Here is a 72,089-nt window from a genome sequence, read left to right as displayed (position 1 = left end):
GCGTATCCAGAAGGTGATTCTGGCATATCTGGCAGGTGGTTCTGGCGAGTCAAGCAGGTGGTTCAGGTTTGTCCAGGAGGTGGTTCTGGCATGTCCAGCACATGGTTCTGGCATATCTGAGAGGTGGTTCCGGCATGCCCGGCATGTGATTCTGGAGTGTCTGTCAAGTGGTTCTGGCGTATCCGGCAGGTGATTTTGCCATGTGAGTCAGGTGGTTCTGGCATGTCCTGAAGGTGCTTCCAGTGCATTCTGGACCTGATTCTCGCATCAGTAGTGGATGGTTCCAGAGTGTCCAGATGATGGTTCCAACATTTCCAGCAGTTGGTTCCAGCATGTCAGGCAGGTGGGTCACACATGTGCGGCAGTTGGTTCTGGCTTTTGCCACAGATGGTTCTGGCGCATCCAGAAGGTGGTTTTGACATGTCTGGCAGATGGTTCAGTCTTGTCCGGCAAGTGGATCCGTCGTGTGGGGCACCTGGTTCCGGCATATGCTGCGCCTGTTTCTGGCATATCCGGCAGGTGGCTCTGGCATGTCCGGAAGGTGGTTCCGTTCTGTGTGGCACATGGTTACGGGGTATCATGCAGGTGATTTCACCGTGTCTGGTGGGTTGTCCAGGCATGTCCGACACCTGGTTCTGGCTTGTCTGGCAGGTAGTTTCAGTGAATCAGGCACCTGGTTGCGGCGTATCCAACAGGTGGTCCTGGCATGTCTGGAAGGTGATTTGGTTGTATGCAGCACATGGTTCCAGTGTATCTGGCAAGCAATTTTGCCGTGTCTGGCAGGTGGTTCCAGCATGTCCAGCACCTGGTTCTGGCATCTCTGGCAGGTGGTTCAGTCATGTCTGGCCCCTGGTCTTGGCATGTGCTACACCTGTTTCCAGTGTATCCTGGAGGTGGTTCTCACAAGACTGGCACGTGGTCCAGGCATGTCCAGCAGGTGGTCCCGGCATGTCTGGCACCTGGTTCTGGCCTGTGCTGGACCTGTTTCTGACGTATCCATCGCATGGTTCCGGCGTGTCCAGCACATGATTTTGGCATATTCGGCAGGTGGCTTCAGCGTACGGGGTGCCTGGTTCCGATGTATCTGACGGTTGGTTTCATGCTCTCTGGCAGGTGGTTCCTGTGTGTTTGGCATGTGGTTCCAGTATGTCCTGATGGTGGTTCTGGCGTGTCCGGCAGGTGGCTACCGTGTCTCCGGAACCTGATTCTGTTGTGTGCCATTGGTGCTTTCAGAGTGTCCAGGTGTTGGTTCCAGCATGTCTGGTGGGTGATTCTGGCATATCCAGCATGTTAATCTAGGCTTTTGTGGAAATTGGTTGCGGAGTCTCAAATTGGTTCCGGTGTATCCAGCAGGTTATTTTGGCATGTCCGACAGGTTGTTCTGGAATGTTAGGCTGGTGGTTTCGGCTTGTCTGGCATGTGTTTGTGGCATGTCCGGCACCTGGTTCTGGCGTATTCAGCAGGTGGTTTGTCTGTATCAGGCACCTGCTTCCAGCATATCCAACAGGTGGTTCCGAAGTTTCTGGCAGGTGGTTCCTGTGTGTCTGGCATGATTTTCTGGTACATTTGGAAGATGGTTCCGGCCTGTCTGTTGAGTGCTTGCGGCATTGCCGGGAGTCAGTTCTGGCGTGTCAGAGTGATGGTTCCAGTGTGTCCAGCGGGTGCTTCTAGGTGGTTCTGTTGTGTCCGGTGGGTGCATCTGGTGTGTCTGGTGGGTCGTTCTGCATGTCTGTGTGGTGGTTCCAGAGTGTCTGGCGGGTGGTTCTGGCATGAATGTTGGGTTCTTCTGGCAGGTATTCCAGACACACATGTGTGGCAGGTGGTTCTGGTGTTTTCCACAGATGGTTCTGGCACATCCAGAAGGGGTTTTGGCATGTCCGGCAGATGGTTCAGTCTTGTCTGGCAGGTGGATCAGTTGTGTGGGGCACCTGGTTCTGGAGTGTGCTGTGCCTGTGTCTGGCGTATCCAGCAGGTGGCTCTGGCGTGTCTGGCAGGCAGTTCCGTTCTGTGTGGCACATGGTTATGGGGTATAATGCAGGTGATTTTGCCATGTCCTGAGGGTTGAACAGGCATGTCCGACACCTGGTTCTGGCTTGTCTGGCAGGTAGTTTCAGTGAATTAGGCACCTGGTTCCAGCATATCCAACAGGTGGTGCCAGCATGTCCAGTAGGTGATTCTGGCGTGTGCAACACATGGTTCCGGCATATCTGGCAGGTGATTTCACCGTGTGTGGCAGGTGGTTCCAGCATGTCTGGTACCTGGTTCTGGCATGTCTGGCAGGTGTGTCAGTCCTGTCTGGCACCTGGTCTTGGCGTGTGCTACACCTGTGTCCAGTGCATCCGGGAGGTGGTTCTCAAAGACTGACAGATGGTCCAGGCATGTCCAGCAGGTGGTCCTGGCATGTCGGAACCTGGTTTTGGCCTCTGTGGGACCTGTTTCTGATGTATCCGTCACATGATTCTGGTGTGTCCAGCACATGGTTCTGGCAATTTGGCAGGTGGCTTCAGCGTACTGGGTGCCTTGTTCCGGCGTATCTGACAGTTGGTTCCATGGTGTCTGGCAGGTGGTTCCTGTGTGTTTGGCATGTGGTTCTGCTATGTCCTGAAGGTGGTTCCGGCATGTCCGGCAGGTGGCTACCGTGTATCCGAGATGTGATTCCGTCATGTACAGTTGGTGCTTTCAGAGTGTTCAGGTGTTTGCTCCGATGTGTCTGGCTCTTCATTCCCGCATGTCCGGTGGTTGAGTCCAGTGTTTCCAGCAGCTTGTTCTGGACTTTTCTGGGAATTGGTTCTGGCATATCAGGACCTGGTTCCGGTGTATCTGGCAGGTGATTTTGGCATTTCCGGCAGGTTGTTCCAGCATGTTTGCCTGGTGGTTCTGGCTTTATGACAGGTGTTTGTGGCATGTCTGACACCTCGTTCTGATGTATTTGACAGGTGGTTTGATTGTATCTGGCACCTGATTGAAGCATATCCAACAGGTGTTTCCAATGTGTCTGGCATGTGGTTCTGCTATGTTTGGAAGATAGTCTGTTGTGTGCTGCCGGCATGTCCAAGAGAAGGTTCTGCCATGTCAGAATCATTGTTACACTGTATCTGGCAGGTGGTTCCAGGTGGTTCAGGCATGTACTGTGGGTGCTTCTGGTGTGTCTGGTGGGTCGTTCTGGCATGACTGTTTGGTGGTTAGACAGAGTGCACTGGGTGGTTTTGGCATGTCTCTCAGAGTTTTCTGCTGTCTAAGGGGCATGGTTCCTTTGTATAAGTCAGGTGAGTTCTTTCTCAGCTTCCTAAAGAGCTGGAAGCAAGATGGTTTGTGGCTTGTCTCACCTAGAGAAATGGAGACAGTGCTTTGTGCCGTCAACCACTAGAGCAAGGTAGGGCATGACTGAGAACAAAGGAGCCTTTCTGACATATGTGTTTTCTGACACTTTCTACAGAAGAGCAGAACGGCAGTTGGTTAAAAGCCTATTGTCTCTCTCTTCCTAAGCATGTGGAAGAACAATCATCCAGCCCACATCCCCATTCCTTAAGGGGAAAATGTGGGCATTTCGTCAGAGATGAATTGGCAAGGTGGAAATGTGGCAGAAGCAGAAGTTCAAAATCAGCGAGTTAAGGGTTGAAAAGAAACGGCCTTCAGCTGCCTTTGTATGAGATGTTCCCCCAGACTCTGTAAGAGCACTGTGGAAAGTGAGATCTTTCTCAACTTACTAAAGAGCTGGAAGCAAGACAGTTTGTGGCTTGTCACCCCTTGAGTGGTGGAGCCAGAGTCAGTGCCTTGGGCCTTCCACCTCTAGAGCAATGGAGGGCATGGCCGAGGGCAAAGGGGCCTTTCTGACATGGGTGCTTTCTGACACTCTCTCCACCAGTGCACAATGGTGGTTGGCAAAAAGCCTATTGTCTGTCTCCTCCTAAGCATGTGGAAGCACAATCATCTGGGCCTGGTCCCTGTTGCTTAAGGGGACATGTAGGCATTTCGTCTGAGCTGGGTTTGCAAGGTGGAAATGTGGTAGAAGCAGAAGTTCAAAATCGGTGCGTTAAGAGCTGAAAGGAAATGGCGTCCTGCTGCCTTTGTATGAGATGTTCCTAGGATGCTGTAAGATCACTGTGGAAAGCGAGTTCTTTCTCAGCTTCTCAAAGACCTGGAAGCAAGATGGTTTGTGGCTTGTCTCCCCTTGACTGGTGGAGCCAGAGCCCGTGCCTGTGCCTTCCACCTCTAGAGCAATGGAGGTCATGGCTGAGAGCAAAGGGGCCTTTCTGACATAGGTGCTTTCTGACACTCTCTCCACCAGTGCACAATGGTGGTTGGCAAAAAGCCTATTGTCTGTCTCCTCCTAAGCATGTGGAAGCACAATCATTCAATCCTCAACCCTGTTGCTTAAGGACAAGATGTAGGCATTTCGTCTTTGCCAGGTGGCAAGATGCAAATGTCCAAGAAGCAGAAGTTCTGAAGCAATGAATTAAGGGCTCTAAAGAAACAGCATTGCAGCTTCCTTTGTATGAGATGTTCCCAGTATGCTTTAAGAGCACTTTGGAAAGCGAGTTCTTTCTCAGATTCCTAAAGAGCTGGAAGAAAGATGGATTGTGGCTCGTCTCCCCTTGAGGGATGGAGGCATTGTTTTGTTCCTTCCATCTCTAGAGCAACGTCAGACATAGCTGAGAGCAAACTTGGCCTGTCTGACATAGGTGCTTTCTGACACTCTCTCCACCAGTGTACAAACACAGTAGGATCGGTGGCCGGTATGCTGTAATAGCACTGTGGAAAGCAAGTTCTTTATTAACTTCAAAAGATCAGTTGATTTAAATCCTATAGTCTATCTCCTTCTAAGCATGTGGAAGCACAATCATTCATGCCTTAGCTGAATGATTCAGGCAGGACATGTGTGACCCACCTGCCTGAAACACTGGAACCAACTGTTGGACACTTTGAAACCATCATCTGGACACTGTGGAAACAGGAGAATAAGGTCCAGTAGGAGCCAGAAGCATCTGCAGGACACACCAGAACCACTTGACTCACATGCCAAAATCACCTGCTGGATACACCAGAAACACTTCAGAGACACTCCAGAATCACATGCTGGGCAAGCCAGAACCAGCTCTCAGATATGCCAGAACCATGTGCTGGACACTCCAGAACCACCTCCCAGACAGACCTGAACCATCTGTTAGACACGCCTTAACCACCTGCTAGACAGACCAGAACCACAGGCTGGACACGCCTGAACCACCTGCCAAACACGCTGGAGCCACCTGCTTGATTCCCCAGAACCACCTGCCGGACACGCCGAAACCACTTGCTGGATATGTGGGAACCCTGCTGTTTGGATGCTGGAAAAGCCTGACCTCCATGCTGGAACCACGCGCCAGAAACTCTGGAACCACCAGACATGCAGAACGACACACAAGACACACCGGAAGCACCCACTGGACACGCCAGAACCACCTGTAACCACCCACCGGACACAATAGAACCATCACTCTGACATGCCAGAACTGACTCCTGGCCATGCCACAAGCACTCAATGGACAGGCAGAAACCGTCTTCTGAATGTACCAGAACCACATGCCGGACACGCCTGAACCACCTGCCGAGCACTCTGGAACCACCTGCTCGACTCGCAGGAACCACCTACTGGAAAACTCACATAGAAAGGCAGGTCAAATGGCATTTCTTCCCAGCCCTTAACTCGCCACTTCAGAACTTCTGCTTCTGCCACAATTCCACCTTGCCAACCCGGCTCAGACGAAATGCCTACATCTTGCCCTGAAGCAACTGGGCTGAGTCCCAAAGGATTGAGCATCCACCTGCTTAGGAAGAGATAGACAATACCCTTTTTACAAACCACTGTTGCGCATTGGTAGAGAGAGTTTTGGAAAGCACCTATGTCAGAAAGGCCCCTTTGCTCTCAGCCGTGCCCTCCATTGCTCTAGAGCTGGAAGGCACAAAACACTGCCTCCATCCTTCAATGGGAAACAAGCCATAAACTGTCGTGCTTCCAGCTCTTTAGGAAGCTGACAAACAACTCGCTTTCCACAGTGTTGTTACAGCATACCAGGAACCTCTCATACAAAGGCAGCTCAAACGCCATTTCTTCCCAGCCCTTAACTCGCCACTTTAGGACTTCTGCTTCTGCCGCATATCCACCTTGCCAACCTGGCTCCGACGAAATGCCTACATCTTCCCCTTCAACAATGGGGACGAGGCCCGGATGACTGTGCTTCCACATGCTTAGGAGGAGACAGACAATAGGATTTTTACAAACCGCCATTGTGCACTGGTGCAGAGAGACTCAGAATGCACCTATGTCAGAACGGCACATTTACTCTCAGCCGTGCCCTCCATTGCTCTAGAGGTGGAAGGAACAAAGCACTGCCTCCATCCTTCAATGGGAGACAAGCCATAAACTGTCTTGCTTCCAGCTCTTTAGGAAGCTGAGAAAGACCTCGCTTACCACAGTGCTGTTACAGCATACGTAGAAACTCTCATACAAAGGTAGCTCAAACACCATTTTTTCCCAGCCCTTAACTCGACATGTTAGAACTTCTGCTTCTGCCACAATTCCACCTTGCCACCCTAGCTCAGACGAAATGCCTACATCTTCCCCTGAAGCAACGGGGCTGAGTCCCAAAGGATTGAGCGTCCATGTGCTTAGGAGGAGATAGACAAAACGCTTTTTACCAACCACTGTTGTGCATTGGTAGAGAGAGTGTCGGAAAGCACCTATGTCAGAAAGGCCCCTTTGTTCTCAGTCGTGCCATCCATTGCTCTAGAGTTGGAAGTGACAAGGCACTGGTTCCACCCCTGAAGGGTGTCAGAAAGCACCTATGTCAGAGAGCCTGATTTGCTCTCAGCCGGGCCCTCCATTGCTCTAGAGGTGGAAGGCACAGGTCACTGGCTCCACCCCTGAAGGGTGTCAGAAAGCACCTATGGCAGAGAGTCCACATTGCTCTCAGCCATGCCATCCATTTTTCTAGAGGTGTAAGGCACAAAGCACAGCCTCCATCATTCAATGGGAGACAAGCCATAAACTGTCCTGCTTCCAGATCTTTAGGAAGCTGAGAAAGAAGTCGCATTCCACAGTGCTCTTACGGTGTCCTGGGTACATCTCATACAAAGGCAGCTGAACGTCATTTCTTTTCAGCCCTAACTCTCCAATCTGCAACATCTGCATCTGCCACATTTCCACCTTGGCAAGGCAGCTCAGACGAAATGCCTACATCTTCCCATTAAGCAATGGGGATGAGGCCCAGATGACTGTGCTTCCACATGCTGAGGAGGAGAGAGAGAATACACTTTTAACAAACCACCCTTGAGCAATGTTTGGGAGAGTGTCAGAAAGCACCAATGTCAGAACGGCCCATTTACTCTCAGCCGTGCCATCCATTGCTCTAGAAGTGGAATGCACAATGCATTGCTCCACCCCTCAAGGGGTGACAAGCCACAGACCATCTTTCTTCCATCTCTTTAGGAAGTTGAGAACAAACTCACCTGACATATACAAAGGAATCATGCCCCTTAGATGCCAGAAAACCCTGGGAGACATGCCAAAAACACCCTCCACACACTCTCAAACCACCACACATGCATGCCAGAACGACCAAACAGGTACACCAGAAGCACCCACGTTGCATGCCAGAACCACCTGTAACCACCTGCTGGACACAGTGGAACAACGATTCTGACATTGCAGAACCACCTCTTCAACATGCCAGCTGCACACAACAGACACGATGGAACCAGCTTACAAACGTAGCACAACCACATGAAAGACACATTGGAAACATCTGTTGGATATGTCTCAAAGAGGTGCCAGAAACACAAAGCCCCCTGTGGAGTATGTCAGAACCGGGGATCAGAAATGCCACAAATACCTGTCTTACAAGCCAGAGCCACTAGCCCAAAAAGCCGGAAAGACGTGCCAGACATGCCAAAATCACCTGCTGGCTATGCCAGATCCACTTGGCAGACACTCTGGAATAACCTGCTGGGCATGCTGGCACCACCTCTCTGACGTGCCAGAACGGTGTGCCAGACACGCCGGAACCACCTACAGGACACACTGGAACCACCTGTCAACCACGCCTGAGCTACTTGCCTAGCATGCTGGAACCACCTCCTGGACAGACCAGAACCGCCTGCCGGAGATGCCTGAACCACCTGCTGAGCACGCCGGAACCACCTGCTTGACTCTCTGGAACAACCTGCAGGACACGCCAAAATCACCTGCCGGCTATGCCAGAACCACTTGGAGGACTCTCCGGGATGAGCTGCCGAGCATGCTGGAACCACCTCTCATATGTTCCAGAACCACATGCCAAAGACACCGGAAACACCTGCCCAGCAGACCAAAACCACCTGCTCGACTCGCCAGAACCACCTGCCAGACAGGCTAAAATCACCTGCCGGCTATGCTAGAACCACTTGGAGGACTCTCGGGGATCACCTGCCGGGCATGATAGAACCACCTCTCAGACGTGCCGGCACAACGTGCCGGACACGCCAGAAGCACCTCCCGGACAGACCGGAACCACCTGCCGGACCTGCCTCGACCACCTCCCGAGCACGCCGGAACCACCAGCCGGGCACGCCATAATCAACTGCCGGCTATGCCAAACTACTTGGCGGACACTCTGGAATCACCTGCCAGGCATGATGGAACCACCTCTCAGACTTGCCCGAACCACGTGCCGGACACCCCGGAACCACCTACCGGACCGCCCGGAACCACATGCCTGACACTCCGGAACCACCTGCCGGGCATGCCGGAACCACCTCTCAGACATGCCAGAAACACGTTCCGGACACGCCGGAAGCACCTGCCGAGCATGCCTGAGCCACCTGCTTGAATCGCCGGAACCACCTGCCAGACACGCCAAAATCAACTGTCCGCTGTGCCAGAACCAAGTGGCGGACAGTCCGGAATCACCTGCCGGGCATGCCGGAACCACATGCCGATCACGCCGGAACCACCTGCTCCACTCACAGGACCCACCTGCCGGACATGCCAAAATCACCTGCCGGCTATGCCAGAACCACTTGCCGGGCACTCTGGAATCACCTGCCGGGCATGCCGGGACCACCTCACAGACGTGCCACAACCACATGCCAGACATGCCGGAACCACCTCCCCGACAGACCGGAAGCACCTGCTGGACACGTCGGAACCACCTGCCAAGCACGCTGGAGCCACCTGCTCGACTCGCCGGAACAACCTGCCGGACACGCCAAAATCAACTGCCGGCTATGCCGGAACCACGTGGCGGACAGTCTGGAATCACCTGTCGGGCATGCGGGAACCATCTTCAGACGTCACAGAACAACGTGCCGGACACGCTGGAACCACCTGCTGGCCATGCCTGAACCATCTGCCGAGCACGCCGGAACCACCTGCTCGACTCGCAGGACCCACCTGCCGGACATGCCAAAATCACCTACCAGCTATGCCCGAACCACCTCCCGGACACTCTGGAATTACCTGCCGGGCATGCCGGAACCACCTCACAGACGTGCCAGAACCACTTGCCGGACATGCCGGAACCACCTCCCTGACAGACCGGAACCACATGCCGAGCACGCTGGAACCACCTGCGGGCATGTCAGAACCACTTGGCGGACACTCTGGAATCACCTGCCGGGAATGCTGGCACAACCTCTCAGACGTGCCAGAAGCACGTGCCGGACACACCGGAACCACCTCCCGGACAGTCTGGAACCACCTGCCAGACTCGCCAGAACCACCTGCTTGATTTGCTGGACCCATCTGTCGGACATGCCAAAATCACCACCGGCTATGCCAGAACCACTTGGCGGACACTCCGGAATCACCTGCCGGGCATTCGGGAACCACCTCTCACACGTGCCAGAACCATGTGCCTGACACGCCGGAATCACCTGCCAGGCATGCCGGAACCACCTGATCCACGACCCAGAACCACCTGCCGGACACGCCAAAATCACCTTTCGGGTACGCCAGAACCACTTAGCAGACACTTCGGAATCCTCTGCCGGCCATGCTGGAACCACATCTCAAATGTGCCAGAACCACCTGTCGGACACGCCGGAACGAGCCCAGGACAGACTGGAAACAATCGCCAGACATGCCTGAACCACCTGCAGAGCACGCCGGAATCACTGGCTCGAGTAGCCTGGACCACCGGCCGGACATGCCCAAATCACCTGCTGGCTACACCAAAACCACTTGGCAGACACTCCGGAATCACTTGCCGGGCATGCTGGAACCACCTCTCAGACGTACCAGCGCCACGTACTGGACACACTGGAACCACGTCCTGGAAAGACAGGAATCACCTGCCGGCCACGCCTGAACCACCTACCGAGCACACCGGAACCACCTGCTCCACTCGCAGAATCCACCTGCTGGACACGCCAAAATGAACTGCCGGCTACACCAGAACCACTTGCCGGACACTCTGGAATCACCTGCCGGGCATGCCGGAACCAACTCTCAGACGTGCCAGAACCACGTGCCGGACATGCCGGAAACACCTGCCGAACACGCTGGAGCCACCTGCTCGACTCGCTGGAACCACCTGCCGGACAGGCCAAAATCAACTGCCGGCTATGCCAGAACCACCTGGGGGACAGTCCGGAATCACCTGCCAGCCATGCCGGAACCACCTCTCAGACGTACCAGAACCACGTGCCAGAGACGCCGTAAGCACCTGCCGAGCTCACCGCAAGTACCTGCTTGAATTGCCGGAACCACCTGCCGGACACGCCAAAATCACCTGCCAGCTACGCCTGAACCACTTGGTGAAAAATCCAGAATCACCTGCCGGGCATGCCAGATCCACCTCTCTGACATGCCAGAAACACGTGCCAGAGACACCGGAAGCAGCTGCCGAGCATGCCAGAAGCACCTGCTCGACTCGCCGGAACCACCTGCCGGACATGCCAAAATCACTGGCTGCTACGCCAGAACCACTTGGCGGACACTACGGAATCACCTGCCAGGCGTGTCGGAACCACATCTAAGACGTGCCAGAACCATGTGCTAGACACGCCGGAACCACCTGCCGGACATTCCAAAATCACCTGCCGGCTATGCCAGAACCACTTGGCGGACACTCCGGAATCAGCTGCTGGGAATGCCAGAACCACTTCTCAGAATTGCCAGAACCAACTGCCGGACACGCCTGAACCACCTGCTGAGCACGCCGGAACCACATGCAGGCTATGTCAGAACCACTGGCAGACACTCTGGAATCACCTGCCAGGCATGCCGGAACCACCGCACAGACGCACCAGAACCACGTGCCAGACACCCTGGAAGCACCTCCCGGACAGACTGCAACCACCTACCGGAACGTCTGAACCACCTGCCGAGCACGCCGGAAGCACCTGCTTGACTCGCCAGATCCACATGTTGGGCACGAAAAAATCACCTGCCGGCTATGCCAGAACCACGTGGCGGACATCCCGGAATCACCTGCCGGGCATGCTGGAACCACTTCTCAGGACTGCCAGAAACAGGTGCCGGAAACTCCGGAACCATCTCCTGGACAAACCGGAACCACCTGCTGGACATGCCTGAACCACTTGCTGAGCACGCCGGAACCACCTGCGGGCTACGTCAGAACCACTTGGCGGACACTCTGGAATCACCTGCTGGGCATGCCAGCACAACTTCTCAGACGTGCCAGAAGCACGTGCCAGACACGCTGGAACAACCTCCCGGACAGACCGGAACCACCTGCCAGACTCGCCAGAACCACCTGCTTGACTCGCCGGACCCACCTGCCAGTCACGCCAAAATCACCTGCCAGCTATGCCAGAGCCACTTGGCGGACAAGCCGGAATAATGTTCCAGGCATGCCGGCACAACCTCTCAGACGTGCCAGAAGCATGTGCCGGACACGCCGGAAACACCTCCCGGACAGACCGGAACCACCTGCCAGACTCGCCAGAACCACCTGCTTGACTCGCCGGACCCACCTTCCGGTCACACCAAAATCACCTGCCGCTATGCCAGAACCACTGATGAACAAGCCGGAATAAGATTCCAGGCATGGCGGCACACCCTCTCAGACGTGCAAGAAGCACGAGCCAGACACGCCGGAACCACCTCCAGGACAGACCAGAACCACCTGCCGGTCTCGCCGGAACCACCTGCTTGACTCACCGGAACCACCGCCGGACATTCTAGAACCACCTGCCGAGCATGCCGGAGCCACCAGCTCGCCTCACCAGAACCCCCGGCTGGACATGCCAAAATCACCTGCCGGCTATGCCAGAACCACGTGGCAGACAGTCTGGAATCACCTGCCGGGCATGCTGGAACCACGTCCTGGAAAGACTGGAAACACTGGATGGACACGCCTGAACCACCAGCCGGGCATGCCGGAACCACCTCTCAGACATGCCAAAAACACGTTCCGGACACGCCGGAAGCACCTGCCCAGCAGACCAGAACCACCTGCTCGACTCGCCAGAACCACCTGCCAGACAGGCTAAAATCACCTGCCGGCTATGCCAGAACCACTTGGAGGACTCTCCGGGATGACCTGCCGAGCATGCTGGAACCACCTCTCATACGTTCCAGAACCACATGCCAAAGACACCGGAAACACCTGCCCAGCAGACCAGAACCACCCGCTCGACTCGCCAGAACCACCTGCCAGACAGGCTAAAATCACCTGCCGGCTATGCCAAAACCACTTGGAGGACTCTCCGGGATGACCTGCCGAGCATGCTGGAACCACCTCTCATACATTCCAGAACCACATGCCAAAGACACCGGAAACACCTGCCCGGCAGACCAGAACCACCTGCTCAACTCGCCAGAACCACCTGCAGGACACACCAAAAACACCTGCGGGCTACGCCAGAACCACTAGGAGGACTTTCTGGGATCACCTGCAGGGCATGCCGGAACCAACTTTCAGACATTCCAGAACCATGTGCGGGACACGCCGGAACCAGCAGCCGAGTATGCCGGAGCCACCTCTCAAACGTGCCGTAAAAACGTGCCGGACATGCCGGAACCACCTACCGAGTATGCCGGAACCACCTGTTCCACTCCCCAGAACCACCTGCTGAACACGCCAAAATCACCTGCTGACTACACCAGAGCCACTTGCCGGACACTCTGGAATCACCTGTCGGGCATGGCGGAACCACCTCTCAAACATGCCAGAACCACGTGCTGGATATGCCGGAACCACCTCCACGACAGTCCACAACCACCTGCCGGACCCACCTGAACCACATGCCGAGCACGCTGGAACCACCTGCTCGAGTCGCCGGAAACACATGCCGAACACGGCAAAATCACCTGTTGGCTACGCCAGAAACACTTGGCGGACACTCCGGAATCACCTGCCAGGCATGCTGGAACCACCTCTCAGACGTACCAGAACCACGTGACAGAGACACGGGATGCACCGGCTGAGCACGCTGGAACCTCCTGCTCGACTCATCGGAACCACCTGCCGGAGACGCCAAAATCACCTGCCGGCTAGGCCAGAACCACGTGGCGGACTCTATGGAATCACCCACCGGGCATGCCGGAACCACCTCTCAGACGTGCCAGAAGCACGTGCCGGACACGCCGGAACCACCTACTGGAAAGACCGGAACCACCTGCCGGACCCGCCTGAACCACCTGCTGAGCACGCCAGAACAACCTGCTCGACTTGCGGGAGCCACCTGCTGGACACGCCAAAATCACCAGCCAGCTATGACAGAACCACTTGCCAGACACTCCGGAATCACCAGCAGGTCATGCCAGAACTACCTTTTAGATGTGCCAGAACCACATGCCACAGACTCCGGGATCACCTGCCGGGCATGTCAGAACCACCTCTCAGATGTGCCAGAACCACGTGCAGGAGATGCCGGAAGCACCTGCCGAGCATGCCGGAACCACCTGATCCACTCCCCAGAACCACTTGCCGGACCCGCCTGAAACACCTGCCGGCTAGGCGGGAACCACTTGGCGGACACTGTGGAATCACCTGCTGTGCATGCCGTAACCACCCCTCAGACGTGCCTGAAAAACGTGACAGACATGCCGGAACCACGTCCTGGACAGATTGGAACCACCTTCCGGACATGCCTGAACCACCTTACGAGCACGCTGGAACCACCTGCTCAACTCGCTGGACCCGCCTGCCGGACATGCCAAAATCACCTGTTGGCTAAGCAATAACCATTTGGCGGATACTCGGAATCACATGCAAGGCATGCCTGAAACTGATGATTGGATAAAGAAGATGTGGTATATATACACAATGGAATACTACTCAGCCATAAAAAAAGACGACATTGGCCAATTCACAACAATGTGGATGGACCTCGAGGGCATTATGTTAAGCGAAATAAGTCAGTCAGAGAAAGACGAACTCTATATGACTCCACTCATAGGTGGAAATTAGTATATTGAGAAGGAGATCTGATCGGTGGTTACCAGGGAAAAGGGGGGGTGGGGGGAGGGCACGGAGGGGGAAGTGGTGTTCCCACAACATGACTAACAAAAATGTACAACTGAAATTTCACAAGCTTGTAATCCATCATAACATTAATAAACAAAAAAAAAAAAAGATGCTTTGGGGCCCATCTGCCCCTATGGAAAGAACGCAGCACTTTGTGCCTTGCAGCTCTAGGGCAATGTAGCACACCCAGAGCAGAAGTTCTACTTCAGCCAGATCAGGCCCGCAAAGAAACTGCGTTTCACAGGCCTTTGTAAGAGATGTTCCCGGTAGGCTGTTAGAGCACTGTGCAGAGCGAGTTGTTTCTCAGCTTCCAAAAGAGTTGGAAGCAAGATGCTTTGGGGCTCATCTGCCCCTTTGAGATGAAGGCAGCACTTTGTGCCTTGCAGCTCTAGGGCAATGTAGCACACCCAGAGCAGAAGTTCTACTTCAGCCAGATCAGGCCTGCAAAGAAACTGCGTTTCACAGGCCTTTGTAAGAGATGTTCCCGGTAGGCTGTTAGAGCACTGTGCAGAGCGAGTTGTTTCTTAGCTTCCCAGAGAGCTGGAAGCAAGATGCTTTGGGGCCCGTTAATTTTATACCCTGCTAATTTGCTGTAGTTGTTGGTTATTTCTAATAGTTTTTCTGTGGATTCTTTGGGGTTTTCTATGTATAAGATCATGTCGTCTGCAAACAACGCGAGTTTTACTTCTTCGTTACCTATTTGGATTCCTTTTATTTTTTTTTCCTGCCGAATTGCTCTGGCCAGCACCTCCAGTACTATGTTGAATAGGAGTGGTGAAAGTGGGCACCCTTGTCTTGTTCCTGTCCTCAGAGGGATGGCTTTCAGCTTTTGTCCATTGAGTATGCTGTTGGCTGTGGGACTATCATATATGGCCTTTATTATGTTGAGGTACTTTCCTTCTATACCCATTTTACTGAGGGTTGTTATCATAAATGGGTGTTGGATCTTGTCGAATGCATTCTCTGCGTCTATTGAGATGATCCTGTGGTTTTTGTTTTTCATTTTGTTGATGTAGTGTATCACGTTGATTGACTTGCGGGTGTTGAACCATCCCTGTGTCCCTGGTATAAATCCCACTTGATCATGGTGTATAATCTTTTTGATGTATTGCTGTAATCGGTTTGCCAAAATTTTGTTGAGGATTTTTGCATCTATGTTCATCAGTGATATCGGCCTGTAGTTCTCCTTCTTTGTGTTGTCCTTGTCAGGTTGGGGGATCAGAGTGATGTTGGCTTCATAGAATGTGTTAGGGAGTTCTCCATCTTTCTCAATTTTCTGGAACAGTTTGAGGAGAATAGGTACAAAGAACTCACACTGCTTAACAACAAAAAAACAAACAACCCGATCAAAAAATGGGCAGAGGACATGAACAGACATTTCTCCAAAGAAGATATGAATATGGCCAATAGACACATGAAAAGATGTTCATCATCGCTAATCATCAGGGAAATGCAAATCAAAACTACACTAAGATATCACCTTACCCCCGTTAGATTGGCAAAAACATACAAAACCAAGAACGACAAATGTTGGAGAGGTTGTGGAGAAAGAGGAACCCTCATACACTGTTGGTGGGAATGCAAACTGGTACAGCCACTATGGAAAACAGTATGGAGATTTCTCAAAAAGTTAAAAATAGAAATACCCTATGACCCAGCCATCCCATTACTGGGTATCTATCCTAAGAACCTGATATCAGATATCTCAAGAGTCCGTTGCACCCCTATGTTCATCGCAGCATTATTTACAATAGCCAAGACGTGGAACCAGCCTACATGCCCAGAAACTGATGATTGGATAAAGAGGATGTGGTATATATACACAATGGAATACTACTCAGCCATAAAAAAAGACGACATTGGCCCCTTCACAACAATGTGGATGGACCTCGAGGGCATTATGTTAAGCGAAATAAGTCAGTCAGAGAAAGACGAACTCTATATGACTCCACTCATAGGTGGAAATTAGTATATTGAGAAGGAGATCTGATCGGTGGTTACCAGGGAAAAGGGGGGGTGGGGGGAGGGCACGGAGGGGGAAGTGGTGTTCCCACAACATGACTAACAAAAATGTACAACTGAAATTTCACAAGCTTGTAATCCATCATAACATTAATAAACAAACAAACAAAAAAAAGATGCTTTGGGGCCCATCTGCCCCTATGGAAAGAACGCAGCACTTTGTGCCTTGCAGCTCTAGGGCAATGTGGCAATCCCAGAGCAGAAGTTCTACTTCAGCCAGATCAGGCCCGCAAAGAAACTGCGTTTCACAGGCCTTTGTAAGAGATGTTCCCGGTAGGCTGTTAGAGCACTGTGCAGAGCGAGTTGTTTCTTAGCTTCCCAAAGAGCTGGAAGCAAGATGCTTTGGGGCCCTTCTCACCCTTTGGCAAGAAGGCAGCACTTTGTGCCTTGCAGCTCTAAGGCAATGTATCACACCCAGAGCAGAAGATCTACTTCAGCCAGATCAGGCCTGCAAAGAAACTGCGTTTCACAGGCCTTTGTAAGAGATGTTCCCGGTAGGCTGTTAGAGCACTGTGCAGAGCGAGTTGTTTCTCAGCTTCCAAAAGAGTTGGAAGCAAGATGCTTTGGGGCTCATCTGCCCCTTTGAGATGAAGGCAGCACTTTGTGCCTTGCAGCTCTAGGGCAATGTAGCACACCCAGAGCAGAAGTTCTACTTCAGCCAGATCAGGCCTGCAAAGAAACTGCGTTTCACAGGCCTTTGTAAGAGATGTTCCCTGTAGGCTGTTAGAGAACTGTGCAGAGCGAGTTGTTTCTTAGCTTCCCAAGGAGCTGGAAGCAAGATGCTTTAGGGACCATCTGCCCTTAAGGAAAGAAGGCAGCACTTTGTGCCTTGCAGCTCTAGGGCAATGTAGCACACCCAGAGAAGTTGTTCTACTTCTGCCAGGTCAGGCCTGCAAAGAAACTTCGTTTCACAGGCCTTTGTAAGAGATGTTCCCGGTAGGCTGTTAGAGCACTGTGCAGAGCGACTTATTTCTTAGCTTCCCAAAGAGCTGGAAGCAAGATGCTTTGGGGCCGTCTCACCCTTGGAAAGAAGGCAGCACTTTGTGCCTTGCAGCTCTAGGGCAATGTAGCACACCCAGAGCCGAAGTTCTACTTCAGCTAGATCAGACCTGCAAAGACACTGCGTTTCACAGGCCTTTGTAAGAGATGTTCCCGGTAGGCTGTTAGAGCACTGTGCAGAGCGAGTTGTTTCTTAGCTTCCCAGAGAGCTGGAAGCAAGATGCTTTGGGGCCCGTTAATTGTATCCCCTGCTACTTTGCTGTAGTTGTTGATTATTTCTAATAGTTTTTCTGTGGATTCTTTGGGGTTTTCTATGTATAAGATCATGTCGTCTGCAAACAACGCGAGTTTTACTTCTTCGTTACCTATTTGGATTCCTTTTATTTTTTTTTCCTGCCGAATTGCTCTGGCCAGCACCTCCAGTACTATGTTGAATAGGAGTGGTGAAAGTGGGCACCCTTGTCTTGTTCCTGTCCTCAGAGGGATGGCTTTCAGCTTTTGTCCATTGAGTATGCTGTTGGCTGTGGGTCTATCATATATGGCCTTTATTATGTTGAGGTACTTTCCTTCTATACCCATTTTACTGAGGGTTTTTATCATAAATGGGTGTTGGATCTTGTCGAATGCCTTCTCTGCGTCTATTGAGATGATCATGTGGTTTTTGTTTTTCATTTTGTTGATGTAGTGTATCACGTTGATTGACTTGCGGGTGTTGAACCATCCCTGTGTCCCTGGTATAAATCCCACTTGATCATGGTGTATAATCTTTTTGATGTATTGCTGTAATCGGTTTGCCAAAATTTGCTTGAGGATTTTTGCATCTATGTTCATCAGTGATATCGGCCTGTAGTTCTCCTTCTTTGTGTTGTCCTTGTCAGGTTGGGGGATCAGAGTGATGTTGGCTTCATAGAATGTGTTAGGGAGTTCTCCATCTTTCTCAATTTTCTGGAACAGTTTGAGGAGAATAGGTACAAAGAACTCACACTGCTTAACAACAAAAAAACAAACAACCCGATCAAAAAATGGGCAGAGGACATGAACAGACATTTCTCAAAAGAAGATATGAATATGGCCAATAGACACATGAAAAGTTCATCATCGCTCATCATCAGGGAAATGCAAATCAAAACTACACTAAGATATCACCTTACCCCCGTTAGATTGGCAAAAACATCCAAAACCAAGAACGACAAATGTTGGAGAGGTTGTGGAGAAAGAGGAACCCTCATACACTGTTGGTGGGAATGCAAACTGGTACAGCCACTATGGAAAACAGTATGGAGATTTCTCAAAAAGTTAAAAATAGAAATACCCTTTGACCCAGCCATCCCATTACTGGGTATCTATCCTAAGAACCTGATATCAGATATCTCAAGAGTCCGTTGCACCCCTATGTTCATCGCAGCATTATTTACAATAGCCAAGACGTGGAACCAGCCGACATGCCCAGAAACTGATGATTGGATAAAGAAGATGTGGTATATATACACAATGGAATACTACTCAGCCATAAAAAAAGACGACATTGGCCCATTCACAACAATGTGGATGGACCTCGAGGGCATTATGTTAAGCGAAATAAGTCAGTCAGAGAAAGACGAACTCTATATGACTCCACTCATAGGTGGAAATTAGTATATTGAGAAGGAGATCTGATCGGTGGTTACCAGGGAAAAGGGGGGGTGGGGGGAGGGCACGGAAGGGGAAGTGGTGTTCCCACAACATGACTAACAAAAATGTACAACTGAAATTTCACAAGCTTGTAATCCATCATAACATCAATAAACAAAAAAAAAAAAAAGATGCTTTGGGGCCCATCTGCCCCTATGGAAAGAAGGCAGCACTTTGTGCCTTGCAGCTCTAGGGCAATGTAGCACACCCAGAGCAGAAGTTGTACTTCAGCCAGATCAGGCCTGCAAAGAAACTGCGTTTCACAGGCCTTTGTAAGAGATGTTCGCGGTAGGCTGTTAGAGCACTGTGGAGAGCGAGTTGTTTCCTAGCTTCCCAAAGAGCCGGAAGCAAGATGCTTTGGGGCCCTTCTCACCCTTTGGAAAGAAGGCAGCACTTTGTGCCTTGCAGCTCTAGGGCAATGTAGCACACCCAGAGCAGAAGTTCTACTTCAGCCAGATCAGACCTGCAAAGAAACTGCGTTTCACAGGCCTTTGCAAGAGATGTTCCCCATAGGCTGTTAGAGCACTGTGCACAGCGAGTTGTTTCTTAGCTTCCCAAAGAGCTGGAAGCAAGATGCTTTAGGGGCCATCTGCCCTTAAGGAAAGAAGGCAGCACTTTGTGCCTTTCCGCTCTAGGGCAATGTAGCACACCCAGAGCAGTTGTTCTACTTCTGCCAGGTCAGGCCTGCAAAGAAACTTCGTTTCACAGGCCTTTGTAAGAGATGTTCGCGATAGGCTGTTAGAGCACTGTGGAGAGCGAGTTGTTTCCTAGCTTCCCAAAGAGCCGGAAGCAAGATGCTTTGGGGCCCTTCTCACCCTTTGGAAAGAAGGCAGCACTTTGTGCCTTGCAGCTCTAGGGCAATGTAGCACACCCAGAGCCGAAGTTCTACTTCAGCTAGATCAGACCTGCAAAGAAACTTCGTTTCACAGGCCTTTGTAAGAGATGTTCCCTGTAGGCTGCAAGAGCACTGTGCAGAGCGACTAGTTTCTTATCTTCCCAGATTGCTGGAAGCAGGATGCTTTGGGGCCCATCTGCCCCTATGGAAAGAACGCAGCACTTTGTGCCTTGCAGCTCTAGGGCAATGTAGCACACCCAGAGCAGAAGTTCTACTTCAGCCAGATCAGGCCTGCAAAGAAACTGCGTTTCACAGGCCTTTGTAAGAGATGTTCCCGGTAGGCTGTTAGAGCACTCTGCAGAGCGAGTTGTTTCTTAGCTTCCCAGAGAGCTGGAAGCAAGATGCTTTGGGGCCCGTTAATTTTATACCCTGCTACTTTGCTGTAGTTGTTGGTTATTTCTAATAGTTTTTCTGTGGATTCTGTGGGGTTTTCTATGTATAAGATCATGTCGTCTGCAAACAACGCGAGTTTTACTTCTTCGTTACCTATTTGGATTCCTTTTATTTTTTTTTCCTGCCGAATTGCTCTGGCCAGCACCTCCAGTACTATGTTGAATAGGAGTGGTGAAAGTGGGCACCCTTGTCTTGTTCCTGTCCTCAGAGGGATGGCTTTCAGCTTTTGTCCATTGAGTATGATGTTGGCTGTGGGTCTATCATATATGGCCTTTATTATGTTGAGGTACTTTCCTTCTATACCCATTTTACTGAGGGTTGTTATCATAAATGGGTGTTGGATCTTGTCGAATGCTTTCTCTGCGTCTATTGAGATGATCATGTGGTTTTTGTTTTTCATTTTGTTGATGTAGTGTATCACGTTGATTGACTTGCGGGTGTTGAACCATCCCTGTGTCCCTGGTATAAATCCCACTTGATCATGGTGTATAATCTTTTTGATGTATTGCTGTAATCGGTTTGCCAAAATTTTGTTGAGGATTTTTGCATCTATGTTCATCAGTGATATCGGCCTGTAGTTCTCCTTCTTTGTGTTGTCCTTGTCAGGTTGGGGGATCAGAGTGATGTTGGCTTCATAGAATGTGTTAGGGAGTTCTCCATCTTTCTCAATTTTCTGGAACAGTTTGAGGAGAATAGGTACAAAGAACTCACACTGCTTAACAACAAAAAGACAAACAACCCGATCAAAAAATGGGCAGAGGACATGAACAGACATTTCTCCAAAGAAGATATGAATATGGCCAATAGACACATGAAAAGATGTTCATCATCGCTAATCATCAGGGAAATGCAAATCAAAACTACACTAAGATATCACCTTACCCCCGTTAGATTGGCAAAAACATCCAAAACCAAGAACGACAAATGTTGGAGAGGTTGTGGAGAAAGAGGAACCCTCATACACTGTTGGTGGGAATGCAAACTGGTACAGCCACTATGGAAAACAGTATGGAGATTTCTCAAAAAGTTAAAAATAGAAATACCCTATGACCCAGCCATCCCATTACTGGGTATCTATCCTAAGAACCTGATATCAGATATCTCAAGAGTCCGTTGCACCCCTATGTTCATCGCAGCATTATTTACAATAGCCAAGACGTGGAACCAGCCTACATGCCCAGAAACTGATGATTGGATAAAGAAGATGTGGTATATATACACAATGGAATACTACTCAGCCATAAAAAAAGACGACATTGGCCCCTTCACAACAATGTGGATGGACCTCGAGGGCATTATGTTAAGCGAAATAAGTCAGTCAGAGAAAGACGAACTCTATATGACTCCACTCATAGGTGGAAATTAGTATATTGAGAAGGAGATCTGATCGGTGGTTACCAGGGAAAAGGGGGGGTGGGGGGAGGGCACGGAGGGGGAAGTCGTGTTCCCACAACAAGACTAAGAAAAATGTACAACTGAAATTTCACAAGCTTGTAATCCATCATAACATTAATAAACAACAACAAAAAAAAAAGATGCTTAGGGGCCCATCTGCCCCTATGGAAAGAACGCAGCACTTTGTGCCTTGCAGCTCTAGGGCAATGTAGCACACCCAGAGCAGAAGTTCTACTTCAGCCAGATCAGGCTCGCAAAGAAACTGCGTTTCACAGGCCTTTGTAAGAGATGTACCCGGTAGGCTGTTAGAGCACTGTGCAGAGCGAGTTGTTTCTTAGCTTCCCAAAGAGCTGGAAGCAAGATGCTTTGGGGCCCTTCTCACCCTGTGGCAAGAAGGCAGCACTTTGTGCCTTGCAGCTCTAAGGCAATGTAGCACACCCAGAGCAGAAGTTCTACTTCAGCCAGATCAGGCATGCAAACAAACGGCGTTTCACAGGCCTTTGTAAGAGATGTGCGCGGTAGGTGTTAGAGCACTGTGCAGAGCGAGTTGTTTCCCAGCTTCCCAAAGAGCCGGAAGCAAGATGCTTTGGGGCCCTTCTCACCCTTTGGAAAGAAGGCAGCACTTTGTGCCTTGCAGCTCTAGGGCAATGTAGCACACCCAGAGCAGAAGTTCTACTTCAGCCAGATCAGACCTGCAAAGAAACTGCGTTTCACAGGCCTTTGTAAGAGATGTTCCCTGTAGGCTGTTAGAGCACTGTGCAGAGCAAGTTGTTTCTCAGCTTCCAAAAGAGTTGGAAGCAAGATGCTTTGGGGCTCATCTGCCTCTTTGAAAGGAAGGCAGCATTTTGTGCCTTGCAACTCTAGGGCAATGTAGCACACCCAGAGCAGAAGTTCTACTTCAGCCAGATCAGGCCCGCAAAGAAACTGCATTTCACAGGCCTTTGTAAGAGATGTTGCCCGTAGGCTGTTAGAGCACTGTGCAGAGCGAGTTGTTTCTTAGCTTCCCAAACAGCTGGAAGCAAGGTGCTTTGGGGCCCTACTCACCCTTTGGAAAGAAGGCAGCACTTTGTGCCTTGCAGCTCTAGGGCAATGTAGCACACCCAGAGCAGATGTTCTACTTCTGCCAGGTCAGGCCTGCAAAGAAACTGCGTTTCACAGGCCTTTGTAAGAGATGTTCCCGGTAGGCTGTTAGAGCACTGTGCAGAGCGACTAGTTTCTTAGCTTCCCAGAGAGCTGGAAGCAAGATGCTTTGGGGCCCATCTGCCCGTATGGAAAGAACGCAGCACTTTGTGCCTTGCAGCTCTAGGGCAAGGCAGCACACCCCGAGCAGAAGTTCTACTTCAGCCTGATCAGGCCTGCAAAGAAACTGCGTTTCACAGGCCTTTGTAAGAGATGTTCCCGGTAGGCTGTTAGAGCACTGTGCAGAGCGAGTTGTTTCTTAGCTTCCCAGAGAGCTGGAAGCAAGATGCTTTGGGGCCCGTTAATTGTATCCCCTGCTACATTGCTGTAGTTGTTGATTATTTCTAATAGTTTTTCTGTGGATTCTTTGGGGTTTTCTATGTATAAGATCATGTCGTCTGCAAACAACGCGAGTTTTACTTCTTCGTTACCTATTTGGATTCCTTTTATTTTTTTTTCCTGCCGAATTGCTCTGGCCAGCACCTCCAGTACTATGTTGAATAGGAGTGGTGAAAGTGGGCACCCTTGTCTTGTTCCTGTCCTCAGAGGGATGGCTTTCAGCTTTTGTCCATTGAGTATGCTGTTGGCTGTGGGTCTATCATATATGGCCTTTATTATGTTGAGGTACTTTCCTTCTATACCCATTTTACTGAGGGTTGTTATCATAAATGGGTGTTGGATCTTGTCGAATGCTTTCTCTGCGTCTATTGAGATGATCATGTGGTTTTTGTTTTTCATTTTGTTGATGTAGTGTATCACGTTGATTGACTTGCGGGTGTTGAACCATCCCTGTGTCCCTGGTATAAATCCCACTTGATCATGGTGTATAATCTTTTTGATGTATTGCTGTAATCGGTTTGCCAAAATTTGGTTGAGGATTTTTGCATCTATGTTCATCAGTGATATCGGCCTGTAGTTCTCCTTCTTTGTGTTGTCCTTGTCAGGTTGGGGGATCAGAGTGATGTTGGCTTCATAGAATGTGTTAGGGAGTTCTCCATCTTTCTCAATTTTCTGGAACAGTTTGAGGAGAATAGGTACAAAGAACTCACACTGCTTAACAACACAAAAACAAACAACCCGATCAAAAAATGGGTAGAGGACATGAACAGACATTTCTCCAAAGAAGATATGAATATGGCCAATAGACACATGAAAAGATGTTCATCATCGCTAATCATCAGGGAAATGCAAATCAAAACTACACTAAGATATCACCTTACCCCCGTTAGATTGGCAAAAACATCCAAAACCAAGAACGACAAATGTTGGAGAGGTTGTGGAGAAAGAGGAACCCTCATACACTGTTGGTGGGAATGCAAACTGGTACAGCCACTATGGAAAACAGTATGGAGATTTCTCAAAAAGTTAAAAATAGAAATACCCTATGACCCAGCCATCCCATTACTGGGTATCTATCCTAAGAACCTGATATCAGATATCTCAAGAGTCCGTTGCACCCCTATGTTCATCGCAGCATTATTTACAATAGCCAAGACGTGGAACCAGCCTACATGCCCAGAAACTGATGATTGGATAAAGAAGATGTGGTATATATACACAATGGAATACTACTCAGACATAAAAAAAGACGACATTGGCCCCTTCACAACAATGTGGATGGACCTCGAGGGCATTATGTTAAGCGAAATAAGTCAGTCAGAGAAAGACGAACTCTATATGACTCCACTCATAGGTGGAAATTAGTATATTGAGAAGGAGATCTGATCGGTGGTTATGAGGGAAAAGGGGGGGTGGGGGGAGGGCACGGAGGGGGAAGTGGTGTTCCCACAACATGACTAACAAAAATGTACAACTGAAATTTCACAAGCTTGTAATCCATCATAACATTAATAAACAAAACTAAAAAAAAAAAGTTGCTTTGGGGCCCATCTGCCCCTATGGAAAGAACGCAGCACTTTGTGCCTTGCAGCTCTAGGGCAATGTAGCACACCCAGAGCAGAAGTTCTACTTCAGCCACATCAGGCCTGCAAAGAAACTGCGTTTCACAGGCCTTTGTAAGAGATGTTCCCGGTAGGCTGTTAGAGCACTGTGCAGAGCGAGTTGTTTCTTAGCTTACCAAACAGCCGGAAGCAAGATGCTTTGGGGCCCTTCTCACCCTTTGGAAAGAAGGCAGCACTTTGTGCCTTGCAGCTCTAGGGCAAAGTAGCACACCCAGAGCAGAAGTTCTACTTCAGCCAGATCAGGCCTGCAAAGAAACTGCGTTTCACAGGCCTTTGTAAGAGATGTTCCCGGTAGGCTGTTAGAGCACTGTGCAGAGCGAGTTGTTTCTTAGCTTCCCAAAGAGCTGGAAGCAAGATGCTTTGGGGCCCTCTCACCCTTTTTAAAGAAGGCAGCACTTTGTGCCTTGCAGCTCTAGGGCAATACAGCACACCCCGAGCAGAAGTTGTACTTCAGCCAGATCAGACCTGCAAAGAAACTGCGTTTCACAGGCCTTTGTAAGGGATGTTCCCTGTAGGCTGTTAGAGAACTGTGCAGAGCGAGTTGTTTCTTAGCTTCCCAAGGAGCTGGAAGCAAGATGCTTTAGGGGCCATCTGCCCTTAAGGAAAGAAGGCAGCACTTTGTGCCTTGCAGCTCTAGGGCAATGTAGCACACCCAGAGCACATGTTCTACTTCTGCCAGGTCAGGCCTGCAAAGAAACTTCGTTTCACAGGCCTTTGTAAGAGATGTTCCCTGTAGGCTTTTAGAGAACTGTGCAGAGCGAGTTGTTTCTTAGCTTCCCAAGGAGCTGGAAGCAAGATGCTTTGGGGCCCTTCTCACCCTTTGGAAAGAAGGCAGCACTTTGTGCCTTGCAGCTCTAGGGCAATGTAGCACACCCAGAGCCGAAGTTCTACTTCAGCTAGTTCTGACCTGCAAAGAAACTTCGTTTCACAGGCCTTTGCAAGAGATCTTCCCGGTAGGCTGTTAGAGCACTGTGCAGAGCGAGTTGTTTCTTAGCTTCCCAGAGAGCTGGAAGCAAGATGCTTTGGGGCCCGTTAATTTTATACCCTGCTACTTTGCTGTAGTTGTTGATTATTTCTAATAGTTTTTCTGTGGATTCTTTGGGGTTTTCTATGTATAAGATCATGTCGTCTGCAAACAACGCGAGTTTTACTTCTTCGTTACCTATTTGGATTCCTTTTATTTTTTTTTCCTGCCGAATTGCTCTGGCCAGCACCTCCAGTACTATGTTGAATAGGAGTGGTGAAAGTGGGCACCCTTGTCTTGTTCCTGTCCTCAGAGGGATGGCTTTCAGCTTTTGTCCATTGAGTATGATGTTGGCTGTGGGTCTATCATATATGGCCTTTATTATGTTGAGGTACTTTCCTTCTATACCCATTTTACTGAGGTTTTTTATCATAAATGGGTGTTGGATCTTGTCGAATGCCTTCTCTGCGTCTATTGAGATGATCATGTGGTTTTTGTTTTTCATTTTGTTGATGTAGTGTATCACGTTGATTGACTTGCGGGTGTTGAACCATCCCTGTGTCCCTGGTATAAATCCCACTTGATCATGGTGTATAATCTTTTTGATGTATTGCTGTAATCGGTTTTCCAAAATTTGGTTGAGGATTTTTGCATCTATGTTCATCAGTGATATCGGCCTGTAGTTCTCCTTCTTTGTGTTGTCCTTGTCAGGTTTGGGGATCAGAGTGATGTTGGCTTCATAGAATGTGTTAGGGAGTTCTCCATCTTTCTCAATTTTCTGGAACAGTTTGAGGAGAATAGGTACAAAGAACTCACACTGCTTAACAACAAAAAAACAAACACCCCGATCAAAAAATGGGCAGAGGACATGAACAGACATTTCTCCAAAGAAGATATGAATATGGCCAATAGACACATGAAAAGATGTTCATCATCGCTAATCATCAGGGAAATGCAAATCAAAACTACACTAAGATATCACCTTACCCCCGTTAGATTGGCAAAAACATCCAAAACCAAGAACGACAAATGTTGGAGAGGTTGTGGAGAAAGAGGAACCCTCATACACTGTTGGTGGGAATGCAAACTGGTACAGCCACTATGGAAAACAGTATGGAGATTTCTCAAAAAGTTAAAAATAGAAATACCCTATGACCCAGCCATCCCATTACTGGGTATCTATCCTAAGAACCTGATATCAGATATCTCAAGAGTCCGTTGCACCCCTATGTTCATCGCAGCATTATTTACAATAGCCAAGACATGGAACCAGCCTACATGCCCAGAAACTGATGATTGGATAAAGAAGATGTGGTATATATACACAATGGAATACTACTCAGACATAAAAAAAGACGAGATTGGCCCCTTCACAACAATGTGGATGGACCTCGAGGGCATTATGTTAAGCGAAATAAGTCAGTCAGAGAAAGACGAACTCTATATGACTCCACTCATAGGTGGAAATTAGTATATTGAGAAGGAGATCTGATCGGTGGTTACCAGGGAAAAGGGGGGGTGGGGGAGGGCACGGAGGGGGAAGTGGTGTTCCCACAACATGACTAACAAAAATGTACAACTGAAATTTCACAAGCTTGTAATCCATCATAACATTAATAAACAAAACTAAAAAAAAAAAGTTGCTTTGGGGCCCATCTGCCCCTATGGAAAGAACGCAGCACTTTGTGCCTTGCAGCTCTAGGGCAATGTAGCACACCCAGAGCAGAAGTTCTACTTCAGCCAGATCAGGCCCGCAAAGAAACTGCGTTTCACAGGCCTTTGTAAGAGATGTTCCCGGTAGGCTGTTAGAGCACTGTGCAGAGCGAGTTGTTTCTTAGCTTCCCAAAGAGCTGGAAGCAAGATGCTTTGGGGCCCTTCTCAAACTTTGGCAAGAAGGCAGCACTTTGTGCCTTGCAGCTCTAAGGCAATGTAGCACACCCAGAGCAGAAGTTCTACTTCAGCCAGATCAGGCCTGCAAAGAAACTGCGTTTCACAGGCCTTTGTAAGAGATGTTCCCGGTAGGCTTTTAGAGCACTGTGCAGAGCGAGTTGATTCTTAGCTTCCCAGAGAGCTGGAAGCAAGATGCTTTGGGGCTCATCTGCCCCTTTGTAATGAAGGCAGCACTTTGTGGCTTGCAGCTCTAGGGCAATGTAGCACACCCCGAGCAGAAGTTGTACTTCAGCCAGATCAGGCCTGCAAAGAAACTGCATTTCACAGGCCTTTGTAAGAGATGTTCCCGGTAGGCTGTTAGAGCACTGTGCAGAGCGAGTTGTTTCTTAGCTTCCCAGAGAGCTGGAAGCAAGATGCTTTGGGGCCCGTTAATTGTATCCCCTGCTACTTTGCTGTAGTTGTTGATTATATCTAATAGTTTTTCTGTGGATTCTTTGGGGTTTTCTATGTATAAGACCATGTCGTCTGCAAACAACGCGAGTTTTACTTCTTCGTTACCTATTTGGATTCCTTTTATTTTTTTTTCCTGCCGAATTGCTCTGGCCAGCACCTCCAGTACTATGTTGAATAGGAGTGGTGAAAGTGGACACCCTTGTCTTGTTCCTGTCCTCCGAGGGATGGCTTTCAGCTTTTGTCCATTGAGTATGATGTTGGCTGTGGGTCTATCATATATGGCCTTTATTATGTTGAGGTACTTTCCTTCTATACCCATTTTACTGAGGGTTTTTATCATAAATGGGTGTTGGATCTTGTCGAATGCTTTCTCTGCGTCTATTGAGATGATCATGTGGTTTTTGTTTTTCATTTTGTTGATGTAGTGTATCACGTTGATTGACTTGCGGGTGTTGAACCATCCCTGTGTCCCTGGTAGAAATCCCACTTGATCATGGTGTATAATCTTTTTGATGTATTGCTGTAATCGGTTTGCCAAAATTTTGTTGAGGATTTTTGCATTTATGTTCATCAGTGATATCGGCCTGTAGTTCTCCTTCTTTGTGTTGTCCTTGTCAGGTTTGGGGATCAGAGTGATGTTGGCTTGATAGAATGTGTTAGGGAGTTCTCCATCTTTCTCAATTTTCTGGAACAGTTTGAGGAGAATAGGTACAAAGAACTCACACTGCTTAACAACAAAAAAACAAACAACCCGATCAAAAAATGGGCAGAGGACATGAACAGACATTTCTCCAAAGAAGATATGAATATGGCCAATAGACACATGAAAAGATGTTCATCATCGCTAATCATCAGGGAAATGCAAATCAAAACTACACTAAGATATCACCTTACCCCGTTAGATTGGCAAAAACATCCAAAACCAAGAACGACAAATGTTGGAGAGGTTGTGGAGAAAGAGGAACCCTCATACACTGTTGGTGGGAATGCAAACTGGTACAGCCACTATGGAAAACAGTATGGAGATTTCTCAAAAAGTTAAAAATAGAAATACCCTATGACACAGCCATCCCATTACTGGGTATCTATCCCAAGAACCTGATATCAGATATCTCAAGAGTCCGTTGCACCCCTATGTTCATCGCAGCATTATTTACAATAGCCAAGACGTGGAACCAGCCTACATGCCCAGAAATTGATGATTGGATAAAGAAGATGTGGTATATATACACAATGGAATACTACTCAGCCATAAAAAAAGACGACATTGGCCCATTCACAACAATGTGGATGGACCTCGAGGGCATTATGTTAAGCGAAATAAGTCAGTCAGAGAAAGACGAACTCTATATGACTCCACTCATAGGTGGAAATTAGTATATTGAGAAGGAGATCTGATCAGTGGTAACCAGGGAAAAGGGGGGGTGGGGGGAGGGCACGGAGGGAGAAGTGTTGTTCACACAACATGACTAACAAAAATGTACAACTGAAATTTCACAAGTTTGTAATCCATCATAACATTAATAAACAAAAAAAAAAAAAAAAAAGATGCTTTGGGGCCCATCTGCCCCTATGGAAAGAATGCAGCACTTTGTGCCTTGCAGCTCTAGGGCAATGTAGCACACCCAGAGCAGAAGTTCTACTTCAGCCAGATCAGGCCCGCAAAGAAACTGCGTTTCACAGGCCTTTGTAAGAGATGTTCCCGGTAGGCTGTTAGAGCACTGTGCAGAGCGAGTTGTTTCTTAGCTTCCCAACGAGCTGCAAGCAAGATGCTTTAGGGGTCATCTGCCCTTAAGGAAAGAAGGCAGCCCTTCAGCCTTGCAGCTCTAGGGCAATGTAGCACACCCAAAGCAGAAGTTCTACTTCAGCCAAATCAGGCCTGCAAAGAAACTGCGTTTCACAGGCCTTTGTAAGAGATGTTCGCGTTAGGCTGTTAGAGCATTGTGCAGAGCGAGTTGTTTCTCAGCTTCCAAAAGAGTTGGAAGCAAGATGCTTTGGGGCTCATCTGCCCCTTTGAAATGAAGGCAGCACTTTGTGCCTTGCAGCTCTAGGGCAATGTAGCACACCCAGAGCAGAAGTTCTACTTCAGCCAGATCAGGCCTGCAAAGAAGCTGCGTTTCACAGGCCTTTGTAAGAGATGTTCCCGGTAAGCTGTTAGAGCACTGTGCAGAGCGAGTTGTTTCTTAGCTTCCCAAGGAGCTGGAAGCAAGATGCTTTAGGGGCCATCTGCCCTTAAGGAAAGAAGGCAGCACTTTGTGCCTTGCAGCTCTAGGGCAATGTAGCACACCCAAAGCAGAAGTTCTACTTCAGCCACATCAGACCTGTAAAGAAACTGCGTTTCACAGGCCTTTGTAAGAGATGTTCCCGGTAGGCTGTTAGAGCACTGTGCAGAGCGAGTTGTTCCTTAGCTTCCCAGAGAGCTGGAAGCAAGATGCTTTGGGGCCCGTTAATTTTTACCCTGCTGCTTTGCTGTAGTTGTTGATTATTTCTAATAGTTTTTCTGTGGATTCTTTGGGGTTTTCTATGTATAAGATCATGTCGTCTGCAAACAACGCGAGTTTTACTTCTTCGTTACCTATTTCGATTCCTTTTATTCTTTTTTCCTGCCGAATTGCTCTGGCCAGCACCTCCAGTACTATGTTGAATAGGAGTGGTGAAAGTGGGCACCCTTGTCTTGTTCCTGTCCTCAGAGGGATGGCTTTCAGCTTTTGTCCATTGAGTATGCTGTTGGCTGTGGGTCTATCATATATGGCCTTTATTATGTTGAGGTACTTTCCTTCTATACCCATTTTACTGAGCGTTTTTATCATAAATGGGTGTTGGATCTTGTCGAATGCTTTCTCTGCGTCTATTGAGATGATCATGTGGTTTTTGTTTTTCATTTTGTTGATGTAGTGTATCACGTTGATTGACTTGCGGGTGTTGAACCATCCCTGTGTCCCTGGTATAAATCCCACTTGATCATGGTGTATAATCTTTTTGATGTATTGCTGTAATCGGTTTGCCAAAATTTTGTTGAGGATTTTTGCATCTATGTTCATCAGTGATATCGGCCTGTAGTTCTCCTTCTTTGTGTTGTCCTTGTCAGGTTGGGGGATCAGAGTGATGTTGGCTTCATAGAATGTGTTAGGGAGTTCTCCATCTTTCTCAATTTTCTGGAACAGTTTGAGGAGAATAGGTACAAAGAACTCACACTGCTTAACAACAAAAAAACAAACAACCCGATCAAAAAATGGGCAGAGGACATGAACAGACATTTCTCAAAAGAAGATATGAATATGGCCAATAGACACATGAAAAGATGTTCATCATCGCTAATCATCAGGGAAATGCAAATCAAAACTACACTAAGATATCACCTTACCCCCGTTAGATTGGCAAAAACATCCAAAACCAAGAACGACAAATGTTGGAGAGGTTGTGGAGAAAGAGGAACCCTCATACACTGTTGGTGGGAATGCAAACTGGTACAGCCACTATGGAAAACAGTATGGAGATTTCTCAAAAAGTTAAAAATAGAAATACCCTATGACCCAGCCATCCCATTACTGGGTATCTATCCTAAGAACCTGATATCAGATATCTCAAGAGTCCGTTGCACCCCTATGTTCATCGCAGCATTATTTACAATAGCCAAGACGTGGAACCAGCCTACATGCCCAGAAACTGATGATTGGATAAAGAAGATGTGGTATATATACACAATGGAATACTACTCAGCCATAAAAAAAGACGACATTGGCCCCTTCACAACAATGTGGATGGACCTCGAGGGCATTATGTTAAGCGAAATAAGTCATTCAGAGAAAGACGAACTCTATATGACTCCACTCATAGGTGGAAATTAGTATATTGAGAAGGAGATCTGTTCGGTGGTTACCAGGGAAAAGGGGGGGTGGGGGGAGGTCACGGAGTGGGAAGTGGTGTTCCCACAACATGACTAACAAAAATGTACAACTGAAATTTCACAAGCTTGTAATCCATCATAACATTAATAAACAAAAAAAAAAAAAAAGATGCTTTGGGGACCATCTGCCCCTATGGAAAGAACGCAGCACTTTGTGCCTTGCAGCTCTAGGGCAATGTAGCACACCCAGAGCAGAAGTTCTACTTCAGCCAGATCAGGCCCGCAAAGAAACTGCGTTTCACAGGCCTTTGTAAGAGATGTTCCCGGTAGGCTGTTAGAGCACTGTGCAGAGCAAGTTGTTTCTTAGCTTCCGAAAGAGCTGGAAGCAAGATGCTTTGGGGCCCTTCTCACCCTTTGGCAAGAATGCAGCACTTTGTGCCTTGCAGCTCTAAGGCAATGTAGCACACCCAGAGCAGAAGTTCTACTTCAGCAAGATCAGGCCTGCAAAGAAACTGCGTTTCACAGGCCTTTGTAAGAGATGTTCGCGGTAGGCTGTTAGAGCACTGTGCAGAGCGAGTTGTTTCTCAGCTTCCAAAAGAGTTGGAAGCAAGATGCTTTGGGGCTCATCTGCCCCTTTGAAATGAAGACAGCACTTTGTGCCTTGCAGCTCTAGGGCAATGTGGCACACCCAGAGACGAAGTTCTACTTCAGCCAGATCAGGCCTGCAAAGACACTGCGTTTCACAGGCCTTTGTAAGAGATGTTTCCGGTAGGCTGTTAGAGCACTGTGCAGAGCGAGTTGTTTCTTAGCTTCCCAGACAGCTGGAAGCAAGATGCTTTGGGGCCCGTTAATTGTATCCCCTGCTACTTTGCTGTAGTTGTTGATTATTTCTAATAGTTTTTCTGTGGATTCTTTGGGGTTTTCTATGTATAAGATCATGTCGTCTGCAAACAACGCGAGTTTTACTTCTTCATTACCTATTTGGATTCCTTTTATTTTTTTTTTCTGCCGAATTGCTCTGGCCAGCACCTCCAGTACTATGTTGAATAGGAGTGGTGAAAGTGGGCACCCTTGTCTTGTTCCTGTCCTCAGAGGGATGGCTTTCAGATTTTGTTCATTGAGTATGATGTTGGCTGTGGGTCTATCATATATGGCCTTTATTATGTTGAGGTACTTTCCTTCTACACCCATTTTACTGAGGGTTTTTATCATAAATGGGTGTTGGATCTTGTCGAATGCTTTCTCTGCGTCTATTGAGATGATCATGTGGTTTTTGTTTTTCATTTTGTTGATGTAGTGTATCACGTTGATTGACTTGCGGGTGTTGAACCATCCCTGTGTCCCTGGTATAAATCCCACTTGATCATGGTGTATAATCTTTTTGATGTATTGCTGTAATCGGTTTGCCAAAATTTTGTTGAGGATTTTTGCATCTATGTTCATCAGTGATATCGGCCTGTAGTTCTCCTTCTTTGTGTTGTCCTTGTCAGGTTGGGGGATCAGAGTGATGTTGGCTTCATAGAATGTGTTAGGGAGTTCTCCATCTTTCTCAATTTTCTGGAAGAGTTTGAGGAGAATAGGTACAAAGAACTCACAATGCTTAACAACAAAAAAACAAACAACCCGATCAAAAAATGGGCAGAGGACATGAACAGACATTTCTCCAAAGAAGATATGAATATGGCCAATAGACACATGAAAAGATGTTCATCATCGCTAATCATCAGGGAAATGCAAATCAAAACTACACTAAGATATCACCTTACCCCCGTTAGATTGGCAAAAACATCCAAAACCAAGAACGACAAATGTTGGAGAGGTTGTGGAGAAAGAGGAAACCTCATACACTGTTGGTGGGAATGCAAACTGGTACAGCCACTATGGAAAACAGTACGGAGATTTCTCAAAAAGTTAAAAATAGAAATACCCTATGACCCAGCCATCCCATTACTGGGTATCTATCCTAAGAACCTGATATCAGATATCTCAAGAGTCCGTTGCACCCCTATGTTCATTGCAGCATTATTTACAATAGCCAAGACGTGGAACCAGCCTACATGCCCAGAAACTGATGATTGGATAAAGAAGATGTGGTATATATACACAATGGAATACTACTCAGCCATAAAAAAAAGACGACATTGGCCCCTTCACAATAATCTGGATGGACCTCGAGGGCATTATGTTAAGCGAAATAAGTCAGTCAGAGAAAGACGAACTCTATATGACTCCACTCACAGGTGGAAATTAGTATATTGAGAAGGAGATCTGATCGGTGGTTACCAGGGAAAAGGGGGCTGGGGGAGGGCACGGAGGGGGAAGTGGTGTTCCCACAACATGACTAACAAAAATGTACAACTGAAATTTCACAAGCTTGTAATCCATCATAACATTAATAAACAAAAAAAAAAAAAAAAGATGCTTTGGGGCCCATCTGCCCCTATGGAAAGAACGCAGCACTTTCTGCCTTGCAGCTCTAGGGCAATGTAGCACACCCAGAGCAGAAGTTCTACTTCAGCCAGATCAGGCCCGCAAAGAAACTGCGTTTCACAGGCCTTTGTAAGAGATGTTCCCGGTAGGCTGTTAGAGCACTGTGCAGAGCGAGTTGTTTCCTAGCTTCATAAAGAGCTGGAAGCAAGATGCTTTGGGGCCCTTCTCACCCTTTGGAAAGAAGGCAGCACTTTGTGCCTTGCAGCTCTAGGGCAATGTAGCACACCCAAAGCAGAAGTTCTACTTCAGCCAGATCAGACCTGCAAAGAAACTGCGTTTCACAGGCCTTTGTAAGAGATGTTCCCGGTAGGCTGTTAGAGAACTGTGCAGAGCGAGTTGTTTCTTAGCTTCCCAAGGAGCTGGAAGCAAGATGCTTTAGGGGCCATCTGCCCTTAAGGAAAGAAGGCAGCACTTTGTGCCTTGCAGCTCTAGGGCAATGTAGCACACCCAGAGCAGTTGTTCTACTTCTGCCAGGTGGGGCCTGCAAAGAAACTTCGTTTCACAGGCCTTTGTAAGAGATGTTCCCGGTAGTCTGTTAGAGCACTGTGCAGAGCGACTTGTTTCTTAGCTTCCCAAAGAGCTGGAAGCAAGATGCTTTGGGGCCCTTCTCACCCTTGGGAAAGAAGGCAGCACTTTGTGCCTTGCAGCTCTAGGGCAATGTAGCACACCCAGAGCCGAAGTTGTACTTCAGCTAGATCAGACCTGCAAAGAAACTTCGTTTCACAGGCCTTTGTAAGAGATGTTCCCTGTAGGCTGTAAGAGCACTGTGCAGAGCGACTAGTTTCTTAGCTTCCCAGAGAGCTGGAAGCAAGATGCTTTGGGGCCCATCTGCCCCTATGGAAAGAACGCAGCACTTTGTGCCTTGCAGCTCTAGGGCAATGCAGCACACCCCGAGCAGAAGTTCTACTTCAGCCGGATCAGGCCTGCAAAGAAACTGCGTTTCACAGGCCTTTGTAAGAGATGTTCCCGGTAGGCTGTTAGAGCACTGTGCAGAGCGAGTTGTATCTTAGCTTCCCAGACAGCTGGAAGCAAGATGCTTTGGGGCCCGTTAATTGTATCCCCTGCTACTTTGCTGTAGTTGTTGATTATTTCTAATAGTTTTTCTGTGGATTCTTTGGGGTTTTCTATGTATAAGATCATGTCGTCTGCAAACAACGCGAGTTTTACTTCTTCGTTACCTATTTCGATTCCTTTTATTCTTTTTTCCTGCCGAATTGCTCTGGCCAGCACCTCCAGTACTATGTTGAATAGGAGTGGTGAAAGTGGGCACCCTTGTCTTGTTCCTGTCCTCAGAGGGATGGCTTTCAGCTTTTGTCCATTGAGTATGATGTTGGCTGTGGGTCCATCATATATGGCCTTTATTATGTTGAGGTACTTTCCTTCTATACCCATTTTACTGAGGGTTTTTATCATAAATGGGTGTTGGATCTTGTCGAATGCTTTCTCTGCGTCTATTGAGATGATCATGTGGTTTTTGTTTTTCATTTTGTTGATGTAGTGTATCACGTTGATTGACTTGCGGGTGTTGAACCATCCCTGTGTCCCTGGTATAAATCCCACTTGATCATGGTGTATAATCTTTTTGATGTATTGCTGTAATCGGTTTGCCAAAATTTTGTTGAGGATTTTTGCATCTATGTTCATCAGTGATATCGGCCTGTAGTTCTCCTTCTTTGTGTTGTCCTTGTCAGGTTGGGGGATCAGAGTGATGTTGGCTTCATAGAATGTGTTAGGGAGTTCTCCATCTTTCTCAATTTTCTGGAACAGTTTGAGGAGAATAGGTACAAAGAACTCACACTGCTTAACAACAAAAAAACAAACAACCCGATCAAAAAATGGGCAGAGGACATGAACAGACATTTCTCCAAAGAAGATATGAATATGGCCAATAGACACATGAAAAGATGTTCATCATCGCTCATCATCAGGGAAATGCAAATCAAAACTACACTAAGATATCACCTTACCCCCGTTAGATTGGCAAAAACATCCAAAACCAAGAACGACAAATGTTGGAGAGGTTGTGGAGAAAGAGGAACCCTCATACACTGTTGGTGGGAATGCAAACTGGTACAGCCACTATGGAAAACAGTATGGAGATTTCTCAAAAAGTTAAAAATAGAAATACCCTATGACCCAGCCATCCCATTACTGGGTATCTATCCTAAGAACCTGATATCAGATGTCTCAAGAGTCCGTTGCACCCCTATGTTCATCGCAGCATTATTTACAATAGCCAAGACGTGGAACCAGCCTACATGCCCAGAAGCTGATGATTGGATAAAGAAGATGTGGTATATATACACAATGGAATACTACTCAGCCATAAAAAAAGACGACATTGGCCCATTCACAACAATGTGGATGGACCTCGAGGGCATTATGTTAAGCGAAATAAGTCAGTCAGAGAAAGACGAACTCTATATGACTCCACTCATAGGTGGAAATTAGTATATTGAGAAGGAGATCTGATCGGTGGTTACCAGGGAAAAGGGGGGGTGGGGGGAGGGCACGGAGTGGGAAGTGGTGTTCCTACAACATGACTAACAAAAATGTACAACTGAAATTTCACAAGCTTGTAATCCATCATAACATTAATAAACAAAAAAAAAAAAGATGCTTTGGGGCCCATCTGCCCCTATGGAAAGAACGCAGCACTTTGTGCCTTGCAGCTCTAGGGCAATGTAGCACACCCAGAGCAGAAGTTCTACTTCAGCCAGATCAGGCCCACAAAGAAACTTCGTTTCACAGGCCTTTGTAAGAGATGTTCCCGGTAGGCTGTTAGAGCACTGTGCAGAGCAAGTTGTTTCCTAGCTTCCCAAAGAGCCGGAAGCAAGATGCTTTGGGGCCCTTCTCACCCTTTGGAAAGAAGGCAGCACTTTGTGCCTTGCAGCTCTAGGGCAATGTAGAACACCCAAAGCAGAAGTTCTACTTCAGCCACATCAGACCTGCAAAGAAACTGCGTTTCACAGGCCTTTGTAAGAGATGTTCCCTGTAGGCTGTTAGAGAACTGTGCAGAGCGAGTTGTTTCTTAGCTTCCCAAGGAGCTGGAAGCAAGATGCTTTAGGGGCCATGTGCCCTTAAGGAAAGAAGGCAGCACTTTGTGCCTTGCAGCTCTAGGGCAATGTAGCACACCCAGAGCAGTTGTTCTACTTCTGCCAGGTCAGGCCTGCAAAGAAACTTCGTTTCACAGGCCTTTTTAAGAGATGTTCCCGGTAGGCTGTTAGAGCACTGTGCACAGCGAGTTGTTTCTCAGCTTCCAAAAGAGTTGGAAGCAAGATGCTTTGGGGCTCATCTGCCCCTTTGAAATGAAGGCAGCACTTAGTGCCTTGCAGCTCTAGGGCAATGTAGCACACCCAGAGCAGAAGTTCTACTTCAGCCAGATCAGGCCTGCAAAGAAACTGCGTTTCACAGGCCTTTGTAAGAGATGTTCCCGGTAGGCTGTTAGAGCACTGTGCAGAGCGAGTTGTTTCTTAGCTTCCCAGAGAGCTGGAAGCAAGATGCTTTGGGGCCCGTTAATTGTATCGCCTGCTACTTTGCTGTAGTTGTTGATTATTTCTAATAGTTTTTCTGTGGATTCTTTGGGGTTTTCTATGTATAAGATCATGTCGTCTGCAAACAACGCGAGTTTTACTTCTTCGTTACCTATTTCGATTCCTTTTATTCTTTTTTCCTGCCGAATTGCTCTGGCCAGCACCTCCAGTACTATGTTGAATAGGAGTGGTGAAAGTGGGCACCCTTGTCTTGTTCCTGTCCTCAGAGGGATGGCTTTCAGCTTTTGTCCATTGAGTATGCTGTTGGCTGTGGGTCTATCATATATGGCCTTTATTATGTTGAGGTACTTTCCTTCTATACCCATTTTACTGAGGGTTTTTATCATAAGTGGGTGTTGGATCTTGTCGAATGCTTTCTCTGCGTCTATTGAGATGATCATGTGGTTTTTGTTTTTCATTTTGTTGATGTAGTGTATCACGTTGATTGACTTGCGGGTGTTGAACCATCCCTGTGTCCCTGGTATAAATCCCACTTGATCATGGTGTATAATCTTTTTGATGTATTGCTGTAATCGGTTTGCCAAAATTTGTTGAGGATTTTTGCATCTATGTTCATCAGTGATATCGGCCTGTAGTTCTCCTTCTTTGTGTTGTCCTTGTCAGGTTGGGGGATCAGAGTGATGTTGGCTTCATAGAATGTGTTAGGGAGTTCTCCATCTTTCTCAATTTTCTGGAACAGTTTGAGGAGAATAGGTACAAAGAACTCACACTGCTTAACAACAAAAAAACAAACAACCCGATCAAAAAATGGGCAGAGGACATGAACAGACATTTCTCAAAAGAAGATATGAATATGGCCAATAGACACATGAAAAGATGTTCATCATCGCTAATCATCAGGGAAATGCAAATCAAAACTACACTAAGATATCACCTTACCCCCGTTAGATTGGCAAAAACATCCAAAACCAAGAACGACAAATGTTGGAGAGGTTGTGGAGAAAGAGGAACCCTCATACACTGTTGGTGGGAATGCAAACTGGTACAGCCACTATGGAAAACAGTATGGAGATTTCTCAAAAAGTTAAAAATAGAAATACCCTATGACCCAGCCATCCCATTACTGGGTATCTATCCTAAGAACCTGATATCAGATATCTCAAGAGTCCGTTGCACCCCTATGTTCATCGCAGCATTATTTACAATAGCCAAGACGTGGAACCAGCCTACATGCCCAGAAACTGATGATTGGATAAAGAAGATGTGGTATATATACACAATGGAATACTACTCAGCCATAAAAAAAGACGACATTGGCCCATTCACAACAATGTGGATGGACCTCGAGCGCATTATGTTAAGCGAAATAAGTCAGTCACAGAAAGACGAACTCTATATGACTCCACTCATAGGTGGAAATTAGTATATTGAGAAGGAGATCTGATCGGTGATTACCAGGGAAAAGGGGGGGTGGGGGGAGGGCACGGAGTGGGAAGTGGTGTTCCCACAACATGACTAACAAAAATGTACAACTGAAATTTCACAAGCTTGTAATCCATCATAACATTAATAAACAAAAAAAAAAAAAGATGCTTTGGGGCCCATCTGCCCCTATGGAAAGAACGCAGCACTTTGTGCCTTGCAGCTCTAGGGCAATGTAGCACAACCAGAGCAGAAGTTCTACTTCAGCCAGATCAGGCCCGCAAAGAAAGTTCGTTTCACAGGCCTTTGTAAGAGATGTTCCCGGTAGGCTGTTAGAGCACTGTGCAGAGCGAGTTGTTTCTCAGCTTCCAAAAGAGTTGGAAGCAAGATGCTTTGGGGCTCATCTGCCCCTTTGAGATGAAGGCAGCACATTGTGCCTTGCAGCTCTAGGGCAATGTAGCACACCCAGAGCAGAAGTTCTACTTCAGCCAGATCAGGCCTGCAAAGAAACTGCGTTTCACAGGCCTTTGTAAGAGATGTTCCCGGTAGGCTGTTAGAGCACTGTGCAGAGCGAGTTGTTTCTTAGCTTCCCAGAGAGCTGGAAGCAAGATGCTTTGGGGCCCGTTAATTGTATCCCCTGCTACTTTGCTGTAGTTGTTGATTATTTCTAATAGTTTTTCTGTGGATTCTTTGGGGTTTTCTATGTATAAGATCATGTCGTCTGCAAACAACGCGAGTTTTACTTCTTCGTTACCTATTTCGATTCCTTTTATTCTTTTTTCCTGCCGAATTGCTCTGGCCAGCACCTCCAGTACTATGTTGAATAGGAGTGGTGAAAGTGGGCACCCTTGTCTTGTTCCTGTCCTCAGAGGGATGGCTTTCAGCTTTTGTCCATTGAGTATGCTGTTGGCTGTGGGTCTATCATATATGGCCTTTATTATGTTGAGGTACTTTCCTTCTATACCCATTTTACTGAGGGTTTTTATCATAAATGGGTGTTGGATCTTGTCGAATGCTTTCTCTGCGTCTATTGAGATGATCATGTGGTTTTTGTTTTTCATTTTGTTGATGTAGTGTATCACGTTGATTGACTTGCGGGTGTTGAACCATCCCTGTGTCCCTGGTATAAATCCCACTTGATCATGGTGTATAATCTTTTTGATGTATTGCTGTAATCGGTTTGCCAAAATTTTGTTGAGGATTTTTGCATCTATGTTCATCAGTGATATCGGCCTGTAGTTCTCCTTCTTTGTGTTGTCCTTGTCAGGTTGGGGGATCAGAGTGATGTTGGCTTCATAGAATGTGTTAGGGAGTTCTCCATCTTTCTCAATTTTCTGGAACAGTTTGAGGAGAATAGGTACAAAGAACTCACACTGCTTAACAACAAAAAAACAAACAACCCGATCAAAAAATGGGCAGAGGACATGAACAGACATTTCTCCAAAGAAGATATGAATATGGCCAATAGACACATGAAAAGATGTTCATCATCGCTCATCATCAGGGAAATGCAAATCAAAACTACACTAAGATATCACCTTACCCCCGTTAGATTGGCAAAAACATCCAAAACCAAGAACGACAAATGTTGGAGAGGTTGTGGAGAAAGAGGAACCCTCATACACTGTTGGTGGGAATGCAAACTGGTACAGCCACTATGGAAAACAGTATGGAGATTTCTCAAAAAGTTAAAAATAGAAATACCCTATGACCCAGCCATCCCATTACTGGGTATCTATCCTAAGAACCTGATATCAGATGTCTCAAGAGTCCGTTGCACCCCTATGTTCATCGCAGCATTATTTACAATAGCCAAGACGTGGAACCACCCTACATGCCCAGAAACTGATGATTGGATAAAGAAGATGTGGTATATATACACAATGGAATACTACTCAGCCATAAAAAAAGACGACATTGGCCCATTCACAACAATGTGGATGGACCTCGAGGGCATTATGTTAAGCGAAATAAGTCAGTCAGAGAAAGACGAACTCTATATGACTCCACTCATAGGTGGAAATTAGTATATTGAGAAGGAGATCTGATCGGTGGTTACCAGGGAAAAGGGGGGGTGGGGGGAGGGCACGGAGTGGGAAGTGGTGTTCCTACAACATGACTAACAAAAATGTACAACTGAAATTTCACAAGCTTGTAATCCATCATAACATTAATAAACAAAAAAAAAAAAGATGCTTTGGGGCCCATCTGCCCCTATGGAAAGAACGCAGCACTTTGTGCCTTGCAGCTCTAGGGCAATGTAGCACACCCAGAGCAGAAGTTCTACTTCAGCCAGATGAGGCCCACAAAGAAACTTCGTTTCACAGGCCTTTGTAAGAGATGTTCCCGGTAGGCTGTTAGAGCACTGTGCAGAGCAAGTTGTTTCCTAGCTTCCCAAAGAGCCGGAAGCAAGATGCTTTGGGGCCCTTCTCACCCTTTGGAAAGAAGGCAGCACTTTGTGCCTTGCAGCTCTAGGGCAATGTAGAACACCCAAAGCAGAAGTTCTACTTCAGCCACATCAGACCTGCAAAGAAACTGCGTTTCACAGGCCTTTGTAAGAGATGTTCCCTGTAGGCTGTTAGAGAACTGTGCAGAGCGAGTTGTTTCTTAGCTTCCCAAGGAGCTGGAAGCAAGATGCTTTAGGGGCCATGTGCCCTTAAGGAAAGAAGGCAGCACTTTGTGCCTTGCAGCTCTAGGGCAATGTAGCACACCCAGAGCAGTTGTTCTACTTCTGCCAGGTCAGGCCTGCAAAGAAAGTTCGTTTCACAGGCCTTTGTAAGAGATGTTCCCGGTAGGCTGTTAGAGCACTGTGCAGAGCGAGTTGTTTCTCAGCTTCCAAAAGAGTTGGAAGCAAGATGCTTTGGGGCTCATCTGCCCCTTTGAGATGAAGGCAGCACATTGTGCCTTGCAGCTCTAGGGCAATGTAGCACACCCAGAGCAGAAGTTCTACTTCAGCCAGATCAGGCCTGCAAAGAAACTGCGTTTCACAGGCCTTTGTAAGAGATGTTCCCGGTAGGCTGTTAGAGCACTGTGCAGAGCGAGTTGTTTCTTAGCTTCCCAGAGAGCTGGAAGCAAGATGCTTTGGGGCCCGTTAATTGTATCCCCTGCTACTTTGCTGTAGTTGTTGATTATTTCTAATAGTTTTTCTGTGGATTCTTTGGGGTTTTCTATGTATAAGATCATGTCGTCTGCAAACAACGCGAGTTTTACTTCTTCGTTACCTATTTCGATTCCTTTTATTCTTTTTTCCTGCCGAATTGCTCTGGCCAGCACCTCCAGTACTATGTTGAATAGGAGTGGTGAAAGTGGGCACCCTTGTCTTGTTCCTGTCCTCAGAGGGATGGCTTTCAGCTTTTGTCCATTGAGTATGCTGTTGGCTGTGGGTCTATCATATATGGCCTTTATTATGTTGAGGTACTTTCCTTCTATACCCATTTTACTGAGGGTTTTTATCATAAGTGGGTGTTGGATCTTGTCGAATGCTTTCTCTGCGTCTATTGAGATGATCATGTGGTTTTTGTTTTTCATTTTGTTGATGTAGTGTATCACGTTGATTGACTTGCGGGTGTTGAACCATCCCTGTGTCCCTGGTATAAATCCCACTTGATCATGGTGTATAATCTTTTTGATGTATTGCTGTAATCGGTTTGCCAAAATTTGTTGAGGATTTTTGCATCTATGTTCATCAGTGATATCGGCCTGTAGTTCTCCTTCTTTGTGTTGTCCTTGTCAGGTTGGGGGATCAGAGTGATGTTGGCTTCATAGAATGTGTTAGGGAGTTCTCCATCTTTCTCAATTTTCTGGAACAGTTTGAGGAGAATAGGTACAAAGAACTCACACTGCTTAACAACAAAAAAACAAACAACCCGATCAAAAAATGGGCAGAGGACATGAACAGACATTTCTCAAAAGAAGATATGAATATGGCCAATAGACACATGAAAAGTTCATCATCGCTCATCATCAGGGAAATGCAAATCAAAACTACACCAAGATATCACCTTACCCCCGTTAGATTGGCAAAAACATCCAAAACCAAGAACGACAAATGTTGGAGAGGTTGTGGAGAAAGAGGAACCCTCATACACTGTTGGTGGGAATGCAAACTGGTACAGCCACTATGGAAAACAGTATGGAGATTTCTCAAAAAGTTAAAAATAGAAATACCCTATGACCCAGCCATCCCATTACTGGGTATCTATCCTAAGAACCTGATATCAGATATCTCAAGAGTCCGTTGCACCCCTATGTTCATCGCAGCATTATTTACAATAGCCAAGACGTGGAACCAGCCTACATGCCCAGAAACTGATGATTGGATAAAGAAGATGTGGTATATATACACAATGGAATACTACTCAGCCATAAAAAAAGACGACATTGGCCCATTCACAACAATGTGGATGGACCTCGAGCGCATTATGTTAAGCGAAATAAGTCAGTCAGAGAAAGACGAACTCTATATGACTCCACTCATAGGTGGAAATTAGTATATTGAGAAGGAGATCTGATCGGTGGTTACCAGGGAAAAGGGGGGGTGGGGGGAGGGCACGGAGTGGGAAGTGGTGTTCCTACAACATGACTAACAAAAATGTACAACTGAAATTTCACAAGCTTGTAATCTATCATAACATTAATAAACAAAAAAAAAAAAGATGCTTTGGGGCCCATCTGCCCCTATGGAAAGAACGCAGCACTTTGTGCCTTGCAGCTCTAGGGCAATGTAGCACACCCAGAGCAGAAGTTCTACTTCAGCCAGATGAGGCCCACAAAGAAACTTCGTTTCACAGGCCTTTGTAAGAGATGTTCCCGGTAGGCTGTTAGAGCACTGTGCAGAGCAAGTTGTTTCCTAGCTTCCCAAAGAGCCGGAAGCAAGATGCTTTGGGGCCCTTCTCACCCTTTGGAAAGAAGGCAGCACTTTGTGCCTTGCAGCTCTAGGGCAATGTAGAACACCCAAAGCAGAAGTTCTACTTCAGCCACATCAGACCTGCAAAGAAACTGCGTTTCACAGGCCTTTGTAAGAGATGTTCCCTGTAGGCTGTTAGAGAACTGTGCAGAGCGAGTTGTTTCTTAGCTTCCCAAGGAGCTGGAAGCAAGATGCTTTAGGGGCCATGTGCCCTTAAGGAAAGAAGGCAGCACTTTGTGCCTTGCAGCTCTAGGGCAATGTAGCACACCCAGAGCAGTTGTTCTACTTCTGCCAGGTCAGGCCTGCAAAGAAACTTCGTTTCACAGGCCTTTTTAAGAGATGTTCCCGGTAGGCTGTTAGAGCACTGTGCACAGCGAGTTGTTTCTCAGCTTCCAAAAGAGTTGGAAGCAAGATGCTTTGGGGCTCATCTGCCCCTTTGAAATGAAGGCAGCACTTAGTGCCTTGCAGCTCTAGGGCAATGTAGCACACCCAGAGCAGAAGTTCTACTTCAGCCAGATCAGGCCTGCAAAGAAACTGCGTTTCACAGGCCTTTGTAAGAGATGTTCCCGGTAGGCTGTTAGAGCACTGTGCAGAGCGAGTTGTTTCTTAGCTTCCCAGAGAGCTGGAAGCAAGATGCTTTGGGGCCCGTTAATTGTATCCCCTGCTACTTTGCTGTAGTTGTTGATTATTTCTAATAGTTTTTCTGTGGATTCTTTGGGGTTTTCTATGTATAAGATCATGTCGTCTGCAAACAACGCGAGTTTTACTTCTTCGTTACCTATTTCGATTCCTTTTATTCTTTTTTCCTGCCGAATTGCTCTGGCCAGCACCTCCAGTACTATGTTGAATAGGAGTGGTGAAAGTGGGCACCCTTGTCTTGTTCCTGTCCTCAGAGGGATGGCTTTCAGCTTTTGTCCATTGAGTATGCTGTTGGCTGTGGGTCTATCATATATGGCCTTTATTATGTTGAGGTACTTTCCTTCTATACCCATTTTACTGAGGGTTTTTATCATAAGTGGGTGTTGGATCTTGTCGAATGCTTTCTCTGCGTCTATTGAGATGATCATGTGGTTTTTGTTTTTCATTTTGTTGATGTAGTGTATCACGTTGATTGACTTGCGGGTGTTGAACCATCCCTGTGTCCCTGGTATAAATCCCACTTGATCATGGTGTATAATCTTTTTGATGTATTGCTGTAATCGGTTTGCCAAAATTTGTTGAGGATTTTTGCATCTATGTTCATCAGTGATATCGGCCTGTAGTTCTCCTTCTTTGTGTTGTCCTTGTCAGGTTGGGGGATCAGAGTGATGTTGGCTTCATAGAATGTGTTAGGGAGTTCTCCATCTTTCTCAATTTTCTGGAACAGTTTGAGGAGAATAGGTACAAAGAACTCACACTGCTTAACAACAAAAAAACAAACAACCCGATCAAAAAATGGGCAGAGGACATGAACAGACATTTCTCAAAAGAAGATATGAATATGGCCAATAGACACATGAAAAGTTCATCATCGCTCATCATCAGGGAAATGCAAATCAAAACTACACTAAGATATCACCTTACCCCCGTTAGATTGGCAAAAACATCCAAAACCAAGAACGACAAATGTTGGAGAGGTTGTGGAGAAAGAGGAACCCTCATACACTGTTGGTGGGAATGCAAACTGGTACAGCCACTATGGAAAACAGTATGGAGATTTCTCAAAAAGTTAAAAATAGAAATACCCTATGACCCAGCCATCCCATTACTGGGTATCTATCCTAAGAACCTGATATCAGATATCTCAAGAGTCCGTTGCACCCCTATGTTCATCGCAGCATTATTTACAATAGCCAAGACGTGGAACCAGCCTACATGCCCAGAAACTGATGATTGGATAAAGAAGATGTGGTATATATACACAATGGAATACTACTCAGCCATAAAAAAAGACGACATTGGCCCATTCACAACAATGTGGATGGACCTCGAGCGCATTATGTTAAGCGAAATAAGTCAGTCAGAGAAAGACGAACTCTATATGACTCCACTCATAGGTGGAAATTAGTATATTGAGAAGGAGATCTGATCGGTGATTACCAGGGAAAAGGGGGGGTGGGGGGAGGGCACGGAGTGGGAAGTGGTGTTCCCACAACATGACTAACAAAAATGTACAACTGAAATTTCACAAGCTTGTAATCCATCATAACATTAATAAACAAAAAAAAAAAAGATGCTTTGGGGCCCATCTGCCCCTATGGAAAGAACGCAGCACTTTGTGCCTTGCAGCTCTAGGGCAATGTAGCACACCCAGAGCAGAAGTTCTACTTCAGCCAGATCAGGCCCGCAAAGAAAGTTCGTTTCACAGGCCTTTGTAAGAGATGTTCCCGGTAGGCTGTTAGAGCACTGTGCAGAGCGAGTTGTTTCTCAGCTTCCAAAAGAGTTGGAAGCAAGATGCTTTGGGGCTCATCTGCCCCTTTGAGATGAAGGCAGCACATTGTGCCTTGCAGCTCTAGGGCAATGTAGCACACCCAGAGCAGAAGTTCTACTTCAGCCAGATCAGGCCTGCAAAGAAACTGCGTTTCACAGGCCTTTGTAAGAGATGTTCCCGGTAGGCTGTTAGAGCACTGTGCAGAGCGAGTTGTTTCTTAGCTTCCCAGAGAGCTGAAAGCAAGATGCTTTGGGGCCCGTTAATTGTATCCCCTGCTACTTTGCTGTAGTTGTTGATTATTTCTAATAGTTTTTCTGTGGATTCTTTGGGGTTTTCTATGTATAAGATCATGTCGTCTGCAAACAACGCGAGTTTTACTTCTTCGTTACCTATTTCGATTCCTTTTATTCTTTTTTCCTGCCGAATTGCTCTGGCCAGCACCTCCAGTACTATGTTGAATAGGAGTGGTGAAAGTGGGCACCCTTGTCTTGTTCCTGTCCTCAGAGGGATGGCTTTCAGCTTTTGTCCATTGAGTATGCTGTTGGCTGTGGGTCTATCATATATGGCCTTTATTATGTTGAGGTACTTTCCTTCTATACCCATTTTACTGAGGGTTTTTATCATAAATGGGTGTTGGATCTTGTCGAATGCTTTCTCTGCGTCTATTGAGATGATCATGTGGTTTTTGTTTTTCATTTTGTTGATGTAGTGTATCACGTTGATTGACTTGCGGGTGTTGAACCATCCCTGTGTCCCTGGTATAAATCCCACTTGATCATGGTGTATAATCTTTTTGATGTATTGCTGTAATCGGTTTGCCAAAATTTTGTTGAGGATTTTTGCATCTATGTTCATCAGTGATATCGGCCTGTAGTTCTCCTTCTTTGTGTTGTCCTTGTCAGGTTGGGGGATCAGAGTGATGTTGGCTTCATAGAATGTGTTAGGGAGTTCTCCATCTTTCTCAATTTTCTGGAACAGTTTGAGGAGAATAGGTACAAAGAACTCACACTGCTTAACAACAAAAAAACAAACAACCCGATCAAAAAATGGGCAGAGGACATGAACAGACATTTCTCCAAAGAAGATATGAATATGGCCAATAGACACATGAAAAGATGTTCATCATCGCTAATCATCAGGGAAATGCAAATCAAAACTACACTAAGATATCACCTTACCCCCGTTAGATTGGCAAAAACATCCAAAACCAAGAACGACAAATGTTGGAGAGGTTGTGGAGAAAGAGGAACCCTCATACACTGTTGGTGGGAATGCAAACTGGTACAGCCACTATGGAAAACAGTATGGAGATTTCTCAAAAAGTTAAAAATAGAAATACCCTATGACCCAGCCATCCCATTACTGGGTATCTATCCTAAGAACCTGATATCAGATATCTCAAGAGTCCGTTGCACCCCTATGTTCATCGCAGCATTATTTACAATAGCCAAGACGTGGAACCAGCCTACATGCCCAGAAACTGATGATTGGATAAAGAAGATGTGGTATATATACACAATGGAATACTACTCAGCCATAAAAAAAGACGACATTGGCCCATTCACAACAATGTGGATGGACCTCGAGCGCATTATGTTAAGCGAAATAAGTCAGTCAGAGAAAGACGAACTCTATATGACTCCACTCATAGGTGGAAATTAGTATATTGAGAAGGAGATCTGATCGGTGGTTACCAGGGAAAAGGGGGGGTGGGGGGAGGTCACGGAGTGGGAAGTGGTGTTCCTACAACATGACTAACAAAAATGTACAACTGAAATTTCACAAGCTTGTAATCCATCATAACATTAATAAACAAAAAAAAAAAAGATGCTTTGGGGCCCATCTGCCCCTATGGAAAGAACGCAGCACTTTCTGCCTTGCAGCTCTAGGGCAATGTAGCACACCCAGAGCAGAAGTTCTACTTCAGCCAGATCAGGCCCACAAAGAAACTTCGTTTCACAGGCCTTTGTAAGAGATGTTCCCGGTAGGCTGTTAGAGCACTGTGCAGAGCAAGTTGTTTCCTAGCTTCCCAAAGAGCCGGAAGCAAGATGCTTTGGGGCCCTTCTCACCCTTTGGAAAGAAGGCAGCACTTTGTGCCTTGCAGCTCTAGGGCAATGTAGAACACCCAAAGCAGAAGTTCTACTTCAGCCACATCAGACCTGCAAAGAAACTGCGTTTCACAGGCCTTTGTAAGAGATGTTCCCTGTAGGCTGTTAGAGAACTGTGCAGAGCGAGTTGTTTCTTTGCTTCCCAAGGAGCTGGAAGCAAGATGCTTTAGGGGCCATGTGCCCTTAAGGAAAGAAGGCAGCACTTTGTGCCTTGCAGCTCTAGGGCAATGTAGCACACCCAGAGCAGTTGTTCTACTTCTGCCAGGTCAGGGCTGCAAAGAAACTTCGTTTCACAGGCCTTTTTAAGAGATGTTCCCGGTAGGCTGTTAGAGCACTGTGCACAGCGAGTTGTTTCTCAGCTTCCAAAAGAGTTGGAAGCAAGATGCTTTGGGGCTCATCTGCCCCTTTGAAATGAAGGCAGCACTTAGTGCCTTGCAGCTCTAGGGCAATGTAGCACACCCAGAGCAGAAGTTCTACTTCAGCCAGATCAGGCCTGCAAAGAAACTGCGTTTCACAGGCCTTTGTAAGAGATGTTCCCGGTAGGCTGTTAGAGCACTGTGCAGAGCGAGTTGTTTCTTAGCTTCCCAAAGAGCTGGAAGCAAGATGCTTTGGGGCCCTTCTCACCCTTTGGAAAGAACGCAGCACTTTGTGCCTTACAGCTCTAGTGCAATGTAGCACACCCAGAGCAGAAGTTCTTCTTCAGCCAGATCAGGCCTGCAAAGAAACTGCGTTTCACAGGCCTTTGTAAGAGATGTTCCCTGTAGGCTGTTAGAGCACTGTGCAGAGCGAGTTCTTTCTTAGCTTCCCAAAGACCTGGAAGCAAGATGCTTTGGGGGCCATCTGCCGTAAAGTAAAGAAGGCAGCACTTTGTGCCTTTCAGCTCTAGGGCATTGCAGCACACCCCGAGCAGAAGTTCTACTTCAGCCAGATCAGGCCTGCAAAGAAACTGCGTTTCACAGGCCTTTGTAAGAGATGTTCCCGGTAGGCTGTTAGAGCACTGTGCAGAGCGAGTTGTTTCTTAGCTTCCCAGAGAGCTGGAAGCAAGATGCTTTGGGGCCCGTTAATTGTATCCCCTGCTACTTTGCTGTAGTTGTTGATTATTTCTAATAGTTTTTCTGTGGATTCTTTGGGGTTTTCTATGTATAAGATCATGTCGTCTGCAAACAACGCGAGTTTTACTTCTTCGTTACCTATTTCGATTCCTTTTATTCTTTTTTCCTGCCGAATTGCTCTGGCCAGCACCTCCAGTACTATGTTGAATAGGAGTGGTGAAAGTGGGCACCCTTGTCTTGTTCCTGTCCTCAGAGGGATGGCTTTCAGCTTTTGTCCATTGAGTATGATGTTGGCTGTGGGTCTATCATATATGGCCTTTATTATGTTGAGGTACTTTCCTTCTATACCCATTTTACTGAGGGTTGTTATCATAAATGGGTGTTGGATCTTGTCGAATGCTTTCTCTGCGTCTATTGAGATGATCATGTGGTTTTTGTTTTTCATTTTGTTGATGTAGTGTATCACGTTGATTGACTTGCGGGTGTTGAACCATCCCTGTGTCCCTGGTATAAATCCCACTTGATCATGGTGTATAATCTTCTTGATGTATTGCTGTAATCGGTTTGCCAAAATTTGGTTGAGGATTTTTGCATCTATGTTCATCAGTGATATCGGCCTGTAGTTCTCCTTCTTTGTGTTGTCCTTGTCAGGTTTGGGGATCAGAGTGATGTTGGCTTCATAGAATGTGTTAGGGAGTTCTCCATCTTTCTCAATTTTCTGGAACAGTTTGAGGAGAATAGGTACAAAGAACTCACACTGCTTAACAACAAAAAACAAACAACCCGATCAAAAAATGGGCAGAGGACATGAACAGACATTTCTCAAAAGAAGATATGAATATGGCCAATAGACACATGAAAAGTTCATCATCGCTCATCATCAGGGAAATGCAAATCAAAACTACACTAAGATATCACCTTACCCCCGTTAGATTGGCAAAAACATCCAAAACCAAGAACGACAAATGTTGGAGAGGTTGTGGAGAAAGAGGAACCCTCATACACTGTTGGTGGGAATGCAAACTGGTACAGCCACTATGGAAAACAGTATGGAGATTTCTCAAAAAGTTAAAAATAGAAATACCCTATGACACAGCCATCCCATTACTGGGTATCTATCCTAAGAACCTGATATCAGATATCTCAAGAGTCCGTTGCACCCCTATGTTCATCGCAGCATTATTTACAATAGCCAAGACGTGGAACCAGCCTACATGCCCAGAAACTGATGATTGGATAAAGAAGATGTGGTATATATACACAATGGAATACTACTCAGCCATAAAAAAAGAGGACATTGGCCCATTCACAACAATGTGGATGGACCTCGAGCGCATTATGTTAAGCGAAATAAGTCAGTCAGAGAAAGACGAACTCTATATGACTCCACTCATAGGTGGAAATTAGTATATTGAGAAGGAGATCTGATCGGTGGTTACCAGGGAAAAGGGGGGGTGGGGGGAGGGCACGGAGTGGGAAGTGGTGTTCCCACAACATGACTAACAAAAATGTACAACTGAAATTTCACAAGCTTGTAATCCATCATAACATTAATAAACAAAAAAAAAAAAGATGCTTTGAGGCCCATCTGCCCCTATGGAAAGAACGCAGCACTTTGTGCCTTGCAGCTCTAGGGCAATGTAGCACACCCAGAGCAGAAGTTCTACTTCAGCCAGATCAGGCCCGCAAAGAAACTTCGTTTCACAGGCCTTTGTAAGAGATGTTCCCGGTAGGCTGTTAGAGCACTGTGCAGAGCGAGTTGTTTCTCAGCTTCCAAAAGAGTTGGAAGCAAGATGCTGTGGGGCTCATCTGCCCCTTTGAGATGAATGCAGCACATTGTGCCTTGCAGCTCTAGGGCAATGTAGCACACCCAGAGCAGAAGTTCTACTTCAGCCAGATCAGGCCTGCAAAGAAACTGCGTTTCACAGGCCTTTGTAAGAGATGTTCCCGGTAGGCTGTTAGAGCACTGTGCAGAGCGAGTTGTTTCTTAGCTTCCCAAAGAGCTGGAAGCAAGATGCTTTGGGGCCCTTCTCACCCTTTGGAAAGAACGCAGCACTTTGTGCCTTACAGCTCTAGTGCAATGTAGCACACCCAGAGCAGAAGTTCTTCTTCAGCCAGATCAGGCCTGCAAAGAAACTGCGTTTCACAGGCCTTTGTAAGAGATGTTCCCGGTAGGCTGTTAGAGCACTGTGCAGAGCGAGTTGTTTCTTAGCTTCCCAGAGAGCTGGAAGCAAGATGCTTTGGGGCCCGTTAATTGTATCCCCTGCTACTTTGCTGTAGTTGTTGATTATTTCTAATAGTTTTTCTGTGGATTCTTTGGGGTTTTCTATGTATAAGATCATGTCGTCTGCAAACAACGCGAGTTTTACTTCTTCGTTACCTATTTGGATTCCTTTTATTTTTTTTTCCTGCCGAATTGCTCTGGCCAGCACCTCCAGTACTATGTTGAATAGGAGTGGTGAAAGTGGGCACCCTTGTCTTGTTCCTGTCCTCAGAGGGATGGCTTTCAGCTTTTGTCCATTGAGTATGCTGTTGGCTGTGGGTCTATCATATATGGCCTTTATTATGTTGAGGTACTTTCCTTCTATACCCATTTTACTGAGGGTTTTTATCATAAGTGGGTGTTGGATCTTGTCGAATGCTTTCTCTTCGTCTATTGAGATGATCATGTGGTTTTTGTTTTTCATTTTGTTGATGTAGTGTATCACGTTGATTGACTTGCGGGTGTTGAACCATCCCTGTGTCCCTGGTATAAATCCCACTTGATCATGGTGTATAATCTTTTTGATGTATTGCTGTAATCGGTTTGCCAAAATTTTGTTGAGGATTTTTGCATCTATGTTCATCAGTGATATCGGCCTGTAGTTCTCCTTCTTTGTGTTGTCCTTGTCAGGTTGGGGGATCAGAGTGATGTTGGCTTCATAGAATGTGTTAGGGAGTTCTCCATCTTTCTCAATTTTCTGGAACAGTTTGAGGAGAATAGGTACAAAGAACTCACACTGCTTAACAACAAAAAAACAAACAACCAGATCAAAAAATAGGCAGAGGACATGAACAGACATTTCTCAAAAGAAGATATGAATATGGCCAATAGACACATGAAAAGTTCATCATCGCTCATCATCAGGGAAATGCAAATCAAAACTACACTAAGATATCACCTTACCCCCGTTAGATTGGCAAAAACATCCAAAACCAAGAACGACAAATGTTGGAGAGGTTGTGGAGAAAGAGGAACCCTCATACACTGTTGGTGGGAATGCAAACTGGTACAGCCACTATGGAAAACAGTATGGAGATTTCTCAAAAAGTTAAAAATAGAAATACCCTTTGACCCAGCCATCCCATTACTGGGTATCTATCCTAAGAACCTGATATCAGATATCTCAAGAGTCCGTTGCACCCCTATGTTCATCGCAGCATTATTTACAATAGCCAAGACGTGGAACCAGCCGACATGCCCAGAAACTGATGATTGGATAAAGAAGATGTGGTATATATACACAATGGAATACTACTCAGCCATAAAAAAAGACGACATTGGCCCATTCACAACAATGTGGATGGACCTCGAGCGCATTATGTTAAGCGAAATAAGTCAGTCAGAGAAAGACGAACTCTATATGACTCCACTCATAGGTGGAAATTAGTATATTGAGAAGGAGATCTGATCGGTGGTTACCAGGGAAAAGGGGGGGTGGGGGGAGGGCACGGAAGGGGAAGTGGTGTTCCCACAACATGACTAACAAAAATGTACAACTGAAATTTCACAAGCTTGTAATCCATCATAACATTAATAAACAAAAAAAAAAAAAGATGCTTTGGGGCCCATCTGCCCCTATGGAAAGAACGCAGCACTTTGTGCCTTGCAGCTCTAGGGCAATGTAGCACACCCAGAGCAGAAGTTCTACTTCAGCCAGATCAGGCCCGCAAAGAAACTGCGTTTCACAGGCCTTTGTAAGAGATGTTCCCGGTAGGCTGTTAGAGCACTGTGCAGAGCGAGTTGTTTCTCAGCTTCCAAAAGAGTTGGAAGCAAGATGCTTTGGGGCTCATCTGCCCCTTTGAGATGAAGGCAGCACATTGTGCCTTGCAGCTCTAGGGCAATGTAGCACACCCAGAGCAGAAGTTCTACTTCAGCCAGATCAGGCCTGCAAAGAAACTGCGTTTCACAGGCCTTTGTAAGAGATGTTCCCGGTAGGCTGTTAGAGCACTGTGCAGAGCGAGTTGTTTCTTAGCTTCCCAGAGAGCTGGAAGCAAGATGCTTTGGGGCCCGTTAATTGTATCCCCTGCTACTTTGCTGTAGTTGTTGATTATTTCTAATAGTTTTTCTGTGGATTCTTTGGGGTTTTCTATGTATAAGATCATGTCGTCTGCAAACAACGCGAGTTTTACTTCTTCGTTACCTATTTCGATTCCTTTTATTCTTTTTTCCTGCCGAATTGCTCTGGCCAGCACCTCCAGTACTATGTTGAATAGGAGTGGTGAAAGTGGGCACCCTTGTCTTGTTCCTGTCCTCAGAGGGATGGCTTTCAGCTTTTGTCCATTGAGTATGCTGTTGGCTGTGGGTCTATCATATATGGCCTTTATTATGTTGAGGTACTTTCCTTCTATACCCATTTTACTGAGGGTTTTTATCATAAGTGGGTGTTGGATCTTGTCGAATGCTTTCTCTGCGTCTATTGAGATGATCATGTGGTTTTTGTTTTTCATTTTGTTGATGTAGTGTATCACGTTGATTGACTTGCGGGTGTTGAACCATCCCTGTGTCCCTGGTATAAATCCCACTTGATCATGGTGTATAATCTTTTTGATGTATTGCTGTAATCAGTTTGCCAAAATTTTGTTGAGGATTTTTGCATCTATGTTCATCAGTGATATCGGCCTGTAGTTCTCCTTCTTTGTGTTGTCCTTGTCAGGTTGGGGGATCAGAGTGATGTTGGCTTCATAGAATGTGTTAGGGAGTTCTCCATCTTTCTCAATTTTCTGGAACAGTTTGAGGAGAATAGGTACAAAGAACTCACACTGCTTAACAACAAAAAAACAAACAACCCGATCAAAAAATGGGCAGAGGACATGAACAGACATTTCTCAAAAGAAGATATGAATATGGCCAATAGACACATGAAAAGTTCATCATCGCTCATCATCAGGGAAATGCAAATCAAAACTACACTAAGATATCACCTTACCCCCGTTAGATTGGCAAAAACATCCAAAACCAAGAACGACAAATGTTGGAGAGGTTGTGGAGAAAGAGGAACCCTCATACACTGTTGGTGGGAATGCAAACTGGTACAGCCACTATGGAAAACAGTATGGAGATTTCTCAAAAAGTTAAAAATAGAAATACCCTTTGACCCAGCCATCCCATTACTGGGTATCTATCCTAAGAACCTGATATCAGATATCTCAAGAGTCCGTTGCACCCCTATGTTCATCGCAGCATTATTTACAATAGCCAAGACGTGGAACCAGCCGACATGCCCAGAAACTGATGATTGGATAAAGAAGATGTGGTATATATACACAATGGAATACTACTCAGCCATAAAAAAAGACGACATTGGCCCATTCACAACAATGTGGATGGACCTCGAGGGCATTATGTTAAGCGAAATAAGTCAGTCAGAGAAAGACGAACTCTATATGACTCCACTCATAGGTGGAAATTAGTATATTGAGAAGGAGATCTGATCGGTGGTTACCAGGGAAAAGGGGGGGTGGGGGGAGGGCACGGAAGGGGAAGTGGTGTTCCCACAACATGACTAACAAAAATGTACAACTGAAATTTCACAAGCTTGTAATCCATCATAACATTAATAAACAAAAAAAAAAAAAGATGCTTTGGGGCCCATCTGCCCCTATGGAAAGAACGCAGCACTTTGTGCCTTGCAGCTCTAGGGCAATGTAGCACACCCAGAGCAGAAGTTCTACTTCAGCCAGATCAGGCCCGCAAAGAAACTGCGTTTCACAGGCCTTTGTAAGAGATGTTCCCGGTAGGCTGTTAGAGCACTGTGCAGAGCGAGTTGTTTCTCAGCTTCCAAAAGAGTTGGAAGCAAGATGCTTTGGGGCTCATCTGCCCCTTTGAGATGAAGGCAGCACATTGTGCCTTGCAGCTCTAGGGCAATGCAGCACACCCCGAGCAGAAGTTCTACTTCAGCCAGATCAGGCCTGCAAAGAAACTGCGTTTCACAGGCCTTTGTAAGAGATGTTCCCGGTAGGCTGTTAGAGCACTGTGCAGAGCGAGTTGTTTCTTAGCTTCCCAGAGAGCTGGAAGCAAGATGCTTTGGGGCCCGTTAATTGTATCCCCTGCTACTTTGCTGTAGTTGTTGATTATTTCTAATAGTTTTTCTGTGGATTCTTTGGGGTTTTCTATGTATAAGATCATGTCGTCTGCAAACAACGCGAGTTTTACTTCTTCGTTACCTATTTCGATTCCTTTTATTCTTTTTTCCTGCCGAATTGCTCTGGCCAGCACCTCCAGTACTATGTTGAATAGGAGTGGTGAAAGTGGGCACCCTTGTCTTGTTCCTGTCCTCAGAGGGATGGCTTTCAGCTTTTGTCCATTGAGTATGCTGTTGGCTGTGGGTCTATCATATATGGCCTTTATTATGTTGAGGTACTTTCCTTCTATACCCATTTTACTGAGGGTTTTTATCATAAATGGGTGTTGGATCTTGTCGAATGCTTTCTCTGCGTCTATTGAGATGATCATGTGGTTTTTGTTTTTCATTTTGTTGATGTAGTGTATCACGTTGATTGACTTGCGGGTGTTGAACCATCCCTGTGTCCCTGGTATAAATCCCACTTGATCATGGTGTATAATCTTTTTGATGTATTGCTGTAATCAGTTTGCCAAAATTTTGTTGAGGATTTTTGCATCTATGTTCATCAGTGATATCGGCCTGTAGTTCTCCTTCTTTGTGTTGTCCTTGTCAGGTTGGGGGATCAGAGTGATGTTGGCTTCATAGAATGTGTTAGGGAGTTCTCCATCTTTCTCAATTTTCTGGAACAGTTTGAGGAGAATAGGTACAAAGAACTCACACTGCTTAACAACAAAAAAACAAACAACCCGATCAAAAAATGGGCAGAGGACATGAACAGACATTTCTCAAAAGAAGATATGAATATGGCCAATAGACACATGAAAACATGTTCATCATCGCTAATCATCAGGGAAATGCAAATCAAAACTACACTAAGATATCACCTTACCCCCGTTAGATTGGCAAAAACATCCAAAACCAAGAAAGACGAATGTTGGAGAGGTTGTGGAGAAAGAGGAACCCTCATACACTGTTGGTGGGAATGCAAACTGGTACAGCCACTATGGAAAACAGTATGGAGATTTCTCAAAAAGTTAAAAATAGAAATACCCTATGACCCAGCCATCCCATTACTGGGTATCTATCCTAAGAACCTGATATCAGATATCTCAAGAGTCCGTTGCACCCCTATGTTCATCGCAGCATTATTTACAATAGCCAAGACGTGGAACCAGCCTACATGCCCAGAAACTGATGATTGGATAAAGAAGATGTGGTATATATACACAATGGAATACTACTCAGCCATAAAAAAAGACGACATTGGCCCATTCACAACAATGTGGATGGACCTCGAGCGCATTATGTTAAGCGAAATAAGTCAGTCAGAGAAAGACGAACTCTATATGACTCCACTCATAGGTGGAAATTAGTATATTGAGAAGGAGATCTGATCGGTGGTTACCAGGGAAAAGGGGGGGTGGGGGGAGGTCACGGAGTGGGAAGTGGTGTTCCTACAACATGACTAACAAAAATGTACAACTGAAATTTCACAAGCTTGTAATCCATCATAACATTAATAAACAAAAAAAAAAAAGATGCTTTGGGGCCCATCTGCCCCTATGGAAAGAACGCAGCACTTTCTGCCTTGCAGCTCTAGGGCAATGTAGCACACCCAGAGCAGAAGTTCTACTTCAGCCAGATCAGGCCCACAAAGAAACTTCGTTTCACAGGCCTTTGTAAGAGATGTTCCCGGTAGGCTGTTAGAGCACTGTGCAGAGCAAGTTGTTTCCTAGCTTCCCAAAGAGCCGGAAGCAAGATGCTTTGGGGCCCTTCTCACCCTTTGGAAAGAAGGCAGCACTTTGTGCCTTGCAGCTCTAGGGCAATGTAGAACACCCAAAGCAGAAGTTCTACTTCAGCCACATCAGACCTGCAAAGAAACTGCGTTTCACAGGCCTTTGTAAGAGATGTTCCCTGTAGGCTGTTAGAGAACTGTGCAGAGCGAGTTGTTTCTTTGCTTCCCAAGGAGCTGGAAGCAAGATGCTTTAGGGGCCATGTGCCCTTAAGGAAAGAAGGCAGCACTTTGTGCCTTGCAGCTCTAGGGCAATGTAGCACACCCAGAGCAGTTGTTCTACTTCTGCCAGGTCAGGGCTGCAAAGAAACTTCGTTTCACAGGCCTTTTTAAGAGATGTTCCCGGTAGGCTGTTAGAGCACTGTGCACAGCGAGTTGTTTCTCAGCTTCCAAAAGAGTTGGAAGCAAGATGCTTTGGGGCTCATCTGCCCCTTTGAAATGAAGGCAGCACTTAGTGCCTTGCAGCTCTAGGGCAATGTAGCACACCCAGAGCAGAAGTTCTACTTCAGCCAGATCAGGCCTGCAAAGAAACTGCGTTTCACAGGCCTTTGTAAGAGATGTTCCCGGTAGGCTGTTAGAGCACTGTGCAGAGCGAGTTGTTTCTTAGCTTCCCAAAGAGCTGGAAGCAAGATGCTTTGGGGCCCTTCTCACCCTTTGGAAAGAACGCAGCACTTTGTGCCTTACAGCTCTAGTGCAATGTAGCACACCCAGAGCAGAAGTTCTTCTTCAGCCAGATCAGGCCTGCAAAGAAACTGCGTTTCACAGGCCTTTGTAAGAGATGTTCCCTGTAGGCTGTTAGAGCACTGTGCAGAGCGAGTTCTTTCTTAGCTTCCCAAAGACCTGGAAGCAAGATGCTTTGGGGGCCATCTGCCGCAAAGTAAAGAAGGCAGCACTTTGTGCCTTTCAGCTCTAGGGCATTGCAGCACACCCCGAGCAGAAGTTCTACTTCAGCCAGATCAGGCCTGCAAAGAAACTGCGTTTCACAGGCCTTTGTAAGAGATGTTCCCGGTAGGCTGTTAGAGCACTGTGCAGAGCGAGTTGTTTCTTAGCTTCCCAGAGAGCTGGAAGCAAGATGCTTTGGGGCCCGTTAATTGTATCCCCTGCTACTTTGCTGTAGTTGTTGATTATTTCTAATAGTTTTTCTGTGGATTCTTTGGGGTTTTCTATGTATAAGATCATGTCGTCTGCAAACAACGCGAGTTTTACTTCTTCGTTACCTATTTGGATTCCTTTTATTTTTTTTTCCTGCCGAATTGCTCTGGCCAGCACCTCCAGTACTATGTTGAATAGGAGTGGTGAAAGTGGGCACCCTTGTCTTGTTCCTGTCCTCAGAGGGATGGCTTTCAGCTTTTGTCCATTGAGTATGATGTTGGCTGTGGGTCTATCATATATGGCCTTTATTATGTTGAGGTACTTTCCTTCTATACCCATTTTACTGAGGGTTGTTATCATAAATGGGTGTTGGATCTTGTCGAATGCTTTCTCTGCGTCTATTGAGATGATCATGTGGTTTTTGTTTTTCATTTTGTTGATGTAGTGTATCACGTTGATTGACTTGCGGGTGTTGAACCATCCCTGTGTCCCTGGTATAAATCCCACTTGATCATGGTGTATAATCTTCTTGATGTATTGCTGTAATCGGTTTGCCAAAATTTGGTTGAGGATTTTTGCATCTATGTTCATCAGTGATATCGGCCTGTAGTTCTCCTTCTTTGTGTTGTCCTTGTCAGGTTTGGGGATCAGAGTGATGTTGGCTTCATAGAATGTGTTAGGGAGTTCTCCATCTTTCTCAATTTTCTGGAACAGTTTGAGGAGAATAGGTACAAAGAACTCACACTGCTTAACAACAAAAAACAAACAACCCGATCAAAAAATGGGCAGAGGACATGAACAGACATTTCTCAAAAGAAGATATGAATATGGCCAATAGACACATGAAAAGTTCATCATCGCTCATCATCAGGGAAATGCAAATCAAAACTACACTAAGATATCACCTTACCCCCGTTAGATTGGCAAAAACATCCAAAACCAAGAACGACAAATGTTGGAGAGGTTGTGGAGAAAGAGGAACCCTCATACACTGTTGGTGGGAATGCAAACTGGTACAGCCACTATGGAAAACAGTATGGAGATTTCTCAAAAAGTTAAAAATAGAAATACCCTATGACACAGCCATCCCATTACTGGGTATCTATCCTAAGAACCTGATATCAGATATCTCAAGAGTCCGTTGCACCCCTATGTTCATCGCAGCATTATTTACAATAGCCAAGACGTGGAACCAGCCTACATGCCCAGAAACTGATGATTGGATAAAGAAGATGTGGTATATATACACAATGGAATACTACTCAGCCATAAAAAAAGAGGACATTGGCCCATTCACAACAATGTGGATGGACCTCGAGCGCATTATGTTAAGCGAAATAAGTCAGTCAGAGAAAGACGAACTCTATATGACTCCACTCATAGGTGGAAATTAGTATATTGAGAAGGAGATCTGATCGGTGGTTACCAGGGAAAAGGGGGGGTGGGGGGAGGGCACGGAGTGGGAAGTGGTGTTCCCACAACATGACTAACAAAAATGTACAACTGAAATTTCACAAGCTTGTAATCCATCATAACATTAATAAACAAAAAAAAAAAAGATGCTTTGAGGCCCATCTGCCCCTATGGAAAGAACGCAGCACTTTGTGCCTTGCAGCTCTAGGGCAATGTAGCACACCCAGAGCAGAAGTTCTACTTCAGCCAGATCAGGCCCGCAAAGAAACTTCGTTTCACAGGCCTTTGTAAGAGATGTTCCCGGTAGGCTGTTAGAGCACTGTGCAGAGCGAGTTGTTTCTCAGCTTCCAAAAGAGTTGGAAGCAAGATGCTGTGGGGCTCATCTGCCCCTTTGAGATGAATGCAGCACATTGTGCCTTGCAGCTCTAGGGCAATGTAGCACACCCAGAGCAGAAGTTCTACTTCAGCCAGATCAGGCCTGCAAAGAAACTGCGTTTCACAGGCCTTTGTAAGAGATGTTCCCGGTAGGCTGTTAGAGCACTGTGCAGAGCGAGTTGTTTCTTAGCTTCCCAAAGAGCTGGAAGCAAGATGCTTTGGGGCCCTTCTCACCCTTTGGAAAGAACGCAGCACTTTGTGCCTTACAGCTCTAGTGCAATGTAGCACACCCAGAGCAGAAGTTCTTCTTCAGCCAGATCAGGCCTGCAAAGAAACTGCGTTTCACAGGCCTTTGTAAGAGATGTTCCCTGTAGGCTGTTAGAGCACTGTGCAGAGCGAGTTCTTTCTTAGCTTCCCAAAGACCTGGAAGCAAGATGCTTTGGGGGCCATCTGCCGTAAAGTAAAGAAGGCAGCACTTTGTGCCTTTCAGCTCTAGGGCATTGCAGCACACCCCGAGCAGAAGTTCTACTTCAGCCAGATCAGGCCTGCAAAGAAACTGCGTTTCACAGGCCTTTGTAAGAGATGTTCCCGGTAGGCTGTTAGAGCACTGTGCAGAGCGAGTTGTTTCTTAGCTTCCCAGAGAGCTGGAAGCAAGATGCTTTGGGGCCCGTTAATTGTATCCCCTGCTACTTTGCTGTAGTTGTTGATTATTTCTAATAGTTTTTCTGTGGATTCTTTGGGGTTTTCTATGTATAAGATCATGTCGTCTGCAAACAACGCGAGTTTTACTTCTTCGTTACCTATTTGGATTCCTTTTATTTTTTTTTCCTGCCGAATTGCTCTGGCCAGCACCTCCAGTACTATGTTGAATAGGAGTGGTGAAAGTGGGCACCCTTGTCTTGTTCCTGTCCTCAGAGGGATGGCTTTCAGCTTTTGTCCATTGAGTATGCTGTTGGCTGTGGGTCTATCATATATGGCCTTTATTATGTTGAGGTACTTTCCTTCTATACCCATTTTACTGAGGGTTTTTATCATAAGTGGGTGTTGGATCTTGTCGAATGCTTTCTCTTCGTCTATTGAGATGATCATGTGGTTTTTGTTTTTCATTTTGTTGATGTAGTGTATCACGTTGATTGACTTGCGGGTGTTGAACCATCCCTGTGTCCCTGGTATAAATCCCACTTGATCATGGTGTATAATCTTTTTGATGTATTGCTGTAATCGGTTTGCCAAAATTTTGTTGAGGATTTTTGCATCTATGTTCATCAGTGATATCGGCCTGTAGTTCTCCTTCTTTGTGTTGTCCTTGTCAGGTTGGGGGATCAGAGTGATGTTGGCTTCATAGAATGTGTTAGGGAGTTCTCCATCTTTCTCAATTTTCTGGAACAGTTTGAGGAGAATAGGTACAAAGAACTCACACTGCTTAACAACAAAAAAACAAACAACCCGATCAAAAAATAGGCAGAGGACATGAACAGACATTTCTCAAAAGAAGATATGAATATGGCCAATAGACACATGAAAAGTTCATCATCGCTCATCATCAGGGAAATGCAAATCAAAACTACACTAAGATATCACCTTACCCCCGTTAGATTGGCAAAAACATCCAAAACCAAGAACGACAAATGTTGGAGAGGTTGTGGAGAAAGAGGAACCCTCATACACTGTTGGTGGGAATGCAAACTGGTACAGCCACTATGGAAAACAGTATGGAGATTTCTCAAAAAGTTAAAAATAGAAATACCCTTTGACCCAGCCATCCCATTACTGGGTATCTATCCTAAGAACCTGATATCAGATATCTCAAGAGTCCGTTGCACCCCTATGTTCATCGCAGCATTATTTACAATAGCCAAGACGTGGAACCAGCCGACATGCCCAGAAACTGATGATTGGATAAAGAAGATGTGGTATATATACACAATGGAATACTACTCAGCCATAAAAAAAGACGACATTGGCCCATTCACAACAATGTGGATGGACCTCGAGCGCATTATGTTAAGCGAAATAAGTCAGTCAGAGAAAGACGAACTCTATATGACTCCACTCATAGGTGGAAATTAGTATATTGAGAAGGAGATCTGATCGGTGGTTACCAGGGAAAAGGGGGGGTGGGGGGAGGGCACGGAAGGGGAAGTGGTGTTCCCACAACATGACTAACAAAAATGTACAACTGAAATTTCACAAGCTTGTAATCCATCATAACATTAATAAACAAAAAAAAAAAAAGATGCTTTGGGGCCCATCTGCCCCTATGGAAAGAACGCAGCACTTTGTGCCTTGCAGCTCTAGGGCAATGTAGCACACCCAGAGCAGAAGTTCTACTTCAGCCAGATCAGGCCCGCAAAGAAACTGCGTTTCACAGGCCTTTGTAAGAGATGTTCCCGGTAGGCTGTTAGAGCACTGTGCAGAGCGAGTTGTTTCTCAGCTTCCAAAAGAGTTGGAAGCAAGATGCTTTGGGGCTCATCTGCCCCTTTGAGATGAAGGCAGCACATTGTGCCTTGCAGCTCTAGGGCAATGTAGCACACCCAGAGCAGAAGTTCTACTTCAGCCAGATCAGGCCTGCAAAGAAACTGCGTTTCACAGGCCTTTGTAAGAGATGTTCCCGGTAGGCTGTTAGAGCACTGTGCAGAGCGAGTTGTTTCTTAGCTTCCCAGAGAGCTGGAAGCAAGATGCTTTGGGGCCCGTTAATTGTATCCCCTGCTACTTTGCTGTAGTTGTTGATTATTTCTAATAGTTTTTCTGTGGATTCTTTGGGGTTTTCTATGTATAAGATCATGTCGTCTGCAAACAACGCGAGTTTTACTTCTTCGTTACCTATTTCGATTCCTTTTATTCTTTTTTCCTGCCGAATTGCTCTGGCCAGCACCTCCAGTACTATGTTGAATAGGAGTGGTGAAAGTGGGCACCCTTGTCTTGTTCCTGTCCTCAGAGGGATGGCTTTCAGCTTTTGTCCATTGAGTATGCTGTTGGCTGTGGGTCTATCATATATGGCCTTTATTATGTTGAGGTACTTTCCTTCTATACCCATTTTACTGAGGGTTTTTATCATAAGTGGGTGTTGGATCTTGTCGAATGCTTTCTCTGCGTCTATTGAGATGATCATGTGGTTTTTGTTTTTCATTTTGTTGATGTAGTGTATCACGTTGATTGACTTGCGGGTGTTGAACCATCCCTGTGTCCCTGGTATAAATCCCACTTGATCATGGTGTATAATCTTTTTGATGTATTGCTGTAATCGGTTTGCCAAAATTTTGTTGAGGATTTTTGCATCTATGTTCATCAGTGATATCGGCCTGTAGTTCTCCTTCTTTGTGTTGTCCTTGTCAGGTTGGGGGATCAGAGTGATGTTGGCTTCATAGAATGTGTTAGGGAGTTCTCCATCTTTCTCAATTTTCTGGAACAGTTTGAGGAGAATAGGTACAAAGAACTCACACTGCTTAACAACAAAAAAACAAACAACCCGATCAAAAAATGGGCAGAGGACATGAACAGACATTTCTCAAAAGAAGATATGAATATGGCCAATAGACACATGAAAAGTTCATCATCGCTCATCATCAGGGAAATGCAAATCAAAACTACACTAAGATATCACCTTACCCCCGTTAGATTGGCAAAAACATCCAAAACCAAGAACGACAAATGTTGGAGAGGTTGTGGAGAAAGAGGAACCCTCATACACTGTTGGTGGGAATGCAAACTGGTACAGCCACTATGGAAAACAGTATGGAGATTTCTCAAAAAGTTAAAAATAGAAATACCCTTTGACCCAGCCATCCCATTACTGGGTATCTATCCTAAGAACCTGATATCAGATATCTCAAGAGTCCGTTGCACCCCTATGTTCATCGCAGCATTATTTACAATAGCCAAGACGTGGAACCAGCCGACATGCCCAGAAACTGATGATTGGATAAAGAAGATGTGGTATATATACACAATGGAATACTACTCAGCCATAAAAAAAGACGACATTGGCCCATTCACAACAATGTGGATGGACCTCGAGGGCATTATGTTAAGCGAAATAAGTCAGTCAGAGAAAGACGAACTCTATATGACTCCACTCATAGGTGGAAATTAGTATATTGAGAAGGAGATCTGATCGGTGGTTACCAGGGAAAAGGGGGGGTGGGGGGAGGGCACGGAAGGGGAAGTGGTGTTCCCACAACATGACTAACAAAAATGTACAACTGAAATTTCACAAGCTTGTAATCCATCATAACATTAATAAACAAAAAAAAAAAAAGATGCTTTGGGGCCCATCTGCCCCTATGGAAAGAACGCAGCACTTTGTGCCTTGCAGCTCTAGGGCAATGTAGCACACCCAGAGCAGAAGTTCTACTTCAGCCAGATCAGGCCCGCAAAGAAACTGCGTTTCACAGGCCTTTGTAAGAGATGTTCCCGGTAGGCTGTTAGAGCACTGTGCAGAGCGAGTTGTTTCTCAGCTTCCAAAAGAGTTGGAAGCAAGATGCTTTGGGGCTCATCTGCCCCTTTGAGATGAAGGCAGCACATTGTGCCTTGCAGCTCTAGGGCAATGCAGCACACCCCGAGCAGAAGTTCTACTTCAGCCAGATCAGGCCTGCAAAGAAACTGCGTTTCACAGGCCTTTGTAAGAGATGTTCCCGGTAGGCTGTTAGAGCACTGTGCAGAGCGAGTTGTTTCTTAGCTTCCCAGAGAGCTGGAAGCAAGATGCTTTGGGGCCCGTTAATTGTATCCCCTGCTACTTTGCTGTAGTTGTTGATTATTTCTAATAGTTTTTCTGTGGATTCTTTGGGGTTTTCTATGTATAAGATCATGTCGTCTGCAAACAACGCGAGTTTTACTTCTTCGTTACCTATTTCGATTCCTTTTATTCTTTTTTCCTGCCGAATTGCTCTGGCCAGCACCTCCAGTACTATGTTGAATAGGAGTGGTGAAAGTGGGCACCCTTGTCTTGTTCCTGTCCTCAGAGGGATGGCTTTCAGCTTTTGTCCATTGAGTATGCTGTTGGCTGTGGGTCTATCATATATGGCCTTTATTATGTTGAGGTACTTTCCTTCTATACCCATTTTACTGAGGGTTTTTATCATAAATGGGTGTTGGATCTTGTCGAATGCTTTCTCTGCGTCTATTGAGATGATCATGTGGTTTTTGTTTTTCATTTTGTTGATGTAGTGTATCACGTTGATTGACTTGCGGGTGTTGAACCATCCCTGTGTCCCTGGTATAAATCCCACTTGATCATGGTGTATAATCTTTTTGATGTATTGCTGTAATCAGTTTGCCAAAATTTTGTTGAGGATTTTTGCATCTATGTTCATCAGTGATATCGGCCTGTAGTTCTCCTTCTTTGTGTTGTCCTTGTCAGGTTGGGGGATCAGAGTGATGTTGGCTTCATAGAATGTGTTAGGGAGTTCTCCATCTTTCTCAATTTTCTGGAACAGTTTGAGGAGAATAGGTACAAAGAACTCACACTGCTTAACAACAAAAAAACAAACAACCCGATCAAAAAATGGGCAGAGGACATGAACAGACATTTCTCAAAAGAAGATATGAATATGGCCAATAGACACATGAAAACATGTTCATCATCGCTAATCATCAGGGAAATGCAAATCAAAACTACACTAAGATATCACCTTACCCCCGTTAGATTGGCAAAAACATCCAAAACCAAGAAAGACGAATGTTGGAGAGGTTGTGGAGAAAGAGGAACCCTCATACACTGTTGGTGGGAATGCAAACTGGTACAGCCACTATGGAAAACAGTATGGAGATTTCTCAAAAAGTTAAAAATAGAAATACCCTACGACCCAGCCATCCCATTACTGGGTATCTATCCTAAGAACCTGATATCAGATATCTCAAGAGTCCGTTGCACCCCTATGTTCATCGCAGCATTATTTACAATAGCCAAGACGTGGAACCAGCCTACATGCCCAGAAACTGATGATTGGATAAAGAAGATGTGGTATATATACACAATGGAATACTACTCAGCCATAAAAAAAGACGACATTGGCCCATTCACAACAATGTGGATGGACCTCGAGGGCATTATGTTAAGCGAAATAAGTCAGTCAGAGAAAGACAGACTCTATATGACTCCACTCATAGGTGGAAATTAGTATACTGAGAAGGAGATCTGATCGGTGGTTACCAGGGAAAAGGGGGGGTGGGGGGAGGGCACGGAGGGGGAAGTGGTGTTCCCACAACATGACTAACAAAAATGTACAACTGAAATTTCACAAGCTTGTAATCCATCATAACATTAATAAACAAACAAACAAAAAAAAGATGCTTTGGGGCCCATCTGCCTCTATGGAAAGAACGCAGCACTTTGTGCCTTGCAGCTCTAGGGCAATGTAGCACACCCAGAGCAGAAGTTCTACTTCAGCCAGATCAGGCCCGCAAAGAAACTCCGTTTCACAGGCCTTTGTAAGAGATGTTCCCGGTAGGCTGTTAGAGCACTGTGCAGAGCGAGTTGTTTCTTAGCTTCCCAACGAGCTGGAAGCAAGATGATTTAGGGGCCATCTGCCCTTAAGGAAAGAAGGCAGCACTTTGTGCCTTGCAGCTCTAGGGCAATGTAGCACACCCAGAGCAGAAGTTCTACTTCAGCCAGATCAGGCCTGCAAAGAAACTGCGTTTCACAGGCCTTTGTAAGAGATGTTCCCGGTAGGCTGTTAGAGCACTGTGCAGAGCGAGTTGTTTCTTAGCTTCCCAAAGAGCTGGAAGCAAGATGCTTTGGGGCCCTTCTCACCCTTTGGAAAGAAGGCAGCACTTTGTGCCTTACAGCTCTAGGGCAATGTAGCACACCCAGAGCAGAAGTTCTACTTCAGCCAGATCAGGCCTGCAAAGAAACTGCTTTTCACAGGCCTTTGCAAGAGATGTTCCCTGTAGGCTGTAAGAGCACTGTGCAGAGCGACTAGTTTCTTAGCTTCCCAGAGAGCTGGAAGTAAGATGCTTTGGGGCCCATCTGCCCCTATGGAAAGAACGCAGCACTTTGTGCCTTGCAGCTCTAGGGCAATGCAGCACACCCCGAGCAGAAGTTCTACTTCAGCCAGATCAGGCCTGCAAAGAAACTGCGTTTCACAGGCCTTTGTAAGAGATGTTCCCGGTAGGCTGTTAGAGCACTGTGCAGAGCGAGTTGTTTCTTAGCTTCCCAGAGAGCTGGAAGCAAGATGCTTTGGGGCCCGTTAATTGTATCCCCTGCTACTTTGCTGTAGTTGTTGATTATTTCTAATAGTTTTTCTGTGGATTCTTTGGGGTTTTCTATGTATAAGATCATGTCGTCTGCAAACAACGCGAGTTTTACTTCTTCGTTACCTATTTGGATTCCTTTTATTCTTTTTTCCTGCCGAATTGCTCTGGCCAGCACCTCCAGTACTATGTTGAATAGGAGTGGTGAAAGTGGGCACCCTTGTCTTGTTCCTGTCCTCAGAGGGATGGCTTTCAGCTTTTGTCCATTGAGTATGCTGTTGGCTGTGGGTCTATCATATATGGCCTTTATTATGTTGAGGTACTTTCCTTCTATACCCATTTTACTGAGGGTTTTTATCATAAATGGGTGTTGGATCTTGTCGAATGCTTTCTCTGCGTCTATTGAGATGATCATGTGGTTTTTGTTTTTCATTTTGTTGATGTAGTGTATCACGTTGATTGACTTGCGGGTGTTGAACCATCCCTGTGTCCCTGGTATAAATCCCACTTGATCATGGTGTATAATCTTTTTGATGTATTGCTGTAATCGGTTTGCCAAAATTTTGTTGAGGATTTTTGCATCTATGTTCATCAGTGATATCGGCCTGTAGTTCTCCTTCTTTGTGTTGTCCTTGTCAGGTTGGGGGATCAGAGTGATGTTGGCTTCATAGAATGTGTTAGGGAGTTCTCCATCTTTCTCAATTTTCTGGAACAGTTTGAGGAGAATAGGTACAAAGAACTCACACTGCTTAACAACAAAAAAACAAACAACCCGATCAAAAAATGGGCAGAGGACATGAACAGACATTTCTCAAAAGAAGATATGAATATGGCCAATAGACACATGAAAAGATGTTCATCATCGCTAATCATCAGGGAAATGCAAATCAAAACTACACTAAGATATCACCTTACCCCCGTTAGATTGGCAAAAACATCCAAAACCAAGAAAGACGAATGTTGGAGAGGTTGTGGAGAAAGAGGAACCCTCATACACTGTTGGTGGGAATGCAAACTGGTACAGCCACTATGGAAAACAGTATGGAGATTTCTCAAAAAGTAAAAAATAGAAATACCCTATGACCCAGCCATCCCATTACTGGGTATCTATCCTAAGAACCTGATATCAGATATCTCAAGAGTCCGTTGCACCCCTATGTTCATCGCAGCATTATTTACAATAGCCAAGACGTGGAACCAGCCTACATGCCCAGAAACTGATGATTGGATAAAGAAGATGTGGTATATATACACAATGGAATACTACTCAGCCATAAAAAAAGACGACATTGGCCCATTCAAAACAATGTGGATGGACCTCGAGGGCATTATGTTAAGCGAAATAAGTCAGTCAGAGAAAGACAGACTCTATATGACTCCACTCATAGGTGGAAATTAGTATACTGAGAAGGAGATCTGATCGGTGGTTACCAGGGAAAAGGGGGGGTGGGGGGAGGGCACGGAGGGGGAAGTGGTGTTCCCACAACATGACTAACAAAAATGTACAACTGAAATTTCACAAGCTTGTAATCCATCATAACATTAATAAACAAACAAACAAAAAAAAGATGCTTTGGGGCCCATCTGCCTCTATGGAAAGAACGCAGCACTTTGTGCCTTGCAGCTCTAGGGCAATGTAGCACACCCAGAGCAGAAGTTCTACTTCAGCCAGATCAGGCCCGCAAAGAAACTCCGTTTCACAGGCCTTTGTAAGAGATGTTCCCGGTAGGCTGTTAGAGCACTGTGCAGAGCGAGTTGTTTCTTAGCTTCCCAACGAGCTGGAAGCAAGATGCTTTAGGGGCCATCTGCCCTTAAGGAAAGAAGGCAGCACTTTGTGCCTTGCAGCTCTAGGGCAATGTAGCACACCCAGAGCAGAAGTTCTACTTCAGCCAGATCAGGCCTGCAAAGAAACTTCGTTTCACAGGCCTTTGTAAGAGATGTTACCGGTAGGCTGTTAGAGCACTGTGCAGAGCGACTTGTTTCTTAGCTTCCCAAAGAGCTGGAAGCAAGATGCTTTGGGGCCCTCTCACCCTTTGGAAAGAAGGCAGCACTTTGTGCCTTGCAGCTCTAGGGCAATGTAGCACACCCAGAGCCGAAGTTCTACTTCAGCTAGATCAGACCTGCAAAGAAACTTCGTTTCACAGGCCTTTGTAAGAGATGTTCCCGGTAGGCTGTAACAGCACTGTGCAGAGCGACTAGTTTTTTAGCTTCCCAGAGAGCTGGAAGCAAGATGCTTTGGGGCCCATCTGCCCGTATGGAAAGAACGCAGCACTTTGTGCCTTGCAGCTCTAGGGCAATGCAGCACACCCCGAGCAGAAGTTCTACTTCAGCCAGATCAGGCCTGCAAAGAAACTGCGTTTCACAGGCCTTTGTAAGAGATGTTCCCGGTAGGCTGTTAGAGCACTGTGCAGAGCGAGTTGTTTCTTAGCTTCCCAGAGAGCTGGAAGCAAGATGCTTTGGGGCCCGTTAATTGTATCCCCTGCTACTTTGCTGTAGTTGTTGATTATTTCTAATAGTTTTTCTGTGGATTCTTTGGGGTTTTCTATGTATAAGATCATGTCGTCTGCAAACAACGCGAGTTTTACTTCTTCGTTACCTATTTCGATTCCTTTTATTCTTTTTTCCTGCCGAATTGCTCTGGCCAGCACCTCCAGTACTATGTTGAATAGGAGTGGTGAAAGTGGGCACCCTTGTCTTGTTCCTGTCCTCAGAGGGATGGCTTTCAGCTTTTGTCCATTGAGTATGCTGTTGGCTGTGGGTCTATCATATATGGCCTTTATTATGTTGAGGTACTTTCCTTCTATACCCATTTTACTGAGGGTTTTTATCATAAATGGGTGTTGGATCTTGTCGAATGCTTTCTCTGCGTCTATTGAGATGATCATGTGGTTTTTGTTTTTCATTTTGTTGATGTAGTGTATCACGTTGATTGACTTGCGGGTGTTGAACCATCCCTGTGTCCCTGGTAGAAATCCCACTTGATCATGGTGTATAATCTTTTTGATGTATTGCTGTAATCGGTTTGCCAAAATTTTGTTGAGGATTTTTGCATCTATGTTCATCAGTGATATCGGCCTGTAGTTCTCCTTCTTTGTGTTGTCCTTGTCAGGTTGGGGGATCAGAGTGATGTTGGCTTCATAGAATGTGTTAGGGAGTTCTCCATCTTTCTCAATTTTCTGGAACAGTTTGAGGAGAATAGGTACAAAGAACTCACACTGCTTAACAACAAAAAAACAAACAACCCGATCAAAAAATGGGCAGAGGACATGAACAGACATTTCTCAAAAGAAGATATGAATATGGCCAATAGACACATGAAAAGTTCATCATCGCTCATCATCAGGGAAATGCAAATCAAAACTACACTAAGATATCACCTTACCCCCGTTAGATTGGCAAAAACATCCAAAACCAAGAACGACAAATGTTGGAGAGGTTGTGGAGAAAGAGGAACCCTCATACACTGTTGGTGGGAATGCAAACTGGTACAGCCACTATGGAAAACAGTATGGAGATTTCTCAAAAAGTTAAAAATAGAAATACCCTTTGACCCAGCCATCCCATTACTGGGTATCTATCCTAAGAACCTGATATCAGATATCTCAAGAGTCCGTTGCACCCCTATGTTCATCGCAGCATTATTTACAATAGCCAAGACGTGGAACCAGCCGACATGCCCAGAAACTGATGATTGGATAAAGAAGATGTGGTATATATACACAATGGAATACTACTCAGCCATAAAAAAAGACGACATTGGCCCATTCACAACAATGTGGATGGACCTCGAGCGCATTATGTTAAGCGAAATAAGTCAGTCAGAGAAAGACGAACTCTATATGACTCCACTCATAGGTGGAAATTAGTATATTGAGAAGGAGATCTGATCGGTGGTT

This window comes from Equus asinus, chromosome 1, assembly GCF_041296235.1.
Source record: "Equus asinus isolate D_3611 breed Donkey chromosome 1, EquAss-T2T_v2, whole genome shotgun sequence".
Classification (NCBI taxonomy): Eukaryota; Metazoa; Chordata; class Mammalia; order Perissodactyla; family Equidae; genus Equus; species Equus asinus.
This window is presented reverse-complemented; position numbering follows the sequence as displayed.